Genomic DNA, 58,112 nt, shown 5'->3' on the forward strand with positions numbered 1-58,112 from the left:
TGGCCCATGGCTGTCACCCCAACATTCAGGAACTTAGGTAGGAGGGTTTTTCCAAGTTTGAGGACAATCTGAGCTATATCTAATGAGTTCCAGGTCATCCTGAGCAACAGTGAGAGAGCCTCAAACACAAAATCAATAAATAAGAATAAAAAGAAAGGTCTATACAGTCATTCCTTATCCTTTAATGTCAGCAGGAGGGAGGGAGGTCCATCCAGGAAACTCAGTGCCTGTACCAAGCTTGGAAGATACTCAAATCCCTTATATAAAAAGGCATTGTAGTCATGTGGTGGTGTCCCATGCCTTTAATCCCAGCACTGGGGAGGCAGAGGCAGAGGCAGGTAGATTTCTGAGTTTGAGGCCAGCCTGGTCTACAAAGTGAGTTCCAGGACAGCCAGAGCTATGCAGAGAAACTCTGTTGGGGGGGGGCACAGTATTTGCATATAACCTATGCATATTCTCCTATAACTATCCACTTCTAGATTACAGTACTAAGTAAATGCTTTGTAAATGATTGCTACACTATCATTTAAGAAAATCTATAGGGCTGGAGAGGTGGATCAGTGGTTAAGAGTACTGGCTGCTCTTCCAGAGGACCTGGGTTCAATTCCCAGCACCCACATGGCAGCTCACAACTGTCTGTAACTCCAGGATCCAACACCCTCACATAGACATACATGCAGGCAAAACACCAATGTATTTAAAATAAAAATAAATAAAAAGGAAAATCTATAATCATTCAGTACAATTTTTTCTTTATATCTTCAACTCACAATTGTTGAATCCATGAATACAGAATCTATGGGTACAGTGAGCTAACCATAATGTCTTTTATTTATTTTTGATTTTTTAAACTTTTTTCATCACTCAGTTGTATAGTTTTTTTTTTTTTTGAGACAGTTTTCTCTGTGGCTTTGGAGGCTATCCTGGAACTAGTTCTTTTAGAGCAGGCTGGTCTCGAACTCACAGAGATCCTCCTACTTCTGCCTCCCGAGTGCTGGGATTAAGGGCACGTGCCACCAACGCCAGGCGGTTTTTAAATACTTTATGTATGTGTTTGTGTGTGGGTATGTGCATGTGAGTGCAAGTGCCCACAGAGGCCACAAGAATTGGATTCCCTGGATCTGGAGTTACAGGTGTTGTGAGGCACTTGATGTGGACTCTAGAAATCAAATTTGGCTCCTCTGGAAAAGCAGCACACACTGTTAGCCCTTGAGACATCATCACTCAAGCCCCCATACTGCCTTTAAGTTCCCTTTTAGCAAAATTTGTGGCTCAGTGGTAGGATGCCTGCCCAGCATGTGGCAGGCCCTGGGTTAGAGTATCCCCATCATTACAAACAAAAATACCCAACGTGGTTTTGGGCCTGAGCATGGGGACTTGCACCTGTAATTGCAGCAGTGAGGAAGCTGATGCAAGATGGTAAGTTTGAGGCCAGCCTGGGTCACATAGCAAGACTATAAAATAAGGACCTATACTTCTAGGATTTTTTTTCAATCTAGCCACACCCCACTAAGTTTTTTGTCTTCTCCTTTACACATTTACTTTGATATGTAGTAGGGGTAAACAATAGCAAAAGCACTATGGTCACCAAGAATCTTATTATGTCATCCAGGCTGGTGTGGACTTTCTATGTAGTCTAGGCTGATCTTATACATGTAATCTTCCTGCTTCAGTCTCCTGATCTCTAGAATTGTAGGAACAAGCCACTACACCTAGCTAGAATGTCTTTTTTTTTTTTTTTAGATCGATCTAGTCCAGAATGGCCTGGAATTCACTATGCAATCCAGGCTGGCCTCAAAAACATAGCAATCCTTCTACTTCAGCTTCCCCAGTGCTAGGATTCAAGGTGTGTGAGCCATTAGACCCAGCTCTGAATGTCTTTCTTTTTCTTTTTGTTCACTTTATTCAGAGGGAGGATTGTAAGACAAGGTTTCATGTAGCCCAGGCTGGCCTCCAATTCAGTATGTATGTCAGGAGGGCCTCGAACTCCTGATCATCTGTCCTCACCCCCTAACTGGTAGGATTACGGGCATACACCACCATGCCCAGCTCAGGTCTTTCTTTTGAGAGAAATGAACAAGCCTAAATTCTCAACTATCTGTAAACCACCTAATATGTAACTGGACATATAGGAAGTACTCATAAGTTCCTGGTGGCTGTGAGGAACAATGCATGTGCATGTGCATGTGCTTGTTTTCACATGTGTGCCAAACACACAGCCAAGTGGGGGTGGGGCTGAATCCACTCTTCCATGATGAGGTGAAAGATGACACTTATGTGAAACTGCAGAATACAAGGTTTATTTGGGGAAGCAGCAGCACAGTTTGGACAGTTTTGTTTGTTCTCTCCTCCTCCAGCCTCCTGCTGCTCAATGACAACACACAGTCAACCATATCCTGGTCTCTGAGGTTCTAAGGAGGTCACCGAGGGCCGACCTAGAAACTCAACTGTCTGATGTTCCTATTCCCCCATAGCTTCCTCCTCTTCTTCCTCTTCCTCCTCCTCCTCTGTCCAGCTCAGGTCATCATCTGAACCCTCAGATTCTTCCTCATCCATCTCTAACAAAACCCCTGCCCTAGCCTTCTCAGCTAGTGAATCGGGGTGCTCCAGCTGGGCCCAGGATCCTGGGTCAGCCTTGACCAGGGAGATTTCAACCCGTGATGGCATCAAGGAGACAGAGCTCTGCTCCACGTTTATGACCTAAGAAGCCAGGAAAGACAGAAAGAATGAAGAAATCATAGGCTTGGATTTAGAGTGGTGATGAATAAGAACAGAAAAAGAAAGGGGAAGACAGGAATGCAATGGGGAAGGGCAGAAGGAAGGAAGAGGGAAGAGGAGAGGAAGGAGGGAAAAACCAAAGCAGTTAAAGAGAAGTCCTCTATTTTCCCACAGCAAGTCTTCAACATACCCTCTACCGACTGGCCCTCCTCTTACCTATCTACCAACCTTGCCTCTGCCCATTTCTCTTCACTTACCCCCCAGAGCTTCATTTGTGCTTGGAACACACGGTTACCATCAAAGACAACATGGACTTGGAGCTGAGAGGAAAGAATTAGAAGGGTAGCATCAATTCCGGAAGGTCAGAAAAAGGGATTACTACAGAACCAGGTCAGAGGTAAGATCCACAGGCAGCCAACCCTGATGTAATAACTTTCTATTCCTCTCAGAACCTAAAGAGTGGAACCTAAAGAGTGCCACACGTCTTTAGTCCCAGCACTCAAGAGACAGAGGCAGGAGGATCTCTGTGAGTTTGAGGCCAGCCTGGTCTACAGAGTGAGTTCCAGGACAGCCAAGGCTACACAGAGAAACTCTGTCTTGGAAAAAAAAATGAGTGACAGCATACAGCATTTCTCCCTGTAAGACTGCACTCCCACCAGGGTTCACTCAGCCCCTCCCCTGCCTCAAATCATTCCTCACCTCAGTTTGACTGGCTTTCACCCAGTTGAATGCAGGAAGTGGAATCTGGCCATATACAGTCAGCACTACCAAGGAATCTGTTTGGTGCCAATCATGGCGGCAAGATGCTGGCAGCTATAGAAACGTGAAAGGAGGATGGTAAAAATCAACTCTTAACCCAGGAGGAGTCTCACGGGATATAAAGACATAAGAAGCTTCAGAAAGATGAACTATTTCAATGGCCAAGACTCTGAGCTGTAGAAAGCTAAAGAACAGAATCTTACTTGATTTCATCAGCCAGGAGGTACTAGGAGAGTGTATCTCTGTAATTGGGGCCTAACCAACTGTTTAAGAAAGGGGGGCTTACATGCTTTGCCCAGTCGTGTCTACCAACTCTGCATCCTGGCTGTGTCAGGAATGCTCCAAAATCCAGAGTCTGGATACCACAACAGCTCCAAGACTTCATCCTGAGGGAGGAAGATAATTCATTTGAATTCTACTCCCAAGCCCTTATTCTCATTCATATTGGGAGAAGCCTGCCCAGTACCTTCTCTTACCCCTCATGGAACCGAGGTGCCCCGGGGTGGTAGGTACATGGAGCAGCATCACTCTCAGGACCTTGGTAAACCTAAGAAGGCCAAAGGAGAATCAGGTCATTCAAATTTATGCCTATACCCAGGCATCCCTCAGGTATCTCTCAGCCACATGCTTGAGCCCCCAAAACTCTCACTCACAGCATCACATCCTGGGTTCTGGCAGCTGGAACCAGTCCAGATCAGACTACTGTCAAGTCCTGGGCAAAGGAAACAGTCAGGAACCTTTCTATTCCCCCCACCCTTCTGCCACTTACACGAAATTCCAGTCTTTGAGAGCAGTCCTATTAAAGATCCACCTACCTGCCCCAGGTTCCTGGTCTAGTTCCTTCTGTTCCAATGCCACTCCCAGGGCTTGAGATATAATAAGTGGCAGCAGTTTTGGAGGCATCTCTGACCTAGAGGTGATAAGCAGGCATTTAGAGCTGATCCATTCATCAGGGTTATCAGCTCTAGCACCCCTACTTACAGTCATAGAATCAAGGAAGTTTGGTATAAGTGAGTCAGGGTCAGGGAAGTCAGGTGACAACCCTACTGGCAGTTTTTTTTTTTTATCTCTATGGACATTCAAATTGCAGAGCCCTGGAGAAGGCCCAGGGCTTCCTTTATGGTGGGTTGTTTCTAATCTTCCCACCTTTCTCTGCACAACTATATCACTTCCTCTATTTGACTGTGGACCTAATGCTTTCTTGCTTGTATTATTCTCTGCAGTCTCCTGCTTTGTTAATACTACTTCCTGTGATGTAAGGTAGCTTTTAGGTTGGTTTTTTTTTTTTTTGAGACAGGGTTTCTTTGTGTAGCTCTGGCTGTCCTGGAACTCACTCTGTAGACCATGCTGGCCTCGAACTCATAGAGATCTGCCTGCCTCTGCCTCCCAAGTGCTGGAATTAAAGGGGTGCTCCACCTGGCAAAATGTAGCTTTTTAAGGGACTGGAGAGAATGCGCAGCCTGGGGGGACCATATTGCTCTTGAAGACCCAGGTTCAGTTCTCAGCACCTATACCAGGTGGCTAACAACCACCTATAACCACACACACATATACATAGAAAAATGTAATTCCTGGCCAGTCAGGGTTGTCCTGTTTCAAAAAAATTCAAATAAAACATTGAGCTTTTGTTTTGAATTTTTATTTACTATTATTACTAGTTTAATGTAGGGGCAAGTATGGAGGTCAGAGGACAACTTTGTAGAGTCACTTCCTTGTTTGCATCTTTATGTAGGTTTCAGGGATCAAATTCAGCTAGTTGGTATTATGTAGGAATCACCTTTTCCTGGTAAGCTGTATGACTGGCTCTTTTTGAAATGTTTTGAGACAGGGCATCACTTGGTAACCATGACTGACCGGGAACTCGCTGTATAGAACAGACTAGGCTCAGCCCTGTGGTGGGTGATCCTGCTGCCTCTGCCTCCTAAGTGTTGAGATCTACAGGTACAGATCAACATGTCCAGCAATGTAAGATTTATTTTTGCTTTATTTTCTGTAGCCTAGGCCAGCCCAATATCCACAGCAATCTTACTGACTCAGTATTCTAAGTATTGGGATTACAGGAATGAGCCAACAAAAACTGTAGCTGTAAGATTAAGTTCTTCCAAAACCAAACAGGTCAATAGAGGGTGTATTGGTGTGGGGGAGGCATGAACAAGGTACAATAATACATGTATGAAATATCGCATTCTCAAGTAGGTATGGTAGTGCACACTTGTAATGTCAGCCTTCAGGAAGTTAAGGCTAGAGGATCGAGTTCAAGACTGGGCCACCCAGAGAGCCTAACTCAACAAAATCAAAACACAGGTTATGTAGTCACTACTCTGCTATGTGAAGAGCTATCTAGTCCCTAGAATAGAGGGATCTATTCCATCATCCTTATACTGTCTTATAGCAAAGGGCATTTTTCTTTTTTGTTGTTTTTTTAGACAGGGTCTCTCTGTGTAACAGCCATGGATAGCCTTGAACTCACAGAGATTCACTTGCCTTTGCCTCCAGAGTGCTGGGACCACCGCCTAGCGCAAAGGACATTCCTTGACACAAATTTCCCGTATGACAAAAGATGCATCATGCAAACCAACACATGACCCTCCTCATATCTCTAACCCCTAGTTTCCAAACCCCAGTAAGCCATTAATTCCTAGGAAGCTGCATGGATATAGAAAGAAGTCCTGGGTTTCTTTACTTAGGCCTTTCTCGGAGCAAGGTCTCTGCTGACTTTGGAATTGTATTCAGAGGTTTTTGCTCCTGAAGTGAACTTGTGGCAGGGCCCTCAGGCTGAGGGACCTCAGGAAGCTTCTCAGCACAGTGTGGTCCTACAGTACAGCCCTAGTACAGATAAGGAGATAAGGATTAGAAGGGGAACTCTTTCATAGGGAGCAGAATCCAAGCAAGTAAAGGTTTACCTCGATGTTTAAGAACTCAGAGAAATCTACAGTTCGCTTTCGGCAGCAGGACCAACCCTGGTAACAAGAGACCCTGATCAGCTTAGATTTCCTGGGTATATTTCCTTGGGGGAAAATACTCTTGCTAAGCCCACATCACCTATTCCTCACCTTAAGTGCATCATGGAAGATTGGGACACCAGAGTGATAGTGACAGGAATCTGTAAACACCAGCAGAAAGATCAAGGCAGGAAAGATAACTGTGTCAAATTATCATCCCTTGTATTTTCTTCAGGTTCATGTTAATGGCTTTTCATATGATGTGGAAAGTAAACCATCAGACTAATTAAATTATGCCCAATTTTTTCTTCTCCCTGTTCTCAATGACCAGCCCCACAGCTGAACAACACACACTCAGAGCCCCTGAGGACAGTATTTACTCACCAGGGAGATTGGTATTGGGGTCAAAGTGTTGCCCACAGCCTTTGTTATGGCAGAGCAGAGACATGGAGGCGTTGGTTGAGCTTACTCAAAGGGTATTTCAAGGAGTCTGGCTGCAGAGTGGGGAACACCTCTTAGTCTGGAGGCTTTTAGCTGCTTAGAAGGGCCAGCTGTTTCTATCTTTAGTTCAGGAGGCGTCCACCTCCAAACATGGGCAAGGGAACTTCAATTGGTCTTCCCAGCCAATAGGAAAGTGCTCCAGAGTATTTTAGCTCTGAGGCTCAGGAAAAAAGGATCAGGAAGAAGAGCCCTTGGAACTTGGGTGAGGTCAGTAACTACAGCAGTTTTAGATGTTGCCAATTCCAACCCTCTGACATATCTGCAGCTGCTCAGAAACAAAATACTAATTAAGATCCCGCTTCCCTTTGTGATATGGATACAACCCCTCCATTTTCTGCCATTTGGAATAGCTTGCCTGCCATTACCTGCAGTGTCAACAGCATTAATACTAGCCACTCTTCCTTGCCTCTCACCCTCTCCTGCCCATGTTTGCCTAATGTTTAAGATTTCAAAAGGTGACAAAGATCACCATTATGTAGTCTACTATAGGTTTCTCCCAAGAGACAATTTCTTTCCCTCCCTTCCCCTTAAAAAAAAAGCACACAAAACTAAAAGGCTTCAAATGTATTTTAATAAGTGATGCTGCATTACTGCTCCATTTTTTCAGAAAAATTTCAAATTGAAGGTATCAGGAACAAATCAAACATAGTACACCAATAAAAAAATGCACAGCGTAACTACCTAAGATAGGCAAGGCTAAGAGCTACTGTCAGACCTTCAACACACAGCAACCCTGTTCCCAAGATTGTACTAGGCCTATCAAGAAAAGCTGTGGACAGCAATATCATAGACACAAAAGGTTATTCATTCTTGAGTAGTCCTTACCCAAGAAAAATATGGAGGCAAGTTAACACAAGACTTTTTTTTTTTTTTTAAGATATACTAAAATGAAAACCTCTAAGAGGTTCCTTAGGACATGAAAGGTTATATATGGGATATAACAGAACCGTATGTATGCTGTAACCTCTGTGGACATTTGTCTGAATTCTCACCTGGGAGTGAATGGAGGAATTGGGCTAGGTCATTGGAGGATGTTTAAAAGTTCTGTGGTGTATATGGCAGTGTCTCTGGGGTTGAGGGGAACCAAGATGAAAATGAAAAAGTACTCAAAACATGAGGGAGGGAGAGAGGGAGGAATGATCAAGATTAATGGAGCTCTGAGTTCATTTTGCTATGGTTCTCCAGGCCCTCAACAATCAACACACTTCAGGAATGCACCAGATAGACTTGATAAAGCAATATACCACAGACTTTGATTGTTAAATACCACCCCTCCCTTGCCCTCTGCCTCCAAGCATACTCCCTAGAGTAGTACAGGCAGGGAAAACCTATCTATTGGGAAGAACCCTAACACTTTTCCAGGGTAGAATTCTGGCTAGTCCAAAAAGGGCCTTTAAGGGTTGCGGGGAAACTAGACACTGCAACTTTATTTAGTATCGGCGGCGTTTATTTGGAGCAAAGTCAGCTCCAGGAGCTGGACGGTTGAATGCAGGAGGAGTTCCACCAATTGCTCCAATTCCTTCCATTGTAGCAGCTTGGCCAAAACGTTCAGTTGTTGGTGGGGTCTTAAAAGAGAAAGAGAACAATGTTACAATACAGTCTCTGTTCTCAGATTGCCACTCATCTTTGGTCTTCCCACTACAGGCCATTTCTATTGAACTATTCAAGACTCTTGACTGCTAAGGGCAAGCTAACTAAATAGGTTTAGAGTTCTAGTGGAGAACTCTGAGAGGAAGGTTGTACTAGTCACAGCTTCATTCTTTAGCTTTTAATCCACATTTTATACACAATTAAAATTCTTATTTCGATTGGTTCTATCCAAGTTCATTTTCCTGAGTCAGGAAGAACAAGACTATCATTTCTCTAGCAATCTTAAGTCTGTCCAGTTTTGGTCTGTCTATTCTTATTTTGACATTAGAACCAGAACAACTTCTGGATTTTATGAACCACAAGGACCTTGGATTCACATTCATTATATGTCATAATATCTAAGCTTCCTTAACTTTCCCCTCTAAAGAAAAACCTGCTGGCCAGGGAATGTGGTACATGCATTTGGAAGGCAGAGGCAGAAGCATCTCTGTGAGTTTGAGGCCAGCCTGGTCTACATAACAAGCTCCAGGACAACCAGGATTACAGAGAGCCTATCTAAAAACCCAAAACAAAAAGCAACTTGTTAACTGAGGATAACAACTATTACAGTCAATCCACTTTGACAGACAGAAGCTATTGTTTAACTCCAAGGTTAAAATGAGTATGGTATTCAATTTTCTCAAGATTACAAACTAAAGGTGGGTATTGGTGGCACACACCTTTAATCCCAGCATTTGGGAGGCAGAGGCAGGTGGATCTCTGTGAATTTGAGGCCAGCCTGGTCTATAGAGCGAGATTCAGGACAGGCTCAAAAGCTACACAGAGAAACCCATCTCAAAAACCAAAAACGATTACAAACTAAAGAGGCAGGCAGATCTCTGAGTTCGAGGCCAGCATGGTCTACAGATCTACTTCCAGGACAGCCAGAGCTGTTACAGAGAAACCCTGTCTCGAAAAAACCAGAAACAAAACAAAAGATTACAAACTAAAAGATCAGGGACATGGAATAGAGAGACAATACTTGCCTAACATAATAAATCAGATCCTGGGCTTCAATCATCCTCACCACCACCCCCAACATCTTAGGTTACATTATACCAATAACCCTAGAAATTGGCACCCTGTAACAAAATCAAAGTAAATTCAAGTAGTAGATGCTGGGCAGATAGGTTAGTTGGGTAAAGTATCTGTCCTGCAAGCTTGAGGACTCGAGTTTAATTCCCCAGCATCCAATGTAAAAGACCAGTCAGCTGACAAGTTCCAGGTCATGGATGGCAACAAGCAGTTGACTTCTAGCCACACTTACATGTACACACACCCGTACCCACAAAAATTAGACCCCGGAGGTCGAGAAGCTTTTCCCATCACTATTTACAATTATTATGAGGCCCTGGGGTTTATTACCAATCCCAAAGTTCCATCTGGCATCATAGTGGCAGGTCCTGGAGGAGCTGGGGTACCAGTTGGCACAGGAGCAGGGGGCATGGCGCCTCTATTGTTTATGCCCATAGCACCTAAAGCAGAGTAGTACTATCAGTATAGGGGAAAGAGATTATCAGTCTCTTCCCCCACCAAACAATTCAGTAGGATCTATAAACAAAGATATGCCAATCCTCCACTCCCAGCCTAAAAACCCCAATGTTCCTCGAAATGTCAAGTCATTTAAATGTGGACTAGGCAGAAGTTCCAGAACTCACTAGAGATCATATATTTTTAAAGATTTTTTTTATTTATTATGTATACAACATTCTGCTTCCATGTATATCTGCACACCAGAAGAGGGCACCAGATCTCTCATAAGGGATGGTTGTGAGCCACCACGTGGTTGCTGGGAATTGAACTCAGGATCCCTAGAGGAGCAGTCAGTGCTCTTAACCTCTGAGCCATCTCTCCAGCCCCAAAATTAGGCTCTGCAAGTATGAGGATCTGAGTTTAAATCCCAGGTTCAAACATAAAAAAGGCACAAGAACTATGTAACTCTTTAAGTCCTTACCTCCCATAGCCATTTGGCCCATCCGTATCTCTTGTTCTCTCTGAAAAACAATACATACTCAACATAGTCCAAGACAACAGTCACTCTATTATAATCCACTGACGACAACACAAAGTGATGATATACTAAGCCCTCTTACTATTTGTACAGTGACTTCAGGTAACAAAATAGAATTTCTATTAGGAACAAAAAGAGGCAATAGGAGGAAGAAAGAACTAATTTCCTCTTGGGGCTACACGGGTAACATTGGATTAGCCAAAGTCTGCTACAGGACTTAAATTTATTTCTTATTGTCATTGGATATGAACAACAACAGTGGTGCTAGCTTTTCATCCTAAATTTGCTATCAGGCAAGAGCTCTCCTTCAAACCTTATATCACCTCCCTTATCAACATCTATCTTTTTCCTTAAAAGGAATTTTATAGCATAGAAAAACTGGCCATAGCCTGGTATCCTAACAGACAAGTCATGGTAGTTTTGTCTTATCACACCTGGCCTGGCATATCATAGGCACATGGGAGATATACCGCATCAGGGAAGGTTCCCTTGAATCCTTCTTGCTGTCGCCGCATCATTTCTTCTTGTTGTCGTCTCATTTCTTCCTCACGGCGCCTGCGCTCCTCTTCCTGCCTATAGAATCACCAAGGTATTCCAAGATAAAGGCATTCCAGAACATGCACAGACCACTTGAACAGGAAGAAGATTAAGGCAGAGACAAGCCAACTGAAAATCAGCACAGCTTGGCAAGTACTAGGACAGCACCCAAAGACACCAGAGAGCAGCACTCAGCTCTTTCCCTTTAGCAAAGCCCTAAGGCAATTCCTAGAACCAAATGCAACTAAAACATCTACCCAAAGGGAGAATCTGAGAAGCAGCAGAAATATTTGCCAGTATTTACAATTGTATCAGGAAGAGTGATGATGACAAGTTAAAAACAAATCAATACTCTTTGGAATTGTCAGAAAAAAAGGTTAAAGAAAATGAGTTACAAGGCTGGTGAGATGGCTCAGTGGTTAAAGGTGCTTACCACCAAGGTTGATGGCCAGCTCAATCCCATTCCTAGGACCACACATGGTATAGAAGGAGGGAATTGATTCTGAAAGTTGTCCTATGCCCTCTATACATTGTGGCATGCTACTAGGCCCCAAACAAATGAATAGTGTTAAAAAGAAAAAAAAAAGGGGGGGGGGTTACCTGAGCTCCAGCTGCTTTCGTTTCTGAACCTCTTGGTTATGCAGCTCCTCCATTCTCCGAAGCTCTTCTTGACGCCTCATCAAATCTATCAACAGATTGAGACTTTTTGATTTTCTCTTCATATACACAATAATTTTCCATAGATATCCAGAAAACAAAGATGTTGACTAGACACAAACTATAGTCATTTTATAAGAGGGAACAAAAAAAGAGGGAACCTCAATTGAGACTGGTTGGTAGACAGACAAGCCTATGGTGCATTTTCTTGAATGATGTGGAATGGCCTAGCTCATGGTGGTGAGCCAGGTGAGTGGCGCACACCTTTAATCATAGCACTCAGGAGGCAGAGGCTGGTGGATCTCTGAGTTCAAGACCATCCTGGTCTACAAAACTATTTCTAGGACAGCCAGGGCTTCACAGAGAAACCATGCCTCAAACAAACAAACAATCACCCTAATCACCCACCCCCAAAGAAAGCAGAGTGAACAAGCCACGAGGAGCAACCTAATAAACAACACTCTCCATCAGTTCTTGCCTCCAGGGCTCTGACCTACTTAAGTTCCCGCCCTAGCTTCCCTCAATGATGAACTGTTATCTGTATTTCTGAGACAAAATAAATCCTTTCCCTCCTGAAGTTGCTTTTGATCATGGTGTTTTATCACAGCAATAGAAGCCTTAACTAAGATAATATATAATCCCAGAATGACCATCCAAGTGAACTCAAACCTTATTGTTTCCTTCTTTATAGAATCCATCCAGTATCTTATACTCCAAATCCATCCCCCATCAGAATCAACAAAGCATTTCAGGGAACAAAAGCAGTAATTTATGTCTTTTTCTACTGAGGGACAAAGAAATTACTGAACAAAAAACATTTGATATTTACTCTAGTTTTACAACCTATAGGTATATACTCACCCTGCCTCATTAGCATAACCTGGTGCTCATGGCGTGCTGCCTCCATCTCCATCTCCAGCTTCTCACGAGCCTCTTTGATGTTGCGGTCCACTTGATCCTGCTGTTGCTTCTCCATCTCAATGAGTGCCTTCCAACGCATGGCATACTCATACTCAAAGGACCCAGGCTGTGCAAATCTGGGTGGCTGTTCTCGCTCCCTATATAAAATACATATTATGTATAGTATTACTTACTTTGTCCAAGATTTCTTAGAATCACTTTCTTTCCTACGAGCCAAGTGAACACACACACACACACACACACACACACACACACACACACACACATATGTGCATGCACATGTGCGCACACACACCCCAAAGACATGCCTCTTTTAAAAACACCCCTTTAAATTTCAAGAACAGGAAAGTAACTAGGGGATGGAGGTGTAGTCAAACACAATTAAGGTCCTGGGTTCAACCGCCAATACTACACATATAAACACACCACCACCACCACGGAAATACATAAGAGTCAATTTATCTGACCACATACTTGTGAAACTGCTGGTTTTTTATAACCAGCTTCTCTGGAAGTCCCTCTTCATCATCTAACTGGTCCATAGGCTCCACAGTCACAGGCCGAGGAAATCTAGGTGAAAGAAGGAAATTAAGTGTTAATAAAGCCATACCCCAACAACCATGTCTGACACTGACTGGCATGATGAACTAACTAGGGATCAGAACTTCACAACTGGACAACTAGAATATTTATAACAGGAATAGGAATTTGGCAAGTATTCAAACTGTAACCAGGGCTGGTCTCAAGTTAATGGCATGCCTCTCCTACCTTAGCCTCCCAAGTGCTGGAATTATAGATATGAACTACCACATCTAAACATATTTCTGAAGAGATTTTAATATCTAACCCCAAATAACTGAGTCCCTCTTACTGGCATTATTTGGGGTTAACAGTCCAGGTTCCAGATTTCTCAAAAGTTAAAAAGCCAGCAGGCAAAGTACTTATCTAAATATTACTGATAACTCCAGAAAATGAAGGAGAGAAAATCCTAAGAGATAGTAAGTAATTCAACCAATTTTCCAGAATTCTAAAATGGGAAAATATGCTATGATTATTCAACACATATGAGTGTTTTTGCTGCAGGTATGTCAATGTACCACATCTGCCTGGTGCCTGCTGAGGCTGACAAATGGCTTTTTTTGTTTGTTTTTAGAAATAGGGTTTCTCAGTCTGACAGCTCAGGCTGTTCTGGAACTCACTTTGTAGGACAGGCTAGCCTCGAATTTAGATACACCTGCCTCTGGAGTGCTGGGATTAAAGACATGGGCCCTCTGTTACAGTTTAGTCAACAGGTGGGTGCTGGAAATCAAACTCAGGTCCTTTGCAAGAGCAGATAGTGTTCTTAACCACTGCAGTATCTCTCCAGCCTGAAAAGTTATCATCATGCCACTTCCACTGATTTATGATTCAGGGCCAGCAAGATAGTTCAATGGATAAAGGCACTTGCTCATTCAAGTTAGGCAACCTGAGCTTGGTCCAGAAACCCAGGTAAATATGGAAGGAGAAAATTGACTCCCCTAGTGTGTGTACACCATAGCATTTAAATGCACATACATACATAAAAAACTGTTAGTAGAAAAACTGAGTTAATGTTAAGTCTTTAAATGTAAGTAAGAACAGGATTACTAGATGTTAACTCTCCTGACCAAAGGAAAACTAAGGAACCCAAAACCATTGTCTGAAAACTCTACTTACGTGGTTAGCAAGAAGGAGCCTTCACTGCATCTGTCCAGAGCTTTTCGAGCAGCTGGCTTCCCTGAGAACTCAACAATGCCTTTCCCTGAGGGCCTTCCTCGGTCATCCACAATGACCACAGCCCTCTCCACCTGCCCAAACACAGAAAAGGCTTCTTCCAGCAGTTCGTTGGACACATACTGAGGAAGGTTTCGGACTGTAAGAGATGCACTATGACAGGCAAAGCGCACACGCAGCTGCTTTCCACGGAGTGGCATATTATCTAATTCCACTTTGGCAATTTCTGCCAGGGTTCGTGTTTCCTGGGAAAAACAAGAAAATTAGAATTTAACAAAGACCAATTGAGCAGACATCAACAAAATGTACCTCAAAAATTTTGGTGGGTATGGTGGCATATGCCTTTAATTCTAGCACTCAGGAGGTAGATAGAAGCAGGAGACTAATTGGCATTTTGAGTTCCAGGGCAGGGTCACAAGGCAAGGCTCCCATGTGCCTTGCCGCCCCTTAAAACCCTATCACGAGTCATCCTAACCTCACCTGTAGTCAGCTTCTAGCAGGCGTGGCTTACACTGTCCCCTTACACTTAACAATTTGGGATAGTTAATAGTTCAGAATATTCTAATTTACACTAACACACCAGAATTATACCTGTCCTAAAAAGAATAATAGTTATTTTATGTGAATGAATGTTTTGACTGTATGTGTGTTTATGAACAATGTGTGTATCTGGGGTCTATGGAGGTCAGGAGAGGGCATTGAATCACCTGATCAAGAAGGTTATTTAGGCCAGGAGGTGGTGGTGTACGCCTTTAATCTCAGCACTCAGGAGGCAGGTGGATCTCTGTGAACTCTAGGCCAGCATAGTCTACAGAGTGAGTTCCAGGACAGCCAGAGCTACACAGTGACACCTTGCCTTGAAATGTCCTCACACCCCACAAAAAAACAAAAAGAAAACATAGCTTCTTTCTCATATGAGAGAGAGAGAGAGAGAGAGAGAGAGAGAGAGAGAGAGAGAGAGAGTGTGTGTGTGTGTGTGTGTGTGTGTGTGTGTGTGTTTTGGGTTTCTCTGTGGCTTTGGAGGCTGTCCTGGAACTAGCTCTTGAAGACCAGGCTGGTCTCAAACTCACAGAGATCCTCCTGCCTGCCTCCAGAGTTCTGGGACTAGAGGCATGTGACACCATCGCCTGGCTTTTTCATATACTATTCTTAAATCAAACCAGAGTTTTGTTTATTTTTTGAGACTGGTTTCTCTGTTCTGGCTGTCCTTGAACTTGCTTTGTAGATCAGGCTGGCTTTGAACCCAGAGTTCTCCCTCTTGCCCCTGCCTTCCAAGTGCCGGGATTAAAGGTGTGCACCACCACTGCCTGGCTCAAATCAGAGTTTAAACATAAAATCTGCACATAAAAATACTAGAACTGAGAGTACTGCTGAGTGGCAGCACACTTATCTAATATGAATGAGTCTTCATTTGATTCCCAACTGTCTCCCTCAGAAAGAAAATGGATATCTATCTGTTGTAATATTAAAAGATTTTGAAATGATAAAAATAACTTGTCCCCCACCCCAGGGTTTTGAAGAGTAAGACAACACACATCACATACAAGGACTTTGGGAATTACATAAACTTTGATATGCATTAAAATGAACTTCCTTTTCACTTAACCCAAGCATGGTGGTACATACATGCCATCTAGCACTTGGGAAAGAGATAGGAACCCTGCAAGTTCAAGGAAACCCTGGAATTAAAATGAGATCTGCAAGCAAAAATAATCCCCATACTTTTGCACTTGTATGTCAGGCAAATAAACCTATATTGGCTTTCAAGCCTAAGGGAAAATAAACTTTTTTGTTTTGTACCATTAACTATTAGCACATAGACAATGCTACTATTTTTATTTTCTTTTTCCATATTCATTCCCGGTGTTTCCTGTTTTTCAAAGTATAAGCAACAAAGCTCTGTTACTCACCAAGCGAATAAAGCCAAAGCCTTTATCCTTATGAATGAAAACTTCGCCTGCTTTCCCATATTTCTCAAAAAGTTTCCTCATTTCCTCTTCAGTGATGTCAGGGGGAAGATTGCCCACAAAAAGACGGCTTCGTTGGGTGAAGGTCTTCTCTCCCGGTTTCCTAAAGTTCTTCAGGTCAATAGTTAAGCCTTCATCTGGAAGAAGACAGTCAATCAAAAGATTAGGAAAAGAATTAGTCGGGCTGGAGAGATGGCTCAGTGGTTAAGAGCATTGGCTGCTCTTCCAAAGGTCCTGAGTTCAATTCCCAGCAACCACATGATGGCTCACAACCATCGGTAATGAAATCTGGTGCTCTCTTCTGGCCTGCAGACATACACGCAGGCAAAACACTGTGTACATAATAAATAAATCTAAAAAAAAAAAGAATCAGTTATATCCTCAGTAGTGTTTCTGCGAAGACAAATACTACTTCCCAATGCAGCCTATCTAATGGCATCTTAGAATGTGAAAGCAGAAATAGTGGCACACGTCTTTGATCCCAGTACTCGGGAGGCAGAGGCAGACAAATCTGTGAGTTTAAGGCCAGCCTACTCAATAGTTCCAAGACAGCCAGAACTGTTACAGAGAAACCCTGTCTTGAAAAACCAAAATAAAAACTAATAATGTATATATATATACCTGCCTGGATGAGTTTATATGAAGATCCCCTGGAACTGAAGTTAGTTACCACTTGATAGGGTTACCTAGAATGGACCCAGATCCTCTCCCAATAGCTCCTATCTACTGAGCCACATCACCAGCCTCTACTTCTATTGCCTCCCTTTTAAAAAAATTACTTATATGTATGTGTAAGTGTGTGAACATGTGCCATGTTACGTAAGGGCCTCCATGGAAGTCTTAAAAGGATGCTGGATTTTTTGGAACAGGAGTTACAGTTGGTAACAAGTTGCCTTATGTAGGTGTGGGGACCAAACTCAAGACATCTGGAAGAGCAAAAGTGCTCTTCACCACTGAACGAACCATTTCTCCAGTCACCCCTACACCATCAGGTTTCTATTCTTATAGGTACAGTTTTTTCCTAAAGGAATGAGAACATACATAGACTTTTTACAGATTAAAGGTGGGCATGCCTGGTGTTGGTGGCTTTAATCCCAGCACTCGGGAGGCAGAGGCAGGCAGATCTCTGTGAGTTCGAGGCCAGCCTGGTCTACAAGAGCTAGTTCCAGGACAGGCTCCAAAGTCACAGAGAAACCCTGTCTCGAAAAACCAAAAAAAGAAAAAAAAAGTACACTACTAAAAGCCTATTCACTTATAATCCTGAGAAATTTATCTAAAACCCATGAAGCCATTTTCAATGGAATCTACTTACGACTACATCATCCACCATCTACTTACTCTGGCTGCTGGCCTGCTGTCCATTTGCAGGTATTGGTGGGGGTGGCTGCTGCTGCTGCTGCTGTTGCTGCTGATGGTGCTGCTGGTGGTGATGCTGATGATGCTTCCTTGGAGTGTGGTTCTGCTTCTCCAAGTTAAAGGTTTTATTGCTCTGCATGTTTGCACCCTATAGGAAAATGTAGAATGTCAAATATCCACTATTTAGGATTTAGTCAGTTATCTTCCTGATGGTTTATATGTCATTAAAACTATCTTGGTATTCTACCTTTTGTGTGATTACAACTGGTTTCTCTGAATAATAAAAACAATTTAGGACAGCCTAGGAGATATTTAAGACCCTATTTCAAAATAAATATCTTCCCTAAACCAGCCCTACTGTATATTAAAGCTTGTGAGGCAGAGGCAGATAGATCTGAGGTCAAGTGCAGTGTGGTCTACAGAGCAAGTTCTAGGACAGCCAGGGCTACACAGGGAAACCCAAGCCTTAAAAAAACAAAAACAACCAGGCGTGGGTGGCGCACGCCTTTAATCCCAGCACACAGGAGGTAGAGGCAGGTGGATCTCTGTGAGTTCGAGACCAGCCTGGTCTTACAAGAGCTAGTTCCAGGACAGCCTCCAAAGCCACAGAGAAACCCTGTCTCGAAAAAAACCAAAAACCAAAAAAAAAAAAAAAAAAACACAAAAACAATCAAACAAACAAAAAACAAAAACAACAAAACAAAACCACAAAGGGTCAAGTCCGATAGAACATGCCTTTAATCCTAGCACTCAGGAAACAGAGGCAGATCTCTGAGTTCAAGGTCAACCTGGTCTACACATTTAAGTTCCAGGATAGCCAAATGCTGCACAATGAGATCCTGTCTCAAAAAAAGAGAACAAAAACCCACAAAGGGTCAGGGCCAGGGTGTGGTGCTGGCACATGCCTTTAACTCCAACACTCTAAAAAATTTTTCTAATGTATTTATTGAAAATACATCTAGTAGCTGGGTGGTGGCGGCACATGCCTTTAGTTCCAGCACTAGGGAGGCAGAGGCAGGCGGATCTCTGTGAGTTTGAGACCAGACTGGTCAACAAGAGCTAGTTCGAAGCCGGGCGTTGGTGGCACATGCCTTTGAATTCAAGGCCAGCCTGGTCTCCAGAGTGAGTACCAGGATAGGCTCCAAAGCTACACAGAGAAACCTTGTCTCGAAAAAGCAACAAAAAAGAAAAAATCTTCCAGAAGCTTTAAATAAAAAAAAAAAAAAAGTAGCAGCTCAATGTGGGCCTGGTGTTGTAGCGGACGCCTTTTATCCTAGCACTGGGGAGGTAGAGACAGGATCTCCTTGAGTTTGAGGCCAGCCTAGTCTACCATAATGAGTTCCAGAACAGCCAGCATTACATACAGCAGCTGTCTCCAAAAATAAACGGCAGCCTGGGATACAGACTGTCTCAAAAATTACAAAAGGCAAAAAGTAAACAAAACTACCACAAAAAGTTCAGAAGTCTTGATCATCTCCATCACCTAACGCAAAATTCACTGTAGATAGTCCAAAGTTAAGTGAGGAAAGTATAGATTGCAAGCTTCTAGACTTAGGTTTGAATTAGGTCCTAATATATACTATATACTTTGTATCATTTTGCATCCAGGTGGTGGTGGTGCACGCCTTTAATCCCAGCACTTGGGAGGCAGAGGCAGGAGGATCTCTGTGAGTTCAAGACCAGCCTGGTCTACAAGAGAGTTCCAGGACAACCTCCAAAGCCACAGAGAAACCCTGTCTCAAACCCCACCCCCAAAGCAAGAAACAGGCATCCAAAAATATCTGCTCTTTGGTAATAGCTATGAGGATTAGCGAATAACTCACTACTGGCATATACCGAGCACTCACTAAGCAATTTTTTAAAAGATTTATTTATGTTGCCAGGTATAGTGGTACACACCTTTAGTCCCAGCATTCAGAAGCACAGGCAGGCAAAAAGCAAGTTCTAGGACAGCTAGGGCTGTTAAACAGAAGCACGATACAGAGAGATAGATAGTGTGTGTGTGTGTGTGTGTGTGTGTTATCTGCATATGTCTATGTACCAAGTATATTATGTGTCTTATGCCCCTTGATGCTGGAAGATGGCTGTGGTACCACAGTTATAGTTGTAAGCTGCCACATGGACCTTGGAAATTAAGCCCAGGTACTCTAGAAGAGCAACATGAAGTACTCTTAATGGCTGAGCCATCTCTCCAGCCCCTACAGTAATTCTTAATCAAGATAGTAAGACTACCTAAATAAAAGAACACAGGTGCTTACTTAAAACTAGGATTTGAAAACAGGTTGTGAATGAGCCCAAAAGTGAATAAAACAAATTTGTATTTTGAGCAAAGTAAAAGAGAAGCAAATATAAAAAGACAAATAATGTTCACTTCTGTCATTTGAAAACTGTAGGGAAAGGCAAGATGACTCAACCTCTTAGTAAGGGCTCTTTTCTCTAAGCCTGATGACCTGTGTTTAATCCCTGGGCTCCACAAAGGAGAGAAGTAGGAACTGACTGACTCCTGCAGGCGAACACACACACAAATAAATAAATGTAATCAAGACTAAAACTCTGTATGTAGCCAAGGCTGGTCTTGAACTCTGATTCTCCTACTTCCAGCTCGAATGTCCAACCCAACCATGCCTGGCTAAAAAGCTGTCACGTCTCTAAAAACCAGAGGACCATTGTCCTCATCCGAAGATGGTTATCCAGTGAATGAAGATCCCCGAGTCAGAATCCAGCTGAAGCAAAGTTGTCCATAAAAGAAGCAAAAGGTTTTCCCACAGATATTGTTATCACAACATACCTCTAAAAAAAATTACTTCCCAAATTGTGACAAATCCTTGACTGTTGGTTTTAGTTAAGTACATACAAAAGTTTTTCTATTCTTTATTTTATATCTGAAGACTGTTTCAGAAGATAGAAAGTGGGCCAGAGAGTCAGATCAGTGGGTAAAGGCACTTGTTAACAAGCCAGTCCTGAGTTCGATCCCAGAAACCATGTGATGGAAGGGAAAGAAAAAAAAAAAAATCAACCATGAAGTAGTCCCTTGATTTTCTACATGAATACCATGGCACACACACAAACCCACACATATATACAGACATAAACACAAAATAAAATTTGTTTAAAATCTTAAGACAACATACAAAACAAGAGCTATCAAGGTGTTCACATTTTTCAACTCAGGAACCAGAATCACACTCCTAGACTCAGAAAACTAAAAAGCCAGTCAGGCGATGGTGGTACACGCCTTTAATCCCAGCACTTGAGAGACAGAAGCAGGGAGATCTCTGAGTTCAAGGCCAGCCTGGTCTACAGAGTGAGTTCCAGACAGCTAGGGCTGTTTAACAGAGAAACCCTGTATCAAAAAAAAAAAAAAAAAAAGAAAGAAAAGAAACAAAAACAAAACAAAAAACCCAACAACAAAAAACCTAAAAAGGCCAAACAAAAAATCCCACTGAGGCAGTAATCAGAAGGTTGAAGTGAAATGATGGAAAGTTCCAGGCCAGCCTGGGGGAATAAAGGCCTTATCTTAAATACCAAACAGCAGGGGACTAGAGAGACAGCAATTTAGTTCCTAACACCAATGTTAGATGGCTTCAAGACCCAGTGTCTGTCTGTCTGTGTGTGTGTGTGTGTGTATTTGAGAGAGAAAGGGTATGGAGCTGGGTGGGTAGAGAGGATCTACAAGGAGCTGGGGGAAGGGAAAGTATGATCAAAATATACTGGATGAAAATTTTTTTCTATTTAAAAAAGATATACAGGGGCTGGAGAGAAGGCTCAGCTGCTCTTCCATAGGACCTGGGTTCAATTCCCAGCACCCACATGGCAGCTTACAACTGTCTGTAATCTAGCTCAAAGTGATCTGACATCCTCATAGAGACATAATGCAGGTAAAAACACCTATACACATAAAAAAGTTACAAATGGCCGGGCGTTGGTGGCACACGCCGTTAATCCCAGCACTTGGGAGGCAGAGGCAGGCGGATCTGAGTTTGAGGCCAGCCTGGTCTCCCGAGCAAGTGCCAGGACAGGCTCCAAAGCTACACAGAGAAACCCTGTCTTGATAAACAAAAGTTACAAATGAAGTATTTTTTAAAACTACAAAACAGCAAAAACAGAAAATTTTAAGACATGGTCATAAAATTATTCACTATGATGGCCTGAGCAATAAAAATGACTGAATTACCAAAGTCATTTGTTTTTCGAGACAGGGTTTCTGTGTAACAACAGCCCTAGCTGGTCTGGAACTAGCTCTGTAGACCAGGCTGGCCTCAAACTCAGCTCTGCCTGCTGGGATTAAAGGCATGCACCACTACTGCCTGGAGAATTACCAAAGATTAAAGGAATAATAGGTTGTATTTGAAGCATCTCTCTCTGATGGGAATCACATGGCACTGAAAATTATGAGGACTATATTGTGAAAGGTAAGAGAAAACTTATTGGTCAAGAGATAAATGAACAGTATACCTACAAAAAATGAAAGTACCTTCCTTACTTGTAGACCTCTGATAATTTTTTCATTTCACCAATTCATTTAACAAATAATGAATGCCTTCTATTTGCTAGGTGCTACTCTAGATGGACATATGTTTTGGCCTTCAGAATCTACTTTTCTGTAAAAGATAAAATAGACACACTAGGGCTGGAGAGATGGCTCAGGGGTTAAGAGCACTGACTGCTCTTCCAGAGGTCCTGATTTCAATTCCCAGCAACCACATGGTGGCTCACAACCATCTGTAATGAGATCTGGTGCCCTGTTCTGGTGTGCAGATATACATGGAAACAGAATGTTGTATACATAATAAATAAATAAAATCTAAAAAAAATAGACACACTAAATAAATTACACAGGACTGAAGAGGTTAAGTGCCAATTAAATACAAAACTGGGAGAGACGAGGCACAAATGGACTATCAGAGGGCTGAATATGATTTTGAATTACCTGACTGAAAAGCTGACATTTCGGCTTAGACTTGAATTCTCACAACATTTCTTCTCCTCCTTTCTCTTTTTGTTTTCGGGACAGGGTTTCCTTGTATAACCCTGACTGTCCTGAAACTCAAGTGGTCCACCAGCCTCTGCCTCCCACTGGGATTAAAGACGTGCACCATCACACCCCTCTCACAACATTTCAACCACATTCTCCAGCAATTTTGCAAAGCACCAGAAATTACAATAAAGTACTTGCTAACAACCTGCATTAAACCCCCAGGATCCTTATAGCTGAAGAACTGACTCCTACAAGTTGTCCTGACCTCACATACATATGCATACTGAATTAAAAAATGGTTCTTGAGACAAGATTTCTCTATGTAGTCCTAGCTATACTGTAGCTTACTGTGTAGACAAGGCTAGCCTTGAACCCAAAGAATCACCTACCTCCCAGAGTGCTGGGATTAAAGCATGCACCTCTATGCCCAGCCAGGCCAGAACCCACATCTGACCTCTGAATTAAAAAAAATAATAACCAACAAACCCTATTCAGCTGTGGTGGTGGCTCGTGTCTGTAATTCTAGCACTCTGAGAGCCTGAGGCAGAAAATTATGAGTTTTAGGGCAACAAGAGCTAACAGACCAGGAGGGAGAAAGAAAAAGGAAAAAAGAAACAAGCATGCCTGGTCCCAACACTCATATTAAACAATTCACAAATGCCTATAACTCCAGCTCTAGGAAATCAGGTATCTCTGGCCCTCTTGGACACCTTCATGTGCATACATTCACATATAGATATACATAAAAACACACTAATAAGTTATTATCATTATGGACACACATGGTATAGACATACATACTGATGAAACACCCACACATGAAATAAAAATACAATAAATCTAATTTAAAATAGCTATTAAAAAGTATGCCAGCCAAGGGTGGTAGCATTTGCCTTTAATCTCAGCATTGGGTAGTCAAAGACAAGTGGATCTTTGTGAGGTCTGCAGAGCTAGTTCCAGGATAGCCTCCAAAGCCACAGAGAAACTCTGCCTCGAGAATCTCCCCCCAAAGCAAACCAGTTTGGAACCTCCCTCTTTATGATACATAATGAATTCTCATGTAATTAAATCTTTAACACTGCTGGACATGGTGGGGCACACCTTTAATTCCATCATTAAGGAGGCAGAGACAGGCAGATCTCTGGTCTATACAAGTTCCTGGATGGCCAGTGCAACATAGAGAAATCCTGTCTTACCCTGCCACCTCTCCAAAAATAAAGACCCCTATTGTGTTGGATGCTTTAGGTTGTTTCTAGATTTACCATTAGAATCAATGCACATATCTTTAGGCATATCAACATTTAAATATTCCTTTCACCATTTCTGTCTCTGCCTATTTACCTTATAAGACATTACTGTTTTAGTTTAAGCATCAATGTACCATTTGTTCAACTTTTCCTCATTTCTGCAATGTCTACATAATTTTAATGCCTATATAAAAAGTAAACCTAGATATATACTAATTTATTGAAGTACCATAATTTAGGTTGCTTTCAGTTTTTCCTATCACAGCACTATAGTGCTTTTAACTTTGTTTACTTATTAGAAAACAGAATCTAGCTTTGTGACTCTTTACAGTGTAGTTTTTAGCAACAGATGTAGTGATTTAATGGCAAATAAAACATCTTACTTTAAAAATTAATTTTTTTTTGTTTTTTCAAGACAGGGTTTCTGTATGTAACAGCCCTGGATGTCCTGATAATTCCTCTGTAGACCAGGCTGGCCTCGAACCTAGAGATCTGCCTGCCCCTGGCCCTCCTCCCCCCAGTGCTGGGAGTAAAGGCATGTATCAACAAGCAGGGCTCCAGGCAATGATTTAAAAATAAACTGGATAATGTGCCTTATTCCTATAATCCTACCCTTTGCTGTTTTGAGTCAGCCTGGGCTATAGGGTAAACCTGTCTCAAAAAAGGAAAAAACGGGCCAGGCGTTGGTGGTGCACGCCTTTAATCCCAGCACTCAGGAATCAGAGGCAGGCGAATCTCTGTGAGTTCGAGGCCAGCCTGGTCTCCAGAGCAAGTGCCAGGATAGGTTCCAAAGCTACACAGAGAAACCCTGTCTTGAAAAAACAAAAACAACAACAAAAAAAACAAAAAAGGAAAAAAAGGCAAAAGCAAGATGCGATGGTTCGGGCTGGAGAGATGGCTCAGAGGTTAAGAACACTGACTGCTCCTCCAGGGATCCTGAGTTCAATTCCCAGCAACCACATGGTGGCTTACAACCATCCGTTATGAGATCTGGTGCCTTCTTCTGTTGTACAGATATACATGGAAGCAGAATGATGTATACATAATAAATAAATAAAATCTTTAAAAAAAAAAAAAGATGCCATGGTGCGAAAACCTGTAATTCCATCATTGTGTAGGCTGAGATAAAAACAGTTTCACGAAAGCCTTGACTAAGTATCAAGCAAGACTCACAATACCTCCCCCTCCTCCAATAACACAAGGAAATGAAAGTCCACCCCAGAAACAGTTGGAGATGGGGGAAAAGCATTATAATCAAATCTTTTCCTATTGTAAGTGAAGGTATTAATTAAATGCCCCCTTCCTCTATTTCAGAAGTAGCCAGTGGCAGATTTGTCATCTTCACAGCCATTTTCCCACTAAATCTTACCTTTTCTCAGGTTGGAGTCCAAAAAACCCCTTTTTTCCCTCTAGCCTTTAATTACAGTGATGCTCTGAAGGCCGAGGTAGGACAACCCCAGGTTTAAGGCCAGCATAGGCTACGGAGTTCCTGGCCAACCTAGGTTATATATATTGAAGCTCTGTCTCCAAAAACAAACAAAACACTGGGCATCCTAGCCCACTCCTTTAATCCCAGCATTGAGGCAGAGGTAGGTGGAATTCTGAGTTCCAGACCTAAGTGTTCCAGGTTAGCTATACCTACACAGTGTAATTCTGCCTTTTAAAAAAAGAAAAAATAAATAAATAAAAAAGAAAGAAAGGCGGGTGTTGGTGGCGCACGCCTTTAATCCCAGCACTCGGGAGGCAGAGGCAGGCTGATCTCTGTGAGTTCGAGGCCAGCCTGGTCTCCAGAGCAAGTGCCAGGATAGGCTCCAAAGCTACACAGAGAAACCCTGCTTGAAAAAAACAAACAAAAAAACAAAGAAAAAAAAAGATATTGTAAACCATTTATTTCAAGGAAGGTTGTATTTTGGCTTTAGAAAGTATATTCTGGAAAAAATAAGTATTCTGGCACTGGCAGAGAATGGAATAGAATAAAGATGATGATGGGGAAGAGTAACCAGAATGCATCATAAACATGTATGAAACTGTCAAAGAAAAATGATTTTTAAAAAAGTACACTCTGAAAATTAAGATATTTACTGCCCATTACAATCCAGGCTGAATGTGATGACACACACCTTCATTCCTAGCTTTCACTCAGGAGGCAGAGGTAGGTGAATCTCTGTGAGACAGGGTCCAACCTGGTCTATATGGTGAGTTCTAGACCAGGCCATTTTAGCAAGTGAGACCCTGTCTCAATAAAATCCAGGCAATGCTCTACATCTGCATTATTTCATTTAATGCCCCCAGTTGTTATTCTTTTGAATGAAAACAGAGGCCTAAAAAATACTTTAGCCACCCAAGGCCACACCAGTGTAAGGAATGGAACCCAGATCTGTTGACCTCTAAATTCCAAAACCAGTATGCAGCAAAGTCTTCAATTCAATGTATAAACTCCAACAAACTCACTGGCTATGTCACCTAACTTGCGCAACCTGTTAAGATAGAAATGATGGGGGAAACAGTGAGTGACCTTAAAGGAGTGGTTAACTTTAAGGCCTAAATGAGATACTACTACAAGGCATTTAGCTATCATTCAGGAATAGATGAAGCACTTGATCCTGAAGGAAACTACCATTCTTATTTCCACTTTAAGAAAGAGGAATGCAGGTGGCTGGTGGTGGCAGACCCCTGTAATTCCAGCACTCAAGAGGCAGAGGCAGGCAGATCTCTGAGTTCAGAGGCCAGCCTGGTCTACAAACCTCATCGAAACCCTGTCTCAAAAAAAAAAGTGCGTTGGTGGCCCACGCCTTTAATCCCAGCACTTGGGAGGTAGAGGCAGGTGGATCTCTGTGAGTTCGAGACCAGCCTGGTCTACAAGAGCTAGTTCCAGGACAGCCTCCAAAGCCACAGAGAAACCCTGTCTCGAAAAAACCCAAAAAAAAACCAGGAATGCTAAACAAATGTCATCTCAGGAGGCAAAGGCACTCTATGTAGACCAGGCTGATTTTTAATAACCAAACTGCCTTTATGTTTTTGAATAAAGATCCCTTCCATGTAGTCTTTTCCCAGTTTGCATTTGCCAATGAAGGTAAGGTTAAGTAACACTGCCTGAGGTACCACTGTATACACAGTAGAACCTGAGGTACCACTGTATACACAGGAACTACCAAGCACTCAAGCTGTACTTCTACCATCAACTGCAGCAGTATAATTTCAAGATACATGCAGAAGTAAACTTAGCAACCCCTAACCATTGGGCTTTAAAAAGAGATCAGCAGCAAGAACTTCTGGATTTCTGTCTACTCATGTGTCCTAAGACTAACCATAATGAAAAGGACTGTTGAGAAAATATGTTGATGAGAACGACTGTAGCTACTGTGTGATACAACTGCACACGTGTTTACCTACAGGACCACATTAATCACACTCATCTGAAATCTAAGTCAAGGATCTCTCAATTTTTAGAAGTCAAATTACTAAATGGAAAACTGCTGAAGAATCCAGTGTGAATTTACCAGAATGAAGTGGCCACCTGGTGGGCCACCCTAAAAACCGTATGTAAAAAAACAAACATGCTACAAGGCTGCTGCTTTTTTTTTTTTTTTAGGACTTTTCAATTAATAACAACTAAGTTGCAGAAACATAAATTTAAGCACTATCCTCTACTAGAGCAGCCAGAATTAGGAAAAAAACCAAACCCACACAGTTCAGTCACATTTTAATTTCAGATTTAAAAACCATTTAGCTTAAATAACATGAAAAGTCCGCCGAAATTAATCTGTTGTCAATGTGAAGTCCGTATTCAACTGACCATTCTGCACTTTACCTGGTACCCCTAACTCCTACACCTACCTTTACTTCGATTTGAGCACAGTTAAAGTGTCTGTCTCCCAGTCCTCGACTAACCTCGACTTCTGTTAAAAACACAAAGAAAGGCGTCAGCTTACAGCAAGACTTCCGCAAAGTGAAAAATACTCGAAAATAAAGCCACAAATATAAGTTTAATTTAGAAGAGCGATACCTACAAATGTCTAGGAAAAGCTTAAGCAGCAAGAGGTTTGGAAAAAAAGGCGCGCGCGCGCGAGAGCGAGCGAGGGAGGGTGGGGTGGAGGTGCTTCATGAACTTAGCTGCAAAACGTCAAGGGGGTCTCTCTGACCCAGCAAACTTTCACTTAAAGTTGTTTTCACAAGGAAACATAGCTCCAGGGGCCCCACTGGCCCTTTCGGATTTAATGGCCTCGCGGGGCTAAGGAGGAGGAGCATCCGACAAAGCAAAGCGCCTCCTCCTCCAACCAGGACTTCAGGGCTTTCGCATAATAGACCCCACACCCTCTGGCCCAGGGCGGCTCAGAAGCCTCCAACTTATGGTAGCTAAAATTTGGGACGAGTAGCACAAAAGCCCTGGACAGGAAAGCAAGAGAGGCATGGGCTAAATCCCCGGGCGTGGAGCAGCAACCACGCCGGACCCCACGGGTGGGCTGTGAAGGCCGTACGCAGAGGGGGAAAGGCCTTACGGGGCCTTCGAACCCACATCCTCCGTCCAAAATCGGCCTCGCCCTAGCCCCTTCCTTCGCGTATCGTCGCAGGAAGTCCCACTGCCCCCTAAACAACCACGGAGCCGTCCCCAAACTCACCCTCTGCCCACAGTTCTTTGCTCAGAGTAACGGCGACGCTGCACGGCCTCCACCGTCCCGAGAAAAGAGCGCGCGACCGCCGGAAACCAGCCGACGGAGCTCGGTGCCTCCCAAGGGGGTCAATGTTGGATTCCCGATTGGCTACATAAACTGCCAATCAAAGTTTATCTCCCGAGGAGGACTCATTTGTCCGCCATTTCTTAGATTCTATTGGCTACCAACTGTGAAAGCCTTGGGTTCGTGTGAACCACAGAAGGGGGACAAAGAGCGAGGCTTTGTACCTTATGCGCATGCACTAGAGGCGTTGCACGAGAGACGGAAAAGGAAGGGGGAGGGGAGCTAGCCGTGGAAGGTAGTTTGGAAGGAAAGACTAAACGCCTCTACGAAAGGACTGAAAGAGCTAGTGGTGGGAGGAGGAAATAAGAGTACTAGTGAGAGAGGAAAAGTGGAGAGAAAAGGGGGAGAAAATGCATGCGTAGGCGTGCGCTGAGAGTTTATGTACTGCGCCTGTGCAAAAATCGAGTAACAATGTCATTGTATTCTATGTGGCAGAGCTAGCCGATTGCTACTGAAAAATGCCCCGCCATGTTTCTTTTTACACACTTCCTCAAAGCTTGCACCCTGACACTCAGTACCATTTTAGTTTACTTTCACAATGCTGAATATATTCGGGAAGTGCTACTGAAATGGTCATGATTATAGAAAGGGGCAGGAGGGTAAGCGATTTTGACACTTTAATCCCTGTGTTGATTACCCAGAACTGAACCAGCACTATTTCCATGGTAACCAGAGAACACGATAGGCCAAACATCACTAAGGTTCCCATCGCGGAGAGATTCAACAGGTTGGTCGGCGTTGCTGCAGCCACTATGTTGGAGGTCTTCACATCAGACCTATACTATATCCCATAGGAGGCCTATCAGGTAATAACCTTCGCTGTTCCATAATGCTTAACTCACACAGACAGTTAACCAAGGATTACAAGGTTCAATTGATAGGCTCCGGTAGTTAATTCCTACTAATTAATTGATACTCTGGATGGCAGATTATCTCAACAGGCACTACCTACCTTACATGGGGACGCAATGATCTAGACCTGTGTTATCTAATAAGACTTCTTACAATGTTGAGAAGGTTCTGTGGCGCATTCAATAGAGATTAGCCATATTCTACCCCACCCACCTCACGCTTGCGTGTGTGTGTGTGTGTGTGTGTGTGTGTGTGTGTGTGTGTATCAACATAAGACTACTAGCTACTATATTGGGTATATTTAACCCAATGATTCCCAAACTCTGAGAGGAAAAAAATGTATTATGAAAAAGGAAAATAAATCCTTACTCGTGGGGGGAAAAGAATCAAACAATGTTCAACACTATGAAGAGAAAAGTCTCACCCCTTCCACTCATCTCCTATATCTACTACCCAATTATGACAGCTGCTTTCTATGTATGACTGTCCCAATCAAAGGGAAATTATTAAGCCTTTAATACCTGCACACAGGACGCTAAGAAAGAAGGATCGCCCAGGAGGCCATCCTGGACAACCAGGCCAGCCAGTGCATAAAACAAGACTCTGTCTACACACACACACACACACACACACACACACACACACACACACACACGCATGCACAAAACCACACACACACGTATGTATGTATGATTTAAAATATGGATATACTTTTCTAAGCTGTGACTTTTTCTGTTTTTTAAAAAAAGATTTATTGGGGGCTGAGGAGATGGCTCAACTGTTAAGAATACTGGCTGCTCTTCCAGAGCACTAGAGTAACTATCCCAGCTGGCATTAGTGGCTAACAACTGTCTGTAACTCCAGTTTCCAGGGTATCTGACGCCCTCTTCTGGCTTCTGCAGGCACTGCATGCATGTGGTGCACAGATGGTATACATAAAATAAAAAAAAAAACCAGCCATATACATAAAATGAAAAAAATAAAAGATTTGTGTGTGTGTGTGTGTGTGTGTGTGTGTGTGTGTGTGTGTGTGTGTGTGTGCTTTTGCTGGCATGAATGTAAGTTCACCACCTGTGTGCAGTGCTCAAGTACGACAGAAGACAGTGGTGGATCCCCTAGAACTGGAGTTACAGATAGTTGTAAGCCACCATGTAGTCTGGCAATACAACCCAGTTCCTCTGCAAGAGCAGTCAGTATTCTTAACCTCTGAGCCATCCCTGAAGTGCCAGCTGTGACTTTTTCTAAGCTGAATTGTTTTTGAAAAAAAAAAAAAAAACAGGGGCTGGAAAGATTGCTTAGAGCCCTGACTGCTCTTGCAGATGGCCTGGTTCCATTCCAGCCCAGCATGCACATGGCAGCTCACAACTACTCATAAGTCCAGTTCAGGAGATCTAACACGTCTCCTGACCTCCTCAGGGTCCTGCATGCTTGTGATAAACATCATACATACACACAGGCATAGCTCATCCCATCAGTGGCCCACAGTTTTGATCTCAGCACTTGGGAGGCAGTGCTGGGATCCAAGCTGGGATCTCATTCTCTGTGAGTTCTAGTCCAGCCTGGTCCTCAGAGCAAGTTCTAGGACAGCTAGGGCTACACAGAGAAACCATATCTCAGAAAACAAACAAAAAACTCAGGTGAACACACACACACACACACACACACACACACACACACACACACACTTCAATAAAATAAATATTTACAAAAAACTTTAGCAGTGGGCTGGAGAGATGGCTCAGAGGTTAAGAGCACTGGCTGTTCTTCCAGAAGTCCAGAGTTCAATTCCCAGCAACCTCATGGTGGCTCACAAGCCTCTGTAATGAGATCTGGTGTCCTCTTTTGGCCTGCAGGCATACATGCAGGCAGAATACTGTATACATAATAAATAAATAAATAAATAAATAAATAAATACTTTAGCAGTTTTGCACACCTTTAGCCCCAGCACTCTGAAGGGGGAGGCAGGGGCAGGTGAATCTGTGAGTTGGAGGCCATCCCAGTCTACAGAGTGAGTTCCAGGACAGCCAGGACTGTTTTACAGGGAAACCCTGTCTCAAAAACAAAAGCAACTTTAGCAAAGTTGGTCATGTCAGTAGTGCTCACCCCAGCACTTGAGATCAAGGAAGGAAACCCTTCAGTTTGGGGCTAGATCAGGCGACATAATGAAACTGGGTTTTTTTTGTTTGTTTGTTCATTTTTGTTGTCTTAATTTGTTGTTGTTGTTGTTGTTGTTTTGAGACAGGGTTTCTCTGTATAGCCTTAGCCACTGCTGCCTGGATTGATTTATTTTTTAAAGCTGGGTTTGGTGGCTCATGTCTTTAATCTGAGTGTTCACTCAGGAGACAGAGGCAGGAGGATCTCTATGAATTTAAGTCCAGTCTGGTCTACATAGTGAATTCTAGGCCAGCCAGGACTACAGACTGAGGCTGTCTCAAAACAACAAGAGAACAAAACAAAAAGTCAGGGCCAGTAACATAACTTAGCAGGTAAAGGCACTCCACTATCCTCACAATTGGAGTTGAATCCCCAAGACCCACATGGTGGAATGGGAGAAGAAACTCCTTCAAGTTGTCCTCTGACTTCCACACATGGACTGTAGCATGTGCACAGCCACATATGTAAATACATATATAAATGGATAAATGTATTAGAAAAATTATTTATTGTGTGTGGTGTGTGCCCCATGGAGTTATAGATAGTTGTAAGCTGCCCAATTTGGATGTCAGGAACCAAACTTGGGTCCTCCAGGAGAAAAGAAAGTTCTCTTCACCACTGAGCCATCCTCCAGCCACAGAAAAATATTTTTAGAAAAGATAGTCACTGGGCAGTGGTGGCGCACACCTTTAGTCCCAGCACTCAGGAGGCAGAGGCAGGCAGATCTCTATGAGTTTGAAGTCAACCTGGTCTACAGAGCAAGTTCCAGGACAGCCTCCAAAGCTACACATAGAAATCCTGTCTCGAATAAAACAAACAAACAAACAAACAAACAACAAAAAGATAGTCTATGTTGCACATGCTAGACTCTAGCCTTTCTTGCCTCAGCCTCCAGAGTACCTGAGACTATAGGCCTGTGTTATCTTGGTTATTTAGCTATCTTGCCATATGGACACTGATCTATTCAAAGTTTTCTTTTTGGAGGATAGGGGTGAAACACAGCTCACGCCCAGTCTGGCATCATACTCTCCATCCTCCTGGCTTGGCCTGTGCCACCACATCCAGTTTCTAGCTCATTTTAATGAGGTTAATTTTAGGCACATATTGTAGGTATATCATTCCGCAGATTTCTAATCTCAACACTAGAGAAGTTAAGGCAGTAGGATCAAGATTTTGAGACCATGGCTGTCAAGGTGGCTCAGTGAGTAGAAGTGTCTGCTGTCAAGCTTTTTAATCTGAGTTTGATCCCTAGAACTGATGTGAAATGAGAACAGACTTCCACCGGTTGTCCTTAATACACAGTAGCACATGAATGCCCTTATTCACACACACACACACACACACACACACACACACACACACACACACACACACACACACACATATTGGGTTGAGACTGAAGACAGCTCAATGGTAGAGAGCACTGGTTGCTCTTAAAGAGGATCTGGATTTGAGTGCCAGCACCCAGTAACTCCAGTTCCAGTTCCAAGGATATCTGATGCCCCCTTCTGGTCTCTTCAGGCACTGCATGAAGGTAGCACACATATATACATATAGGCAACTGAATAGTATAAAATAAAGAAATCTTTCTAAAAATTAATAAATGTAGCTAGGTATGGTGGCGCACACCTTTAATCCCAGCACTCAGGAGGCAGAGGCAGGCAGATCTCTGTGAGTTTGAGGTCACCCTGGTCTACATAAAGGGTTCTAGGACAGCTACACAGAGAAACCCTATCTCAAAAAACAAATCAAATACAATAAATAAATAAATAGATAAATAAATGTTTAAGAAAAAGAGTTATGAAACCAGCCTGAGCTACATAGCAAGGCTCTAGTTCAACACACACACACACACACACACACACACACACACACCCACACACACCAATAAATGTAATTAAAATATACCAGGCATAGTGGTACAAGCCTTTAATCCCAGCACTTGAGAAGCAGAGGCAGGAAGATCTCTGTGTGTTTGAGGCCAATCTGGTCTACATAGCAAGCTAGTTCCAGGCCAACTAGAACTACATAGTGAGACATGTCTCAAACAAAACAAAAAGGGTCTAGGGTGGCTCATTGAAGAACAAGTGCTTCCCAGGTGTAAGGTCCCTAGGTTTGATACCCAGCACCAAAAATGTTAATAAAAGATGTGTTTATCTCTAAGTGGTAGGTCATTATCACATTATTTTTAGTTTTTTACTTTTGTGTGGGGGTGGGGGTGCAAGCATATTATGGGTGTGGAGATCAAATGGCAACATTCAGAAGTTAGTTCTCTCCCTATGCCTAATGTGAGTTCCAGGGGTCAGACTTAAGGCATCAGGCTTGGCAGCAAGTACCTTTACCTGCTGAGCCATGCTGTTGGCTCTGATTTTTGCTTGTTTTGTTTTGTTCTGACAGGTTTTCTCTCAGTAGCCCTGACTGTCCTGGAACTCATTAGGTAGACCAGGCTGGCCTCAAACCTGGAGATAAACCTGTCTCTGCCTCCCAAGTACTGGGAAAAAGGCATGAACCACCACCACCCAGCTCTCTTTCTTTCTTAAGGCGTCTCTCTCTCTCTCTCTCTCTCTCTCTCTCTCTCTCTCTCTCTCTCTCTCTCTCTTTCTCTCTCTTTCTTCCTCCCTGCCTCCCTTCTCCCTTCCCCTCTCTCCTCCCCCTCTCTCTTTTGTTTTCTGACAGGTTTCTCTGTGTAACAGTCCTGGATGTCCTGGAACTCACTCTGTAGACCAGTCTGGTCTCAGCACTGGGGATTGATCCTAGAGCATATCACAAGTGCAAGCCAAGTTCTCTACAATTAAATTCTATCCCTCAATCCTCTTTTTTGTGTGTGTGTTTTGAGACAGGGTTTCTCTGTGGCTTTGGATGATGTCCTGAAACTAGCTCTTGTAGACCAGTCTGGTCTCAAACTCACAGAGATCCACCTGCCTCTGCCTCCAGAGTGCTGGGACTAAAGGCATGCACCACCTCTTTTTATCTTTTATTTTGAAACAGTGCCCCCTCTCTTTGAGATAGGATCCCATTATGTAGCCCAGGCTAACCTGGAACTCAATATGTAAACTAGATAGGCCTTGAACTCCCAGAGAACTACCTCTACCTCCAGCTGTGTCACTGGGATTAAAGGCCACCAGAATTGAATTTAACTTCGTAGCCCAGACAGGCCCGTCTCAATCTCCTGAGTAGCCTAGTTTATCATCTGCATTAAGAGGCCTGGCTAAGAAATATTGTTAATATGTAGCCTAGGTTGGCCTCGAACACAGTAGTCTCCTGTCAGTCTCCTGAGTACTGAGGTTACAGACTTGTGTTTCCACAACTGACCTATTTATACCTTTGCAACCAGAAAAAAAGTATAAAATGAAGATGTGGCTCTGGGTTATATAGCACTTAGTATGTGTAAGGCTCAGGTTTAAGCCCCAGCACTGCAAAAATGAAATAAATAAAAATATTCTGGGCTAGGGGTGTAACTCAGTTGGTCAAATGCTTGCTTAGCATCCACAAGCTCTGGGATTGACTCCCAGCATACCATAAAACAGGCATTGTAGCCGGGCGGTGGTGGCGCATGCCTTTAATCCCAGCACTTGGGAGGCAGAGGCAGGCGGATCTCTGTGAGTTCGAGACCAGCCTGGTCTACAAGAGCTAGTTCCAGGACAGCCTCCAAAGCTACAGGGAAACCATGTCTCGAAAAACCAACCAACCAACCAACCAACCAACCAAATAAACAAACAAAAACAGGCATTGTAAATTACACATATCTGTAATTCTAGGTGGAGGCAAAAGTTAGAAGTCATCCTTGGATATAGAGTTCTAAGCCAGCCTGAGTTGCATAGCAAGTTCAAAACTACCAGACTGGGGCACATAAGACTCTTACCCAAAACAGGAAAAACAAAACAAAAATCCCAGAGTTTTAGTTTCATAGTAAAATTTGCAGCACACAGCTTTCCTGTATAGCTGGTGTCCCGGAACATTCACAGCCTTTCCAACTATTAACATCGAGGGAAAGACAGGTACACTTGTTGCAATCCATGAATAGACACTGATATATCATTACTAACCAAAGCCCTTGGTTTACATTAGCACTTACTCTTAGTATTTTACATCATATTTGAATAATGTATGTTGATCTGTATCTACCATTAGAACATCATGCAGAGTGATGTTACTGTTATAAAATCCTGGGTTCCTTGTTATTGGCTTTTAAAATATATTTATTTGTTTTGTGTGTACATACATGCTACATCACAGGTGTGAAGGACAGAGGACAATTTGCAGGCCTAGGTTCTCTCCTAGTATCTGGGTCTTAGACTTGGCAGCAAGTAAGTGCCTTTACTGCTGAGCCATCTCATTGCCCTCAGTTGTGGTTTAGTATGACTGAAGTTTTATTTTATTTTGCTTTTGTTCTTTTGAAACAGGGTCTTGCTATGTATTCTAGGCTGGCTTCAAACTGCATGGAATCCTCCTGCCTCAGGTTCCCTGTGTGCCGCCCCACCCAGTTTTGTTTTTGTTTTAAGACAGAGTCTCACTATGCAGCCCAAGGTATTCTCAGGGTCATCATCCTTTTGACAGCCCCCTAATTCCTGGAATCACAGAGCACTCTGCCAGATCAGAACTCACTCCTCCCTCTCCATACCATCTGAAAATTAGTGATCAAACATTCCACCACCACAGCAGCCAAGGAGCCGGGCATGTGTTGAGAGGGGGCAGACAAATAAAGGAACTAGGTGGCCCAACTGGGAACAAACAAAATACAAAGAAGCAGTACAAAGAGAAAGAAGCAGAAAGTGGGAGATGGGTACACAGCATACTGATTAAGATACAGAAAGCTGGGTTTAGGCAACCTACACTGAAAAAATTACATTTATCTCTGATGCAGGAGAGAGCAAAGACAATCTCAAGGCTAATGGGGGGGGGAGCTAGGAAAGGCAAGGTTTCTGTGAAAATGTGGGTAAAACTCCCAAGGACTAGGCTTGGGAAGGATTTACCTGGAAAGGAGGAAAGGCCAGAGGCAAGATAGAGGGGCAATGGACAATACTGGATTCCCTTTTTGCCTGAGTTTCTACTATTTAAGCTAGTAAATGCTGTGCAGCCCTTAGGAGCTATCGTGGCAATAGGGGGTGTGGGGTTGTAAAGTGTTCTATCATGAGACCTGATACTGACACTGGCACTTACTCCTTTAAATCAGTAGACCTAATGTTAGTGACCCCTACCCCTACCCTACTTCTCAAGCCTTAACCGTAGCCACGCCCACCATCAAGTAGGATCCCTGGAGCCTGTGTTTGCCTGAGTGCTTCAGAGACGCAGAGACATAGAGACAGGGAAAGAGACTGACAAGAACCCAAAAAGAGGATAGAGGGGAGGACAGTGTGTGTGTGTGTGTGTGTGTGTGTGTGTGTGTGTGTGTGTGTGTGTGTGTGTGTGCGTGTGTGTGCGTGTGCTTCTGGTGAGGAAAACTATTCGACATAATTCAAGCTCCGGGTTCAGTGAAATGATCCTAGAACTTACCCAAAGGCCATGGAGGGAGAGGGGTGTGTGTGTAGCCTTGCAGAACCTGCTTTGGGGGTCATCAGGCAGTAACCGTTACTGCATAGGCGTTGTCACTAAGCCAGAGCCATTTAACTGGCAAGGGTGGTTGGAGAGCAAGCTTGAGACACCCCATAACTACGTCTCTTAGACAGGTTGGAGGGGGGCTGAGGCTGCAGACAAGGGGAGGAGGGGCACTTGAGGGTTGGGTCTTTGCCTCCCCCATTCTCTGCTGTCACTCACTACCCCAACAGTCGCCCGGGGGGCGGGCCCCGAGAGGTGGGGATGGGGGAGGGTAATCTTGGCAGGCGTCTGCTGCTCGGCGTAGGTAGGGACTGCTGAGGGGGGACACGGGGGGAGGACGCTGAACACGAGTGGGAAGCGAAGAGAGACACGGAGGGGGGAGGGGACTGGGAACCATTTGAATGAGAGGAGGGGATCACGGGTACAGTGGGCTCTGGAGGTAGGGCGGGCACGGGTGTGACGGGGCCAGACTCGAGCCAGGTAAGGAAAGCAGGTGCGTAGATCTGGGTTTTTCTTCATTTTTTGTGTGTGTCTTTAGTATACTAGGCCCTTCGGTAGAAAGGGGGCACCGCCTTCCCCGGGGGCGGGCTTCAAAGCTCCAGAGGCTATCTTTTCCTCAACTAACGGGGCCCCGGGCGGGGGCTCAAGCTCCATCCCCAGTGACTATACTCCACTCCGCAATTTCCAGGCGGCCACTGGGCTGGGAGTCTCGCGCCGGGGGCCGGCGCTGTCTCGCGAGCCCCCTCCTCCAGCCAGCCAATGGGATTGGTTGCTGGCACCGCCCGCCTGCCTGGTGCAGAGCGCTCAGCGCTGCAAGCGGCGCTGCCATTTAAAGGGGCCGCGACCCCTGTCCCGGCTGCTAGGGAGGGAGGTGGAGAAGGAGCGCGGGGCCGTCGCTGTCTGCAGTTCTAGGCTTGTAGCCGTTACTCTAACCCTGCCGCAGGTAGGGGTCGGGTCTGATCAAGCCGAACCGAACCTGCAGGCGGGATCTCGCAGTAGCCGGGAGGGGGGTCTAAGGAGAAATCGTAGCTCCAAAATGTCTTCCTGTAAATGCCTGAGGTTGGGGGTGGGCAACAGGAGAAGGGAAAGACTAGGGGAGCAGTAGGGAAGGGGGGACGGGGCTGGGGAAGTGGTCCACCCTGAAAGGTAACCGAGCGGGGGAATGGTTAGGAAGGGCAATTTGTGGGGGCGGGGAAGGGCTGAGGGTGGACGGGGCTTTGCGGGGAGGGGCGGTGGGGTTGGACAGGATGGGTAGAGACTGGAAACCTGAGGGGCTCTCGGAGAGTAAGAAGGGACCAAGGGCTGAGATCGCTGGAGCGGGAAAGGCTTCTGGCTGCGGCCACCAGAAGAGACTCTGAGGGGGCGTTTAGCCTGAGGTGGGGGTGTGTGTGAAAGGTAGGGAAGAAGGAGCTACGAGTCTCGGTGGGGGGTGTCGGGCGGGTTAGAGACCAACTGCCTGGCGAGTGTGGGCACGGGGCCAGGGCGGGGAACGCCACTCCCCACAGAGGGCGCTGTATTGGGGGGGGGGAGTGGACATTGGGACTGAAGCCTGTGAAAATGCCTATCGGTTGTGGGGGGCGGCTGCTAATGAGAAATCCAAGTGGATGACGGGGTGTGTCCCATTGCCTACATAAAAAATTCAGGCTAAGACCACCTCTACTGCCCCCTCTTCCGATCTGCAGCCCGTACCCAGCCATGGACCCCAGTGATTTCCCCAGTCCATTTGACCCATTGACCCTGCCAGAGAAGCCCCTGGCTGGAGACCTTCCAGTAGACATGGAATTTGGAGAGGATCTGCTGGAATCTCAGACTGCCCCAACTCGAGGATGGGCTCCCCCAGGTCCGTCTCCATCCTCTGGAGCCCTGGACCTGCTTGATACCCCTTCTGGCCTGGAAAAAGACCCTGGAGTAGTCCTGGATGGAGCCACTGAGCTACTGGGGTTGGGGGGGCTACTTTATAAAGCCCCCTCCCCCCCAGAGGTGGACCATGGTCCTGAGGGGACCCTTGCATGGGATTCGGGGGAGCAGACCCTAGAGCCTGGACCAGGGTGCCAGACCCCCGAGGTGATGCCACCTGATCCAGGGTCTGGGGCTAGTCCCACTTCACCTGAGGGGCTACTAGAACCTTTGGCTCCGGATTCTCCAATAATCCTGGAGTCTCCCCATATTGAAGAGGAGGAAATACCCCCCATAGCTACAAGGAGAAGGGGCTCCCCTAGGCAGGAGGAGGAGCATACCCAAGGGCGGCCACAGAGCCCAAATGCACCCCCTAGCCCTTCAGTGGGAGAGACTCTGGGGGATGGAATCAACAATTCTCAGACCAAACCTGGGGTCTCTATCCCTGCTGCGCATCCTTCTTTGCCAGGTAGGTTGTCTAATCATTTGGAGGGAGCTGGGGAAAGGGTGGTGGTAAGGAGGGCTGGTTTATGTGCTTTGAGAACTGGAGGAGGAGGAGGAGGGGCAGGAGGCTGGAAAGATTAGAGTAGGGATATGTGTGGGGAAGGAATTGGGCTTTGGGAAGGAAGAGTGGGGTGTGGTGGAGATTATGGAAAATAGGGGTGGGAGGAGTGGAGGGGCTGTGCAGGATGAATGGGGTAGTATGAGGGAATGAATTTGATGGCAAAGGTTCCCTTTTTCGAACCCCAGTGGGCTTTCAGTACCAGGGTCCTTCCTACAGGATTTGAAGGAAAATAGCAGGTTTTTAGTCTCTTAAATTTTTCTAGCTGTGTGGTTCTAAATGGGAGTGGAGTTTCTGGGATTGATGAATGGTAACTCCTCTCCGAAGTCCCTAACAGCATACTGATTTCAGGGGAATGGTAGAGAGGCAGGATCTAGGATGTGTCTCTGATAGGGGAGGGACAATCTACTCCTGAGGTTCTAGTTTCTCCCCTAAATTACCTAGTGGTATCCTTCCTCTAGGCTGTGATAAGGATCTTTAAATATATAATCTTATATAATATATCTTATATATTACCAAAGTCCAGAGAAACCTATCCATACATTGATGGGAATATTTTTTCTTCTTGCTCCCTTTCAGTGGTTGCATTTGTTTTTTGTTGGTAAAATATAAATTCTTCTTGACCAGTGGGACAGAAATGATTGGAAGGGTAGAATAATGCATTTATTTAATGGAGAATAGCTGCACACATACCCTCCCTACTTCCACCTTAGTACCAAGTCTGAAGTAACCCTGAAAGGGTTAGAAGCCACAGGCGCTCAGTTTTTCCTTTCAGTTTTGAGTAAATTCTTCCCCAGGAATGGAGGTGGGAGTTGGGCCTGGGCAGGCTGAAGATTTAGGCTACCTTCTTGCTTCCTTTGCAGGAGATGGACTCACAGTGAAGGAGAGTGAGAAGCCGCCTGAGAGGGTGAGGGGGGGAGGGGATTGAAAAGAGTCTGGTTCCCCCTATAGCTCTGAGAAGGACAGACCCTCCATTTTCCTTCCTAGATGTTGGGGGGGGGAGGTGCTGTCAGGTGATCCAGAGAAGGGAGGAGCTCTTGTGTCTACTATTCTTAAAAGTCCAGCTCCCATTTCCCCCTTCTTTTCAGGGATGGGCCAAGGGTCCCAACTCTCTCCCCCCACCTTCCATCTCCTATGCTTTCCCAAACCTTGTACTCCAGTTAGCCTGCCGCTAGTGTCAGCTTTCCTCCCTGCCCCTTTTTCCAAGGTACAGAAGAGAAGCGAACGCGTTAGAAGAGCAGAACCTCCAAAGCCTGAGGTTGTGGATTCCACTGAGAGCAGTAAGTAGGATTTGAGGAAGTGTGACCTGGGAATTCCGGGTGTAGAGAAGAGCTGAAGGTGGGATTATGACAGGGCATGCATCTTCTGGCTCCTGTAGTTCCTCTCTGCAGAAAGAGAAGTGCCTGTCTCTGCTATGGGTTGGCATGGGAACCAAGAGGCAGTAGGGGGGAAATTGAAAACAAGAACAGTAAGAGTAGAGAGTTTCATGTTTCAACTATACTGTCCCTGTCCCCAGTCTTCTCTCTTAGAACCACCCTCCTGAATATTGTAAAATAACCATGGGCAACTTAAATACCAATGTAATGGGAGAGGAAGTATAACAGCCAGAACAAGAGGAATCCCAGAGATCCCAGGATCAGTATTGAACTTACTATTGGTCTGGTCATCAAATGACTGGAGATCTGTTCTGGTGGTCTTTTCTCACTGCCCCGCCTACTCCCACAGTTCCAGTGTCAGATGAGGATTCTGATGCCATGGTAGATGACCCCAATGATGAGGACTTTGTGCCATTCCGGCCCCGGCGCTCTCCTCGCATGTCACTGCGCTCAAGTATGGCACAAAGGGCTGGGCGCTCTTCAATGGGCACCAAGATGTCTTGTGCACATTGCCGGACACCACTGCAGAAGGGGCAGACGGCCTATCAGCGCAAGGGGCTGCCTCAGCTCTTCTGTTCTTCATCTTGTCTCACTACTTTCTCCAAGAAGCCCTTGGGCAGAAAGACCTGTACCTTCTGCAAGAAGTGCGTGGAGATCCTAGGGTGGGCGGGGGCAGGGACCAGGGGAGGGAGTTATGGGTGAGAGAGATTGTATTGACAAAAGCAAGCAAGATGGAGATGATAGGGTTAATTTAGGGAAGTGAGTATTTCACTCTGGTCATCAATCTGAATCCTAGGGAGCTCAGGGGTTACTGCTGGAATAAGAGGGTGGTCCTGGAAATACTCAAACCTGTTCCCACCTCCAGGGAGATCTGGAACACCAAGGACTCAGTGGTGATACAGACTGGTTCAGGAGGCTCCTTCCAAGAGTTCTGCACATCCGTCTGTCTGTCTCTGTATGAGGCCCAGCAGCAGCGTCCAATCCCCCAGTCTGGGGATCCTGCCGATGCCACTCGCTGCAGCATATGCCAGAAGACTGGAGAGGTGAGGCTACTCACCACAGGCCAATTTGCAGAGCCTGCTGGCTCTGACCTGCCCCTCTGATTCTGGAGCTGCAGGGGCCAGGCCCTAGGGGAAAGGGATTATGGGTGGAAAAGGTAGCCATTATGAGGGAGCAAATTCAGGATAGAGCTTCTCCAGGACGTATGCAGCTGCTCCTCCTTATCTCCCAGGATCTCAACATCAAGTGTACAGCCTGGCACACGGGTTGGGGGTTCCTAGGCCCACTCTCTGCTATGAAGGTCTAGGGTGAGGTGGGAGTTCTGTCCTTGCATTGACTGGGGTGGGCGGTGGTGGTCTGGCCTCAGCTCAGCGTGTACATATGTCTGTGTGGCAGGTTCTACATGAGGTCAGCAATGGCAGCGTGGTGCATCGACTCTGCAGTGATTCTTGCTTCTCCAAATTCCGAGCCAACAAGGGACTGAAAACCAACTGTTGTGACCAGTGTGGGGCTTACATCTACGCCAGGCCTGGGAGCCTTGGCCCAGAGCTCCTCTTCCATGATGGTCAACAAAAGCGGTTTTGCAACACAACGTGCTTGGGGGCGTACAAGAAGGTGGGGCCGAGGGAGTAGTGCATTAGAGGGCTATGGAAGGGGGTGTGGTTCTTGGGTGATAAATAAAGGTGCCTGAAGGGTCGAGGGCTGGGCAAAATAAAACAAATAAAGGGGGTTTCAATTGTATCTGTTATGTTTTATTTTTGAAGCTGGCTGGTGGACACACAGGTCTTTGTTATATCATCATCTATACTTTTTTGTATGCCTGAAAAATTTCATGTTTAAAAAATTTTAAAAATAAAAGTGAAGGGACAAATCCAGCCTCAGCCTCTCCTTCCCCATCCTCACAGAAAAACACACGTGTGTACCCATGTGTCTGGTGCAAGACCCTGTGTAAGAACTTTGAGATGCTATCACATGTGGATCGTAATGGCAAGACCAGCTTGTTCTGTTCCCTGTGCTGTACCACTTCTTACAAAGTGAAGCAGGCAGGGCTCACTGGTAGGTGCAAAGCCCTCTTCTCTGAGATCCCTGCTGGCCTTCCTTCTACTTCCCACATTCCCCTCTTGTAGAGTAATTTCTGCTGCCCAACCTTAGCCCCAACCACATCTTCCCGTGGATTTTCTGTTCCATCTCTGCCCTGCCTTACACCTTCTATGTGCTCTCTCTTCCTCTTTCTCTTTCTTTCTTTCTCTCTTTCTATGCCCCAGGCCCTCCCCGACCCTGCAGCTTCTGCCGCCGCAGCCTCTCTGACCCTTGTTACTACAACAAAGTTGATCGCACAGTCTACCAGTTCTGCAGCCCCAGCTGCTGGACCAAGTTCCAGGTACTCCAGACCCTGGACCAGGGATAAAGGGTGTGGCAACAGGGAAAGGGTAGGAGAACTGGGGTAGGTAGGCCTGGGTAGGGCAAAGAGCAAGCCTGATCCCCCCTCCCCTCTGGCACTGCACACATCTTGCCCCCTTATTTGTCTTCCTTCCCTCCAGCGTACTAGCCCTGAGGGGGGCATTCACCTGAGCTGTCACTACTGCCATAGCCTCTTCAGTGGCAAGCCTGAGGTCTTGGAGTGGCAGGTAAGATCCCCCCCCACCCGCATTTTGCCACATGTTTGAAGCAGTCTTCTCAAGCTGTGCCTGTGAGGTGCAAATGTCCTAGTTGTGCCCTCCCTGTCCTGTGTTTCCACCTCAGGACCAGGTCTTCCAGTTCTGCTGCCGTGATTGCTGTGAGGACTTCAAGAGGCTTCGGGGTGTGGTATCCCAGTGTGAGCACTGCCGGCAGGAGAAACTCCTGCATGAGAAACTCCGGTTCAGTGGGGTGGAGAAAAGCTTCTGCAGCGAAGGTAAGGAAGTGAGTTAGGGACCAAGGCCCTGTTTCTTATGACCAGGGAGGATGGCAGAGAAAGGAGCAAGGCTTAGAAAGCAGTGCATGAGGTAGGGCCTCGTCAGAATGCTCCACCCTATTTATGCTAAGACTTTAGGTGAAGTGCTATCAGATGAGGTTTCAGATGTAGCACTTTGAAAAGACTGGGTCTTTATGCCTGTGAATAACTCCTTCTCCGGGCTCTCTTTTCTATTCTCTCCTTTCTAGGCTGTGTGCTGCTGTACAAACAAGATTTCACTAAGAAGCTGGGCTTATGCTGTATCACTTGTACTTACTGCTCCCAAACCTGCCAGCGTGGAGTCACTGAGCAACTGGATGGCAGCACCTGGGACTTTTGCAGTGAGGACTGTAAGACCAAGTACCTGTTATGGTACTGCAAGGTAAGGAGAGTCAACATGTCAGAAAGAAGGCAGCAGGGGTATGAACTGTTGTTCTGCCATCAGCGTCAGATCTCCAGGGAGGGGAGCTAACCTCTCCAATCTCTAAACTGGTCTAGTTTCCAAAGAGTTTATCATAGAGAAGAGGGCCCAGCATATTTTCAAGAGGCAGGTCTGACCATTCTGTCAATGCCCTCAGGCTGCCCGCTGCCATGCCTGTAAGCGCCAGGGGAAGCTGCTGGAAACCATCCACTGGCGTGGGCAAATCCGTCATTTCTGCAACCAACAGTGTCTGCTGCGCTTCTACAGCCAGCAGAACCAACCCAACTTGGATACCCAGAGTGGGCCAGAAAGCCTCCTGAACAGTGAGTCTGGGACAGTGTGACATTATTAGAACTGGCCTGGGCTCTTCCAATGTTGGGTCAAGCCCCTTCTTCCTCAGTTGCAATTGCCTGTTCCCTGGCCAGAGTACCTGCTACCATGCTCTTTTACCTTCCCGACTCTTATGGTATTCTTTAACCCTTGGAGTGAGAGTCTACTGGTTTTCTGTAAGCATATATAGTTAAGGTGTACTCAGGTGGGATAGGATTATGGTGGTTATGGTCAGCTTTCAGAGAAAGGGAAGTATCAGCATAAGTTTTACCTTTAGTGACACTCTAGGGATTCTTAACTCCTGAAGGCTGCCTAAATGGAAGGTATAAAATGAGGGGCAAGAGGTGTAGTTGCTTTCTAAATGCAGTGTTTCATTCTTCTTGGTAGCCAGAAGCAAAGAATCTTCTTGGCTACTGTTTCTGGGGCCCAGAGAAAACTAGACCTGGGGTAGGAAGGAAGAGAAATCCTAGACTTCCTATTTCTAAAGAGTATACTCTTTCATAAAGCTCTCCCAGAGAAAGGGTGAGGAAAACAATTAGTTCCTCCGACAAGAACATTTATTTGTTTGATTCTACAGGTCAGTCTTCTGAGTCAAAGCCCCAGACACCTTCTCAAACCAAAGTGGAAAACAGCATCACAATGAGGACCCCAGAGGAAAATGGGAATTTGGGCAAGGTCAGGACAAAAGCCAAGAGGGAGGATTATTTCAGAGGAGGGTACTGTAATTGGCAGAACTTACATTCCTTTGATGCTACAGATCCCTGTGAAAATTCGATCAGCGCCAAGTGTGCCCACTCCTCCACCCCCACCACCCCCAGCAACACCCCGAAAAAACAAAGCTGCCATGTGTAAGCCGCTGATGCAGAACCGGGGAGTCTCCTGCAAGGTGGAAATGAAGTCCAAAGGAAGTCAAACAGGTGAGTGCCATGATACCTCCATTCCATGGACTGTACCCCGGAAGTCCTGAGCCTCCAGTTCTATGTTCAGCCCTCTCTCTCTCTCAGTCTGCTCAAGGCAGTTTTGTGGCATTGAACACATGTTTAAAGCTTTTGGGGATGACAGGTGAGCATCAAGTCGTAAATCAGATGTCACTAATCTAGAAGGGGGTGCTAAAAGAGTTTTCTTGTCTGCAGAAGAGTGGAAGCCACAGGTGATTGTGCTGCCTATCCCAGTGCCCGTGTTTGTGCCAGTGCCTATGCATCTATACTGCCAGAAAGTCCCGGTGCCTTTCTCAATGCCTATCCCGGTTAGTGTCCTTGCCCTTCCTGACCAGTCCTCCTTTATCCTTCTAGGATTGAGGTCCACCCTCTCTGGTTTTCTCATAAGTTGCTACCCTTAGCCACTGCTGTGATTCTTGACGTTGAATTGGGATTTGTGCCTTCAGGTGCCTGTGCCCATGTTCCTACCCACTACCTTGGAGAGCACAGAGAAGATTGTGGAGACCATTGAGGAGCTGAAGGTGAAGATCCCTTCCAACCCCTTGGAGGCTGACATCCTGGCCATGGCGGAAATGATTGCAGAGGCTGAAGAGTTAGACAAGGCCTCTTCTGATCTTTGTGGTATGCAGTGGATAGTGGTCATAGTGGAAACAGTGCTAGCAGTCTGTCTGTCTGCCTATGAGAGTGGGAGGTGTGGTCTTGGTGCTGAGTGGGATGGAAGGGGGTAGCTGGGATCAGCCCCTAAAGCCTGTGTAGGGATTGGGCAAAAACTGCACTGACTGAGCTGACTTCTCTGCCTCTTAGATCTTGTGAGCAACCAGAGTGCAGAGGGACTTCTGGAAGACTGTGACCTGTTTGGGACAGCTCGAGATGATGTCCTGGCCATGGCCGTTAAGATGGCTAATGTCTTAGATGAGCCTGGACAAGACTTGGAGGCAGATTTCCCCAAGAGTAAGTAGGATTTAAGGCATGCCCACCAAACATGGTAGTATTTGTGCTGTTACAAAAGGAGTGGTTCTCGTGACCCTGAGCATGGCTCTAAGCCATGTATATTAAGACTGGACAGGGGCTGTGCGGTGGTGATGCACACCTTTAATCCCAGCATTCAGGAGGCAGAGGTAGGGAGATCTCTGAGTTCAAGGCCAGCCTGGCTTACAGTGAGTTCCAGGATAGCCTAGGCTACACAGAGAAACCCTGTCTTGAAAAACCAGAAAAAGGATAGTTTTTTTTTTTTTTTTGAGACAGAATGTCATGTAGCCCAGACTGTCCTTGAACTCACTTTATAGCTGAGGATGGCCTTGAATTTCTGATCCTTCCGCCTGGATTATAGATGTGCACCACCACTCCTAGTTTATATGGTACTGGGGATTGAACCCAGAGCTTCATGTATACTAGGTATATGTCTACTAAGCAACATCCCCTAGCCTTTGTTTTTTATTTTTATTTGTGTGTAAGTGTGTGTATATGGGTATGTGTGAATGTTCATGTATATACAAGTCCATGTTCAGGCTAGAGGAAAACCTTGTGTACCATTCTTCAAGCACTGCCCACCTCGTCTTTGAGATGGGATCTCTTCCACTGCCCTGGAACTTGCCAAGTAGGCTAGGAATCCACCTGTCCTTGCCTCTCCAGTGCTGAATTACAAGTGCATGCTACCATGCCTGGCTTCTCATTTGTGTGCTAGGAATCAAACTCAGGTCTTCATGTTGGCATGGCAAGTACTTTATCAACTGAGCCATCTCCTCTGTTCCCATTGTCACCATTTTTATGTGTGCAGTTCAGTCATATTAAGTATATTTATGTTGCTTTGAATTTGTGAATGTTTGTGTTCAATGTGGTTGGTTGTGGGAATTAAACACAAGGCCCTGTGTATGTTAGTCAAGCTCTACTACTGAGCTACATCTCAACCCTATTTTTTGCTTTTTATTTTGAGAGAGGGCCTCTTGAGTTGCCCGGGTTGGCTTTGAACTCATTCTGTAGCCTAGAACGTCCTGTGGCACATGCATACTTTATATCTGGTGTTTGTGTGCCCCTGACTACCTTTCATATAGTTTTGCTGGTTCCTATTGAGTTCATTGAAGCTGACCAAGTAGCAAGTAGCAAGGATGGGATGAGAGGACTTCAGAGTTGAGGCCTAAAGAAATTGATTTCTTCTTTCTTTCCCTTCTCTTAGATCCTTTGGACATTAACCCAAGTGTAGACTTCCTCTTTGATTGTGGCCTTGTCGGGCCTGAGGATGTATCTACTGAACAGGACCTTCCTCGAGCCATGAGGAAGGTGAGGACTGGGGTTACTGTATCCAGAAAAAGAAAATGGACATCTGAAGGGGCAGGGCTGCTCTCATAGCCACACAAGAAAGCTTAATTTGACCTTCCCTGACCTCCCTTCTCCAACACTAGAAGTACTGAGATCTAGCCAAACTTTGCTTTTCTCCTAATTCACAAGATTATCAACACTATTCTGAGGCTTTCTGCCATTGTAGCTTTCTGTGTTCTTACATTAGTGCTTCCATCCCCAATGGTCAGCACTGTCCTGACTAGCTTTCAGGTGCCTTTGCCACCATCCCTCCTATTGTCTTCCTTTCCAGGGTCAAAAGAGGCTAGTGCTTTCTGAAAGCTGTTCCCGGGACTCTTTGAGCAGCCAGCCTAGTTGTACTGGTCTCAACTATTCATATGGTGTTAATGCTTGGAAGTGCTGGGTACAGTCAAAATATGCCAATGGAGAATCCAGCAAGGGTGATGAGCTTCGCTTTGGCCGTAAGTACTTGGGAGGAAGAAGGCACAGAAGGGAAGAGATAGGGGCTGATACCTAGGAACAGCTGAAGGTATCTAGGAGTGGTAATGGTGTGATCATGTATGGGTTCCCCATCCAGTAAAGGCAATGAACAATTGCAGTCTAAAGGGAGATCCTGTCTAGGTTCAAGGCTGGGGCCTCCTTTTGTAATTGATGGGTTTTTTCCAGGAGCTAGTTGTGACTAAAGGGTTAATGGTGGAGCTATGTAAAGTTCTCCACATGGAGTTTTCTTAATCCTGTCTACCTCTACACACATCACTACAGCCAAACCCATGCGTATCAAAGAGGATATTCTCGCCTGTTCAGCTGCTGAGCTCAACTATGGTCTGGCCCAGTTTGTGAGAGAAATTACTCGACCCAATGGTGAACGATATGAACCTGACAGTATCTACTATCTATGTCTTGGAATCCAGCAGGTACCTCTTGTATACCACCTTGTTTCCTATGACTTTCAGCACAGTGTACACAGTTCTACTGGAACTGTTTCTAGCCCACTCCTTCTTGTCACTTGTCTCTTAGCCTGAATAGGCAGGCAGCTTGCTTAAATTTCCTATGACAAATAGATGTCAGTAGATGACAAATAGATGATCTCCTAAAATCAGTGCTTCATTCCAGGACTATTGTTCAAGTACCAGTCTCCACTGCTATCTGGATCCTCTGGGTCACTCTTGAGTCATCAAGTCTTGAGGAAGAATATGAGGGCTGAGTTTCTTGAGTAGTTGGGTAATGTTTATTTCTCTAGGTGTGGTTAGCAACTATGACCTGATAAAGGGTATCTGAGCTCTGGGCATTGGTGGCACACACCTTTAATCCCAGCACTCAGGAGGCAGAGGCAGGCAGATCTCTGTGAGTTTGAGGCCAGCCTGGTCTACAGAGTGAGTTCCAGGACAGCCAGGACTCCACAGAGAAACCCTGTCTCAAAAAGCGGAAAAAAGGGTATCTGAGCTTGTGAGGATCATCTCCAAGCTGTGCCTCTTTCAGCAAAGCCTCAGTACATCAGCAACCACACCTGAGGGAAAGAGCACTGGGTTATCTACTAAAGCCGTTGTTTCCCGTCCTCTTTAATTATCAAGGACCATGATTGCAGCTTTCATCGTCATTCTCTTTCCTGTAGGTCCTAGTCTGGCTTTATGTATTTCTGTTTTTCTTTCTGTAGTATTTGCTGGAAAATAACCGAATGGTGAACATTTTCACGGACCTTTACTACTTGACTTTCGTTCAAGAACTCAACAAGTCTCTGAGTACCTGGCAGCCCACACTCCTCCCCAACAGTAAGGGACAGGAACTTAGCAGCCCCTTCTCCCTCTCTTCCCTTCTTCCAACACACAACTGCAAGAGTCCTGTACTGTCTGGTCTGTTACTCTTCATTAAGGGTTCAAGGGTAGGAGTATATGCCTGGATGCCTCAGGGTTTCAAGCTAATAGAGCCAGAGTCCCTGCCCTTGAACATGAGGAGAGCCACATGTGGTGATGCATGCATATAATCCCAGCATCAGGGAGGCTGAGGCAGAATTGTGAGTTCTGAGCCAGCCTGGACTATAGAGTGAGACACTGTCATTTAAAAAAAGAACATAAATTAAGCATGGTGGTATATGCATTTAACCCAGCATTTGGGATGCATAGGCAGATGAATCTCTGAGGTCAAGGCTAGCCTAGTCTACATTATGACTTCTAGGCCAGCCAGCCCTACATAGTGAAACCCTGTTTTTTTTGTTGTTGTTTTGTTTTTTGTTTTTGTTTTTTGTTTTTAAATGGAAAAGAGGAACATGAGGAGAAGGTCAAGATTTTTAGTCTGATCCAGGAGCAATGATATTTGCCTATAGTTCCGGCTATTCGGTAGACTGAGACAAGATCTCAAGTTCAAGGCTAGCCTGAGCTACATAGGGGAACCTTTTTCTTAAGAAGGAAAAAAAAGACTCGGGTCTGTAGACTTATGTCTGAGACCAGAAAAAAGACAGTCCAGGTTTGGGTGGTAAGTTAAGAAAAGAAAGCAAGATATGGGAATCCTAGATCTCCCAATTCCAGGATAGGCAAGGCTACACAGAGAATCCCTCTTTCAACACCCCCACAAACCCCCAAATTGCCCAGCCATACTGTGTAGGTCAAGTGTCAGGGTTTATATACAATAAGAAGCCTACAGTTAAGTGTATGTATGTGTAGGAACGCAGGTGGGTTTGGGAAGCCGATCCCCTTTGTTTTTCTCTTTGTCCATCACAGATACTGTATTCTCCCGTGTGGAGGAAGAACACCTCTGGGAGTGCAAGCAGCTGGGGGTCTATTCTCCCTTTGTCCTTCTCAACACCCTCATGTTCTTCAACACTAAGTTTTTTGGACTGCAGACAGCTGAGGAACACATGCAGCTCTCTTTCACTAATGTGGTACGGCAGTCTCGCAAGTGTACCACTCCTCGGGGCACCACAAAGGTGGTGAGCATCCGCTACTATGCCCCAGTCCGACAGAGGAAAGGGCGAGGTATGAGGCTCTCCCCTCCTTTGCTTTTGCCCTTTATGTTCTTTCTCCTGGCATTCCCACCATACCTGCCAGGTTGATCCTCTGCTTTGCCACTAGCTTCCCTCTGTGTTTGCAAAAAAAGATGAAAACAGTCCTGATAGACAGTGGCTGGCTGTTTCATAATAGGAGGGCAGTTAACTGCCTGTTTCTCATCTTCATCTTTTGTAGGTAGTTTATTTGCTTGCCTTATTTTAAAAGAATGAGGGTGGACAGGTAGTAAGCTGTTAGGTGTATCTGACTATCAGGGAGAGTTGACAGTGAATAACAAACTTTCTGTGATCCAAAAACTACATACCGAGGACTGGAGAGATAGCTCAGTTGGTTAAATACCCATACAAGCCACATACATATGTAGGACAACCTGAGTTTGTATCCCTAGCACCCATGTAAACCTAGGCATGGTGACCTGTGTCTATAACCTAGAGCTGGAGCAAGCAGGGGTAGAGACAGGTAGATTCCCCAGAGCTCATTGTTCAGCTAGTCCAGCTAGTTGATGAGCTCCAGGCTCAGTGACAGACTCTGTTTCAACATAATATAGAGCGGACAGAGGAAGATACCCAATGTCAACCTCTGGCCTCCACATGTGCACAGATGCACCCGCACACTCATGTGCACATGCACAACAAAACATGCACTCACACATACACACAAAATAACCACAAAATGAAAACTGTACAGAGGGAGAAAAAGAAACTACATATTGGTTTCCATTCTCTTTGGCTCTGGAATTCTGTCCTGTGTGCGTGTGATTCTTCAAGTCCCTTCTGTGTACCTCTGCCTAAATTGATGGGCAATGGTTATGCCCATCCTTTTTAATCTGACCTAGAAGGCAAGCCCAACCTTCTAACAGAGTCTAACACACTGTCTTACCAATTATTTTGTATGACTTGTGAGTTTAATTCTTTGAGAAATCAACTTGGGAATGGTTATATACACTTTGGCAGGAGGAACTGGGGAGGCCTGCAGAGTAGTACACCTATAGGACGTTTGGTTAGTGTGGAAAGACTAACAAACTCTTCTACTTTCCTTCCTCTCTCCCTTCTTTCTTTCTTTCTTTCTTTCTTTCTTTCTTTCTTTTTTTTTGTGGTAATGGAGGTAGAACCCAGAACTTTGTGTATGCTAGGCAAGCACTCTTCCACCTAGCTACACTCCTAGCCTTTATTTCTTTATGAAGCTGTATTTTTCTGTGCTGTGGCCTTATCTCTGTGTCCTTGATTGTGCTCTGGGAGGTGGCTCATTGGGCCTGTGTTCTAACGAGTCTGGGTCATCTCTCTCCACTGTAGACACAGGTCCTGGGAAACGGAAGAGAGAAGATGAAACTATCTTAGAGCAGCGTGAGAATCGCATGAATCCCCTCCGCTGCCCCGTCAAGTTCTATGAGTTCTATCTCTCAAAATGGTGAGTTGGTGAGCTTATAGGAATGACTTACCATGTGGACCTAAGAGACCTGTTTTGTCTTGGTACTACTAATATCTGTCTTCTACCCTCACCCCCACTATTGTAGTCCTGAAAGCCTCAGGACTCGAAATGATGTGTTCTACTTGCAACCTGAGCGCTCCTGCATTGCGGAGTCACCCCTCTGGTATTCTGTGATTCCCATGGACCGAAGCATGTTGGAGAGCATGCTTAATCGTATTCTGGCTGTGCGTGAGATTTATGAGGAACTTGGTCGTCCTGGGGAAGAAGACCTAGACTGATCCCATGTGGTACCTTGTATTCATCTTTCACATTGGTGTCTGTCCTGTGGGGTAACTGGCCCAGGAACCAATGCTATCCATTCTGAAGGGTCCTGATTGCCTCTTTCTATTCTCTCATTCCCTGCCTTTTCCCAGGAACCCCTGACTTTAACCTTCCATCCCACTTGTAAGCATGGGGTCCCAATCTTCTGTACTCATGGGCTAGTCCCCCAGTGATGGGCATGAAGCAGGTAGCCCATTTTCTTTACGTGTCACAGTGAACCCTTTGTGCTGGGGCCTGACTCTGATGGAGTGATAATAGCTCTGGTGATCCTGTTGGCTTTGGGTTTCGTGACCTATACCTATGTAGGTGAAGCCCTGTGTTCCTAGGTCTGACCTAGGGAAGAACCCAGCTGCCTTCTCTGCCCTGTGTCCTCTCTCTCCTCTTCCCCAGTACCATGTGAAAGGGTCTTGTCTGAGAGATGTGAAATAAATAAATTTCCCTAAAGCACAGAGCTCAGACACGTTTATCCCTCCTGAAATAAGTGATTGTTGGCACCCTTCACCACCATGTCCCTTACCTACCCTTTGAGCACCACTCTTTGGTGCTACGTTTCTCAAGGGTTCCAAATGCTTTCTTTTCCTCAAAGGCAGAGAATGACTCAGTGTGGGGAGCAGACTCCTATTGTGCATATTCCTGTCCCCTTGGTTTATGTGTTTGTCTCTCTCCTCTCTCTCTCTCTGCCATCTTAGGATGGCATGAGCCATGGTGTCAACATGATTAGTCCCTCTGTAACTGCCTCCTCCCTTTAGTTTCATGAACAGAGCTCTCAAGGCAAAGATGAACTTGTGACTTGCATTGGGGCTGGGTTCCCCAATGTTGTTCTACCCCTATCATCAGAGCCAGGCCCACCCCATGGGGGACTTGGCTATACAGGATGGGGTTTGTAGTTCAAAAGACAGGTTAGGAGCTATGGGTAAGGATCCTGCTCCTACTGCCTACATCTTCTCTGTTCCCCCATTTTACCTTTGTGGGCCCAGAAAATTTCGTGTCTGGCAGAGGGAGTGCCCAGTTCTTTCCCTGTTGGCTTTGCTGTTTCCCAGCCTTCTCTTTGTGTTTTTATAACTGTCACCAGTTTAGCCACTGTTTAAATTGTATATATTGTACTGAGGTGCCTGGCCTGTTCCTTCAGTGAGCCATGCCTACCCTTGTGTTGTAGTGAGCAACTGTTGTCACAACTAACCTTCTGTCTCTGGAATTGTTTGTTTCAAATAAAGAGTTAAAATTGTCCTTTGCTTTCTCTGGGGGAGGGAGAGCTGGCTTTGGGGGAATGGGAAATAAGAGAAAAAATGCTAACTGTGGAGCCTTGACAGTTATTCTTACCTCATCCAACAAATATCAGAAATTTGGTCCTTTTGTCATACATTTTCAGAAACATTAGAAAAAAACTAGTTTTCAACAGTCATTTATTGAACTGGGGTCGCTCATGTCTGTAATCCCAGAAGTTGGGAGGAAGAGGCAGGAAGATTAGGAATTCACAGTCATCTTTGACTACGGGGTGAGTTCAAGGCTAATCTGGGCTATATGAAACCCTGACTCAAAAAGGGGACAGGGCCTGGAGATGTAGTTCAATTGATAGAGAATTTGCTGAGCATGCACAAAGTCCTGGGTCCAATCATTAGCAACACATAAAATTGAGCATATGCCTGTAATCCCAGCATTCTTTCAAGGTCATCCTTAGCTACATAGCAAGTTTGAGACCAGCCTTGGCTACATGAGACTCTCTCAAAAAAAAAAAATAAAAAACAAGATATCCATCTGTTAAAGATCCCTTAAGTTTCAGCACTTAGATTACATGCCTGTTTCAAGAAAGACTGATTAAACCTGGTACCTGTATTCAGTAAGCTCTTGGTCTAGGGGACCCGTAAACACTATCAGTACTGGCAGAATGGAATAAATAGGAGTATGGGAGAGCATAGTACAGGCAGAATGAAATAAATAGGGCTATGAGTCTCCTTTCAAAGTTATAGTGAAGCTGGGAGTTCACTGGGGAGCTATCATTTGACCTGGGCCTCAAAAGACAAAATGAAAAGGATTGGGAAATGGAAGGTTTAGAGGTGGGAGTGCGAGTCTGGGCCTTTTCAGCTAGGGAGTGGCAGACTCAGATCTGCTCAAGGAGAAGATCCCTAGAAGGGGAAGGCCTGAAAACCTGCAGATGGGAGCAAGGAGTATGTCTAAGATGGTGTGCACTTTCACAAGGACTGTAGTGATGGGAAGGATAAAAGGTGGATTAAAAATGATTGCAGGAAGAAGGGAAAACATTAAATACAATTTTAGGCCCTGTAGGTAAAAGTAATTGTCACACAAGCCTGAAGACCTGAACTTGATCTCTAAAGCCCATGATCAAAGGAAACAATCCACAGATTCCCAAAACATCCTCTAGCCTCAATTCGTGCACACAGGCCACTAATAAAATATTAGAGCTGGAGAGATAGATCCATGTTAAAGAGCACTTGCTGTTCTTGGCAGAGGACCCAGGGTTTGGTTACCAGCACCCACATGGTGGCTCACAATCATCTATTAACTACAATTCAATGGGATCTGGTGCCTTCTTTTGACAAGTGAGGGCAACAGACATGCACGTGGGGCACAGACATACTCGAAATCAAAACATACATACATATAAATCTAAAATAAAATACTTTAAATAAAATTGAAACTCCAGGAGCACAGGGAGGTGGTGGTGCACACCTTTAGTCTCAGCACTTGGGAGGCAGAAGTAGGAGGATCTCTGTGAGTTGGAGACCAGCCTGGTGTACAAGAGCTAGTTCCAGGACAGGCTCCAAAGCCACAGAGAAACCCTGTCTCGAAAAACAAAAACAAAAACAAAAAAATAAATTGAAACATGGGGTCTTACTATGTAGCCCTGGCTATCCTGGCACTCACAGATTGCCACCTGCCTCTGCCTTCCAAGTGTTGGGATTTCAGGGATGCACTCTATGCCCAGCTTCAAAATAAAGTTTAGACATCAAAATTAACTCAGATTTTGAAGGTTAAGTCTGCAGGATCCTGTGAATGAGTGATAGTGAGAGTTGGTTTCTAGCTTTGATGATTGGGAGAGATACCCTTAACTAAAGCCAGTGTGGTGAGGCTAAGGATCATCCCAAATTCCAGGCCAGCCTGGATTATAGAGAAAGATCCTGTCTCATTGAAAACCAACAAAAACCAGAACAGTAGAACTGAAGAGATGACTCAACAGTTAAGATAGAGCACTGGCTTCTTCTCTAGAAGACCCAGGTTTGATTCCCAGCACCCACATAGAAGCTCACAACTATCTGTAACTCCAGTTCCAGGAGATCTGACACCCTTCTGGTGTATGGTCACCAGGAATACATGTGGTACACAGACATACATGTGGGCAAAACACTCATACACATAGAATAAAATAATAGTAGCCAGGCATTTTTGGCAGGGCGTTGGTGGCACATACCTTTAATCCAGCACTTGGGAGGCAGAGGCAGGCAGATCTCTGTGAGTTCCTGGCCAGCCTGGTCTCCAGAGCGAGTGCCAGGATAGGCTCCAAAGCTACACAGAGAAACCCTGTCTCGAAAAACCAAAAATAAAAAATAAAATTCCAGGCTAACACATTATTTTAATTCCCAGCACTTGGGAGGCAGAGGCAAGTGGATCTTGAGTTTGAGGCCAGCCTGGTCTACAGAGTGAGTTCCAGGACAGCCAAGGCTACACAGAGAAACCCTGCCTCAAAAAAAAAAAAAAAACAAATAAAAAGATACACCTAAAACTAACACACACCTTTAATCCCAGCACTTGGGAGGCGGAGGCAAGCAGATCTCTGTGAGTTCAAGGCCAGCCTGGTCTATAGAGCTCCAGGACAGGCTCCAAAGCTACACAGGGAAACCCTGTCTCGAAAAACAAAAACAAAACAAAAAAACCCCAAAAACCCAAACAACAACAAAAAACCTAATGACCTTGGAAGAGGTGTGTCCCTGGGAGTGAGCTTTGGAATCTCAAGTCCACACCATTTCCAGCAGTCTCTCTCTGTGTCTGTCTGTCTGTCTGTCTGTCTGTCTGTCTGTCTGTCTGTCTGTCTGTCTGTCTCTCTCTCTCTCTCTCTCTCTCTGTGTGTGTGTGTGTGTGTGTGTGTGTGTGTGTGTGTGTGTGTGTGTGTGTGTGTGTGTGTGTGTGATGTAAACTCTTAGCTACTGCTCCAGCACCATGCCCCATGCCTGTCTGTCTGTTGCCATGGCCACCACCATGATGGTCTTGAATTCAACTCTCGAAGCATTAGCCTTCAAATTAAATGCTTTCTAAGTTGCCTTGGTCATGGTTTCTCTTCATAGTAATAGGAAAGTAACTAAGACAGATATCTTGAACCATGATAGTAGGTTTTCTTTTTAAACTATTTTAAAATTATTTGTTTATCTTATTGGTGTTTTACTTACATGTATGCCTGTGTGAGAGTGCCAGATCCCCAAAACTTGAGCTACAGACAATTGTGAGCTGAGAATTGACCTGGTCTTCTGGAAGAGCAGTTAGGGCTCTTAACTGTTGAGCTATCTCTCCAGCCCCAAATAGCAGGTTTTTCATTGTTATTTGTATTTGCTTTTTGTTATGGGCAGGAGGAGACTGGTAATAAATGAAGATTTTTTACTCCATTGAAATAGCCATGGTGGCCATGCAACATGGCTTTGTAGAACAAATGCCCCAAATTGAGTTTCTAATTTTAGCTGTCCCATTAAAACATGGGCAGATCTACCTTCATGAGATTCTCTCTCTCTCTCTCTCTCTCTCTCTCTCTCTCTCTCTCTCTCACACACACACACACACACACACACACACACACACACACACAAAATAAAACAAGTAAATATAAAGTAAAAAAGAGGATAATGTCATGATCAAGACATGATGGCTCACACTTGAAGACCCAGCACTTAAGAGGTTGGGGCAAGAGGACTGCTTTGAGTTTGAGGTCAGCAGTGGCGCATAGCAAGACCCTGTCTTGAAAGAAAAATAAGACAAAAGAAAAGCTGGGGAGGGGCGAGGGCGTGGCACACACCTTTAATCCCAGCACTCGGGAGGCAGATACAGGTGGATCTCCGTGAGTTCAAGGCCAGCCTGGTCTATAGAGTGAGTGCCAGGGCAGCCAAGGCTATAAAAACAAAAGAACAAAAACCGGGAACAAAAAAGAAGAAAAATAATCGATGGGAAGAGCAAATGATGATGTTACCATATATACAAGGCATTTAGAAATTCAGTACTAGGGAGTGGGTGGTGGCTGGCAAGATGTTCTGATGCTCTGCAAGTAAAGGCACCTGCTGCCAGACCTGACAATCTGAGTGTGATCCATGGAACCCACGTGATGGAAGGAGAGAATCAATTCCCACAAGATGTCCTCTGACA

General features: G+C 44.9%; 3 protein-coding genes across 10 annotated transcripts; 1 reads left to right on the plus strand and 2 right to left on the minus strand.

Moving 5' to 3' along the window:
• Positions 1-2,144: 2,144 nt before the first annotated feature.
• Itgb1bp2 (integrin subunit beta 1 binding protein 2) lies at positions 2,145-7,340 on the minus strand. The gene is made up of 11 exons (XM_027431788.2): positions 6,804-7,340; positions 6,531-6,580; positions 6,381-6,437; positions 6,161-6,303; positions 4,293-4,387; positions 4,131-4,189; positions 3,954-4,024; positions 3,764-3,863; positions 3,418-3,531; positions 2,976-3,038; positions 2,145-2,700 (listed from the first exon to the last, which is right to left on the minus strand). The coding sequence occupies exons 1-11, from the start codon at positions 6,865-6,867 to the stop codon at positions 2,461-2,463; spliced, it is 1,056 nt and encodes a 351-aa protein (XP_027287589.1). The 5' UTR covers positions 6,868-7,340; the 3' UTR covers positions 2,145-2,460.
• A 129-nt stretch (positions 7,341-7,469) lies between these two features.
• On the minus strand, positions 7,470-28,746 carry Nono (non-POU domain containing octamer binding). Of its 2 annotated transcripts, XM_027431786.2 has the most exons (12): positions 28,595-28,746; positions 27,813-27,874; positions 17,733-17,898; positions 16,338-16,531; positions 14,371-14,672; positions 13,150-13,245; positions 12,616-12,812; positions 11,698-11,782; positions 11,031-11,133; positions 10,504-10,543; positions 9,915-10,024; positions 7,470-8,485 (listed from the first exon to the last, which is right to left on the minus strand). In XM_027431786.2, the coding sequence occupies exons 3-12, from the start codon at positions 17,887-17,889 to the stop codon at positions 8,351-8,353; spliced, it is 1,419 nt and encodes a 472-aa protein (XP_027287587.1). In that variant the 5' UTR covers positions 17,890-17,898; positions 27,813-27,874; positions 28,595-28,746; the 3' UTR covers positions 7,470-8,350. The 2 variants fall into 2 exon arrangements, with proteins under 2 accessions (XP_027287587.1, XP_027287588.1); XM_027431787.2 differs by lacking the exon at positions 27,813-27,874 and having other exon boundaries at positions 8,345-8,485; positions 28,595-28,739.
• Positions 28,747-37,492: 8,746 nt separating this feature from the next.
• On the plus strand, positions 37,493-53,977 carry Zmym3 (zinc finger MYM-type containing 3). 7 transcript variants are annotated; one of them, XM_027431779.2, is made up of 25 exons: positions 37,493-37,557; positions 38,936-39,618; positions 40,575-40,618; positions 40,919-40,991; positions 41,437-41,731; positions 41,953-42,130; positions 42,483-42,701; positions 42,992-43,142; positions 43,352-43,467; positions 43,628-43,714; positions 43,830-43,980; positions 44,229-44,401; positions 44,598-44,763; positions 45,348-45,445; positions 45,528-45,687; positions 45,904-46,016; positions 46,155-46,329; positions 46,513-46,659; positions 47,882-47,985; positions 48,296-48,464; positions 48,766-48,917; positions 49,658-49,772; positions 50,718-50,972; positions 52,295-52,409; positions 52,516-53,977. In XM_027431779.2, the coding sequence occupies exons 2-25, from the start codon at positions 38,949-38,951 to the stop codon at positions 52,706-52,708; spliced, it is 4,119 nt and encodes a 1,372-aa protein (XP_027287580.1). In that variant the 5' UTR covers positions 37,493-37,557; positions 38,936-38,948; the 3' UTR covers positions 52,709-53,977. The 7 variants fall into 7 exon arrangements, with proteins under 7 accessions (XP_027287580.1, XP_027287581.1, XP_027287582.1 ...); XM_027431780.2 differs by lacking the exon at positions 37,493-37,557 and adding an exon at positions 37,685-37,746; XM_027431781.2 differs by lacking the exon at positions 37,493-37,557 and adding an exon at positions 37,711-37,733.
• Positions 53,978-58,112: the final 4,135 nt, after the last annotated feature.

The sequence above is a fragment of the Cricetulus griseus genome, chromosome X (assembly GCF_003668045.3).
Source record: "Cricetulus griseus strain 17A/GY chromosome X, alternate assembly CriGri-PICRH-1.0, whole genome shotgun sequence".
In the NCBI taxonomy this organism is placed as follows: Eukaryota; Metazoa; Chordata; class Mammalia; order Rodentia; family Cricetidae; genus Cricetulus; species Cricetulus griseus.

Bases quoted from the DNA above. Each gene is read 5' to 3' on its own strand.
- Itgb1bp2 (XM_027431788.2), bottom strand. From the start codon at position 6,867: ATGTCTCTGCTCTGCCATAACAAAGGCTGTGGGCAACACTTTGACCCC. The intron at 6,438-6,530 runs GTGAGGAATAGG...TCTTGTTACCAG, and splicing joins TCTTCCATGATGCACTTAAG to GGTTGGTCCTGCTGCCGAAA. The intron at 2,701-2,975 runs GTAAGTGAAGAG...CTGGCTTCTTAG, and splicing joins CACAAATGAAGCTCTGGGGG to GTCATAAACGTGGAGCAGAG.
- Nono (XM_027431786.2), bottom strand. From the start codon at position 17,889: ATGCAGAGCAATAAAACCTTTAACTTGGAGAAGCAGAACCACACTCCA. The intron at 11,134-11,697 runs GTAACCCCCCCC...GTGATTCTATAG, and splicing joins CGAAAGCAGCTGGAGCTCAG to GCAGGAAGAGGAGCGCAGGC. The intron at 10,025-10,503 runs GTAAGGACTTAA...ACTCTGCTTTAG, and splicing joins GGGCCAAATGGCTATGGGAG to GTGCTATGGGCATAAACAAT.
- Zmym3 (XM_027431779.2), top strand. From the start codon at position 38,949: ATGGACCCCAGTGATTTCCCCAGTCCATTTGACCCATTGACCCTGCCA. The intron at 46,330-46,512 runs GTATGCAGTGGA...TCTGCCTCTTAG, and splicing joins GGCCTCTTCTGATCTTTGTG to ATCTTGTGAGCAACCAGAGT. The intron at 52,410-52,515 runs GTGAGTTGGTGA...CCACTATTGTAG, and splicing joins GAGTTCTATCTCTCAAAATG to TCCTGAAAGCCTCAGGACTC.